The sequence below is a fragment of the Bidens hawaiensis genome, unplaced genomic scaffold (genome assembly GCF_021521415.1).
Source record: "Bidens hawaiensis isolate Kalapana, Puna unplaced genomic scaffold, B.hawaiensis_p1.1 tig00002525_1, whole genome shotgun sequence".
Classification (NCBI taxonomy): domain Eukaryota; kingdom Viridiplantae; phylum Streptophyta; class Magnoliopsida; order Asterales; family Asteraceae; genus Bidens; species Bidens hawaiensis.
Genome location: NW_027491138.1, coordinates 2,868,451 through 2,940,539, shown reverse-complemented (window position 1 = coordinate 2,940,539; position 72,089 = coordinate 2,868,451). Strand labels below are relative to the sequence as shown.

At 36.2% G+C, this 72,089-nt stretch overlaps 2 protein-coding genes, 2 non-coding genes and 2 pseudogenes across 6 annotated transcripts; 1 reads left to right on the top strand and 5 right to left on the bottom strand.

Annotated features, from left to right (window-relative positions):
• Window positions 1-23,277: 23,277 nt before the first annotated feature.
• LOC143620014 (protein SEEDLING PLASTID DEVELOPMENT 1-like) lies at window positions 23,278-27,427 on the bottom strand (annotated as a pseudogene). Its single transcript, XR_013151273.1, has 10 exons — window positions 27,037-27,427; window positions 26,750-26,964; window positions 26,535-26,685; window positions 25,772-25,963; window positions 25,541-25,703; window positions 24,443-24,681; window positions 24,348-24,363; window positions 23,975-24,159; window positions 23,773-23,898; window positions 23,278-23,700 (listed from the first exon to the last, which is right to left on the bottom strand). The product of XR_013151273.1 is annotated as a protein SEEDLING PLASTID DEVELOPMENT 1-like (transcript).
• A 3,563-nt stretch (window positions 27,428-30,990) lies between these two features.
• On the top strand, window positions 30,991-32,129 carry LOC143619959 (transcription factor TCP4 pseudogene; annotated as a pseudogene).
• Window positions 32,130-41,599: 9,470 nt separating this feature from the next.
• Window positions 41,600-41,673, bottom strand: TRNAI-UAU (transfer RNA isoleucine (anticodon UAU)). Its single transcript has one exon. It is a non-coding gene; the product is annotated as a tRNA-Ile (tRNA).
• A 2,020-nt stretch (window positions 41,674-43,693) lies between these two features.
• Window positions 43,694-43,767, bottom strand: TRNAI-UAU (transfer RNA isoleucine (anticodon UAU)). The gene has a single exon. It is a non-coding gene; the product is annotated as a tRNA-Ile (tRNA).
• A 1,178-nt stretch (window positions 43,768-44,945) lies between these two features.
• LOC143619958 (basic leucine zipper 6-like) lies at window positions 44,946-46,331 on the bottom strand. The gene is made up of 4 exons (XM_077091774.1): window positions 45,904-46,331; window positions 45,694-45,784; window positions 45,187-45,313; window positions 44,946-45,085 (listed from the first exon to the last, which is right to left on the bottom strand). The coding sequence occupies exons 1-4, from the start codon at window positions 46,329-46,331 to the stop codon at window positions 44,967-44,969; spliced, it is 765 nt and encodes a 254-aa protein (XP_076947889.1). The 3' UTR covers window positions 44,946-44,966.
• Window positions 46,332-65,323: 18,992 nt separating this feature from the next.
• LOC143619957 (uncharacterized) lies at window positions 65,324-68,622 on the bottom strand. Of its 2 annotated transcripts, XM_077091773.1 has the most exons (7): window positions 68,519-68,622; window positions 68,255-68,320; window positions 67,238-67,759; window positions 66,956-67,158; window positions 66,768-66,857; window positions 66,545-66,700; window positions 65,324-65,852 (listed from the first exon to the last, which is right to left on the bottom strand). In XM_077091773.1, the coding sequence occupies exons 3-7, from the start codon at window positions 67,731-67,733 to the stop codon at window positions 65,706-65,708; spliced, it is 1,092 nt and encodes a 363-aa protein (XP_076947888.1). In that variant the 5' UTR covers window positions 67,734-67,759; window positions 68,255-68,320; window positions 68,519-68,622; the 3' UTR covers window positions 65,324-65,705. The 2 variants fall into 2 exon arrangements, with proteins under 2 accessions (XP_076947888.1, XP_076947887.1); XM_077091772.1 differs by lacking the exons at window positions 68,255-68,320; window positions 68,519-68,622 and having other exon boundaries at window positions 67,238-67,873.
• Between the last annotated feature and the right edge of the window lie 3,467 nt (window positions 68,623-72,089).

The window sequence follows — 72,089 nt, the reverse complement described above, 5'->3', positions numbered from 1 at the left end:
GTTAGGTTGGTGTTTTCTTATTTATTATAAATAATTTTATCAATTTAAGTCATGAAATGCGAGTTAACTTATAATGAAGAAGCAGTACTAACCAGGTTTGGATTGACACTTGTGTTAACTTGCGTAACGAGGTATTCCTGGTTACTCTATTTTCCATATGTGTAAATTCGAAGTTTGAATGCGTCATATGGTAGATACTAATGTTGCTTAAAGAATAAGAATTAGATTACTAATGAAAGTTAATGTTATTATGTACAATAAACAATATAATTGAATCATAAATGAACCAGTTATTGAATAACTAAATAAGTTATCTTGATCATCTAATCTTGTAAACTTAGAATAAATGGTTCTCTATCATATGCTAGTATTATATGTTAAATGAGAACAAAAAGATAAAATGACTAATTATTACTATTTCAGACACACTATTGTAAGGGATTATCTAGACCTCAAAAGCAAACTAGTTATGTTTGATTTAGGTTAAAGCTATACTTTACTTGTTTTAAAAATCCAACGTTGGTTCATTTTCTTATAAACCGGTTTTTATTATTCAAACTCTAAAACAGCATTATATTAAAAATGGCATTTTCATATTTATCATGATCCTTATTTTATATATCAATTAAAATCCTAACCTTGGAGTTATGAACAATCAAGGCCAACCAAGTCCGATTAAATTTGTGTTCTATTGTATAACGAAGTATTCTTGTCGATTCCAGTTTCAAAATGGATGCATGCCTTTCTTTTTCAATTGTTGTCTATTTTTAATATGTGTGAATTATGAATGTGAATATGTATTTGTGAAGTAATATTAATACAAGAAGAAGAGTTGAACTATTAGCGAACAAGAATTTTATTGTTACATGATTTTTAGGATCCGATATAAATGCCGTTATATTATGATTACATCATTTTAAGTATGTCTGAGTTAATGTTGATTACTTTAACATGAATAAATATATGTGTTGCTCAAATTCACAAATTTGAACACTGTAATTGATCAATACGTCAAGGTTTGACACCTATTAATACATATATGCGTTTGCCTAGAAAAATGTGGCCATTTCTTGCTGATAACTCACAACGTCATTTTATTTATACCTTATATACGAGTAGTGGTCTTTATTTAATATATAATCAGTTTTAAGTAAAGACGCATGAGAACTACATAAACAATTGTACATACTCTTAAGCATATTTAATTTGTGAGAGAAAGAAAATAGGTTATCATGTTACATAACGAACTTGTTTAATTAACACAATCAAGTTTTTCACATTTCTTAAAATGGATTCCATATTAAAGCGTCCTTTAACTTAAGCGTGTCATGCACCACAATTATGAAGAAAAAATTGTGGATTAACAATAAATTATGAAACAAGAAGACCATTATTTGTCTTCTCTTTTGTACCAGGGAGATATTTTGAAGATTGCCAAGATGCTAAACAAGAAAACAATACTCACAAGTACAAACAGATTTTGGAGAGCTAACAAAGTTACAAATTTTCGATCTTATTTTCAAAGTCCATTATTTTATCTATTTCACAAAATTCCATCACAACATTTGCGGAAACTAATCCTTTTCATTAATAACTTGACCCGATTTCTTGTTTAAAAAACTTCAATTGCGCGAGTGATAAAGGCATTTTTCATGGTCTACAAACTCAACATAACGGGCCATTTATTACACACCTTTTTTACGCGGACGGTGCGTTAATCACTGGTGATTGGAATCAACGAAATGTTCTTAACATGAACTGTATTCTAAGATGTTTCTTTCTTATTTCTGGTTTACAAATTAATTTTTGTAAATCAAAATTAATTGGAATTGAGGTGGAGGATGGGGAAGCTTCTGATATGGCAGATCTTTTGGGTTGTAATTCAACCAAACTTCCCTTTTCCTACTTAGGTCTCATGGTAGGAGCCAACATGAATCGGATTGCAAACTGGTCTTCGATTTTGGACATTTTTGACAAACGTCTAGCCGTTTGGAAATCAACCTCGCTTTCTGTAGGTGGAATGCTTACTCTCTTAAAATCGGTAACGGAATCTCTACCTACGTACTTCTTTTCTTTATATAAAGCTCCACAAAAGATCATTGAGCAACTCGAAGCAAAAAGGAGGAATTTTTTTTGGGGTTGTAACTCGGGCAGAAATAAGATTTGTTGGGTAAGTTGGGACCGGGTTACTACGCCAATCGAAGCTGGTGGTCTTGGTCTCTCTCCTCTCCGAGATTCAAACATTGCTTTATTATCAAAATGGTATTGGCGATATAAACTCGAAGATGATTCCTTATGGCGAAAAGTGATCATGTCAATTCATAGCTCAATTAGATGTTGGCCAATTCTTCCTAATGCTAAGCGCTTCACCGGGTTTGGAAGACAATTGCAAAGTTGGAGAACCATTTGGCTGTTTCAAGTCTAAAACTTGGTAATCTTGTTAAAGGTAATCTTGGTAATGGTAGAAGAATAAGGTTCTGGATTGACACGTGGTTGATATCAGAACCTCTCAAGGATGCTTTTCCAAACCTTTTTGCTAACGTGGGCTATAAAAATTGTTATGTTGTGGATTGCTTTGACGAGGGGATTCATTCTTGGAAGTGGAAGTGGAAATGGAAAAGAAAGTCTTTGAGCGGGGATGAAAGAAATGAATTCGTTGATTTAAAAATTTTATTACAACATGTAAATCTTTCGGATAAACTAGACAAATGGGTTTGGACAGCTGACTCTTCGGGGAAGTTTTCGGTGGCGTCTATGAAAAAGGTTTTGTTTAATACTTTTGGTTTAAATGGTTCATTTGAAAAAGGTTTTACAAGGTTTTATGACTACATGTTGGTGCATATGGAAAGCAAGGAACCAAACTATCTTTGAAAATAAGGAGAGCTCGGTTGATAAGGTGATTGAAGACGTTAAATCTTTGGCGTTTCTTTGGATAAAGAACATATCGTCGTTCAAAAACTTATCTTGGAGAGATTGGTGTAATTTTTCTTTCTAAGCGTTTCCTTTTATTGTGTTGTTTTGTCGGCCTTAGCTTCTTGTTAGTTTGGCTTGTTTAATGAAAGTTGACGTTCGAAAAAAAAAATTAATAACTTGACCAATAAGCCAATATCCCCTTCTAATAAACAAGTAATTTGGTGTCATATCCAGGATTTTTCTACTTTTCACCGTTATATTCATTTTCAACATTTCGTTATAAAATATTTTTTAATTTTAATTTTTTAAATGATGAATTTCTTTTTATTAGTACAAGTTCAATCATATTGCCCCCATCCCTTGTAGTAGGGTGGTAAGAATGTCAGTGTTATGTAGCAAAGTCTGAGATTCAAGCCTTACAAGAAGGGAAAAAAAAAAGTAAAGATAAAAAATTAGCCGTTCAAAGAAAAAAATACAAATATATTAAACATGTCATTGTTAAAGATTCAAAAAATCATAATCAAGTCTGCATTCAATTTTAATTAATGAATAATGATTCAATTATCGAGTGCATAATTGATAATATTTTTCATTTTTAATAAGAAGTTTCTAAATAAACATATGTTTTTTTATTTAAAAACTTAGGATTAGTTTCATATATATCACTACAAACATTATAAATATCATATATGTATTTACAAGATTAGGTGTGTTCTTCGGGTTTTGGATTTTTTGGGTTGGGTTCTTCGGGTTTCAAAGTTTTAATTCTTAACCCGAAGCCTAACCCAAATCTCTCACCGATTTTTCGGGTTTGGTTAATTGGGTTTCGAGTATCATATAAAATAAGACAAAAAAACAAAAAAAAAAATTAAAAAACTCCAATGCTAAAACAACATATTTTTATTTGCTCGTAACGCAAATAATCAAATAATAAACCAACATAACTTAATAAAGTCATAAGACAATTCAAAAGAAGAGTAAAACTAAGCAACTAACTCAAACCATAATCGTCTTCAATCAGACATGATTTGGTTGTTCGATTACGGTTGCAATTAGTAATAAACGGAAAACATAAATTAACAATAAACAATCGGTCCATAATAGTTGGAATGACAACTGTCACACCCCGACTTAGGGCCTAGGAGTGTGACCAATAGTTGGTACCTGTTTTATAAATGTATCAGAGTTATGAGTTAATTTTAGTGGAAGACTTAATGGTTTCATATAATATTAATTTACATTGAAAATTGACTTGGGAATTAAATACCCAAGTTGAAAGTTTACAAAATTTTGTTATTAAATATTACAAGGATTTGTATATTAAAAACTGAGTCATCAAGTACGCGAACTTCTATCTCTGGGATGACTCTAATCCTTGTTTCTAGTAATCATCAAACCCAGTTACCTGCAAGTGGGATTAAAATACGTCAGCTATGTGCTGGTGAATCGTTATAACTCTAAAAGCATATATAAATAACAATCATAATACAAATATAGTTTTATTGACAAGCTCAACGGATATATTACTATAACGTCAACTATGTGCTGGTGAATCGTTATAACTCTAAAAGCATATATAAATAACAATCATAATACAAATATAGTTTTCTTGACAAGCTCAACGGATATATTACTATAACCAGTATATGTAACACTGCCCTACACACACACAAGTCTCCGAGCCACGTAGCCCATACCGGAGAAACTATATATGACCATTAGCCCGCGGCCACGTAGCCTTTGATTGTTTAGGCTTAACGGTTATGTTTGGATCCAGACACATGTGTATTCGGTCTGAGTTGATTTATTTTCTAATTTTTATTACAATGTTTTAGAGATCACGTAATCTCATGCAAATAGTTGACTGACTCAATAAGACAAACAACATGTCTATCTTATAGAGTATAAATATGTTTGACTGTTTATAAAGGTTTAACGTATTCACGTTAAATGTAAAGATTGAACGTACTCACCTGTATCGATGATATGATTGTTTGAAAACCCTTCTTGATTGCAAATGATTGTCAACCTATAAACAAATAAGTTTGAATGATCACCTTAATGGTGTTTCTTGATTAGACTGCAGACTTTAAGTCTGGTTTTAACCTTGATTAGGTTTGTGAATGTTTTGAAATCATGATTGTATGTGTGTGACGTTTGATATAGCATGCTTTGGCCTAATAGGGTTTATCACGTTGGCAAACTTCTCCAGGTAAGTAAACGGGTCCCGCAGTTGATTGGGATGCGTTCGAAAACTTCACAAAAACGGACCTCGGGACTCCTCGGCAAAGCTAGCACGTTTCCCAATACTAAGTGTGTGTTTTTGAGTGTGAGAATGGGATGAAAACGACTGAACTCGTGGCTGCCCTATTTATAACCGAAATTGTGCATCTTCGCGATACGCGAAGATGCAGCCTATGGCGGTTCGCGATACACGAAGTTGCACGTACGGCGTCGCAATTTTGCATGTCAACCCCGTGCTGCCACGTGTCACCACGTCATTGGATAAGCTTTGAAATGTGTGCCAGCAACTTCGCGATACGCGAAGCTCTGCATCTTCGCGATACGCGAAGATGCATAAATTTCAGAAATTCCATTTTAAGTCCTTCTATTTCCAGATTTGGCATATTTAGTCCTTTAACTTTCAAAATTTGCATTTTTAGCGCAAAATTAATCAAGGTATTCCCGAGATGTTACAACAACAGTTGATTCTAATAACTTTAGTGACTAAGACTAAGCCTATCATACCAAAAAATATATTAATTTCAAACTACAAGTTTACTCGGGTTTTTCGGGTTGACCCGAAACTTATAAATCAAACCCGAGAACCAACCCAAATTACTTCGGTTCGGGTTCGGTTTCGGGTTAGTCTTTTCTTGGGCTCGGGTTTTTCTGTTTGGGTTTGTTCAGGTTTGGGTACAGGTTTTTGCAGGTTGAGTTTCGGGTTTCGGGTAAAACTGATAGCCCTATACAAATTAGATCATACATGCCTTATTTATTAATAACAATTTAATAAATGATCACTTGCCTGCATGTTTCTAAAATTTTAACTCTCATATATGCCATTTTTTAACGAATAAACCATTATACTCTTTTCTATTATATAATGTGTTTATATTATATATTATTATTATTATTATTATTTAATTTTAAAAAATTATGGTTTGTGTCCCTGTGCTGGATGAGTGGAGGCACTCTATAGGTCTGATTTGCACAATCTGTGCCACCATTGTTTTTGGGCAAGCCTAGTATGACTACTGCTATCGGTTGACTGATGGATGGCAAAGACAATTTGATCATTCTCTCTTAATATAATAATAATAATAATAATAATAATAATAATAATAATAATACTTTGACAGGTGCAAAAGCATCCATAATTGTATTGGATAATTTCGAATGACTGTTGAACAACAAGAAGAAATTGAAATGGGTGATGATTGATCATTTTAGAAACAGGTTATAGCAATTTATCTATGAAGCACTGGGACGGCTCTGATGATGCAGTACCCGTCTCGTGGACGGTTTAGGGACGGAAAGGTGACGGAAACGCGTTGGAAACGTTTCTTAAACGAATCCAGTTAATGGGGACGGGTCCAAAATCGTTTCGGGGAGGGGGGGGGGGGGAGTTTCTTAGCGTCATATGCCACTACATAGTACTTGACAACCAAATAGCAAACTTGTAGCAAATTCCGGCGAAGATTCCGGTGCGGGAGCGGTAGGAAGAAGAAGATACAAGGCTGCTAACTTTTTTTAGGTTTAACTTAGTTTAGGTTTTTTAACATTTAACCCCTATATCTTTCACTTGTATGCATCTAATCCCTAAAACTTTTAAACTTTTACATAAAAGGTGTTTTTTCTTTAATCTAGTCTCTCTAGGTTTGTATATTTCATTTGTAACCTTAGATTTTAACTAACGTATTCAATTCTTAAATAATATATATATATATATATATATATATATATATTAGACTTTGTTTAATATATTTGAATTTTTTTTGTATTTTTTTTGCCGTACCCGTATATTGGATTTTTAATTTTTGACTTTTCAAGTGCTCATAACATCTCCATATCTTGGTCCCGTACCCGTTCTCGTGCTACTTAGCAGTTTATGAATTTGGAATGAAGATCAATAGCCCCAACACCATCTCTCCGGCCTCTCGTCTACCTCAATGTGTGTCACCCCCCACCCACACACCACTATTGAAGACAACACCACTGTGTTTCTGAAACTTCCGACCACCATGGCGTTCAGACCACCACGCAAGCCACGATGTTTATGAAACTTCCGAGTTCCGACCACCGCGGCGTTCCAACCACCACGCAAGCCACCTGTCACACCCCAACCTAAGGCGGAAATGCCGGGGCGTGATCCGATTGCTCACAGCTCGAAGATACTATCATAAATATAAATGACAATATCTAATTAATTATTTTGTTCAAATAACACACACAATAATCGAATACAACGATCAATTCAAATAAATAGATACAACCATTTAAGTTCAAGTTTGTCTTCATTATAATCCTAAGGTCTTTCTAAATGTCCAAACTTCAATCTTTAGTCAACCTGCATATGCGTAGAAAATGGAGTTTGATCAACAACACATGTTGAGTGAGATGATCACCAATTTTGAAACAACAAATAATGATATATATATATATAGATAATTGATAAATGATAAATGCTCTAACCAATATATGTGGTAATAATCAATCAAACCTTAACAAACCAAAATCAAGTATATTCGTGTGCCAATGAATCGTTGCCAAGCGAATCGGGCATTGATTACAATGACTAAATTGTCGGTTTACCTTTGCCAAGCGAATCGGGCTCCGGTTACTAAGACGGTCGTATGATCATACTAATGAGAATCTCCAAATGTTGTCAAGTAATCAATTAAGCATGTAGCAATTAACAAATAGCATCCAACTGATACTCACACAATGATTATGTTTGCGATTTTGTATATATATATAGAATGGAAAATATGAGTAAATACGCATATGTCCCCAAAACATTTGAAAATAGTGTATAAAAAGGGGAATGATCAAACTCACCTTAGATGGAAGGCAAGTGAATATAATTAAGAATAAATGAGTCAACGGATAAGCGAGTCGTCCAATACGTGTCAAACGAGATAACTGATCAGAACCTGAAACTTTGTGATATGAAAATATTAATAAAAACGAACTTAATGCCGCTGGAATCAATCCAAACGGATGAGTAGAACTCTAGTTATGTTGAATTAAACGTTTAAGCGAGCTGGTACTGACCAGAATCCGATCAGCGATTCGGAAGTCGGGTTTTGGTTAGTAGCCTTAAAATCACGTTACGAGAATACAAGTCTTCTGGACCGAACGTTGAATCTGACCAGAAGTATGAGAAAACGGATAGTCAAACTTGTTGACTATTTTTCCCTTTAACGAGTTTTAAACGAATTGACCAGTTAATACCCTTCAACCACTGAAATTGATTGAAGGTTATTGACTAGGGAATATATATGAAGGTTTCCTATTACAACTTACCTGGAAAGTGAAAGGATCAATGAGAAACGGAAGTCAAAGGTCGGTGCATAAGCAAAGTCAACCGTTTATGAGTGTATCTTCAACAATAATGCAAAAACCAAAGAAGATGATGAAGGTTGGAGGTAGGTGACGGCTAGGAATTGTGAATTAGGGTTTAGGGATGATTTGTGGTAGAGAAATAATGATATGTTTATATAGGATACACTAAATCGAACTAAATATGGTAACTTACTCGTTTTAGAACTAGATGGGTCTTTAATGATCAAATCAACATTATCACCAGTAAATTTCATTCTTGATCAAGGGTTAATGAGTATGGACATGTATCTAAGCCATATTAGTCTTCTTGGGTCTTAAAACACTCAATTATGTCCTAAAATAAGCGATTTCGGGCCAAAAACGAACTAGGAAACAATAATAAACGAAACGAGCTGTGCAGGTAGCCCATAGCGCCGTGTGGTGGGCCTAGGCCACCCCACCACGTGGTGTTCTAGCCAAAAGGAGGAAAATATCATCATTTGTCAACTTTAGTCCCTATAGTTTGGATTTAGGTCATTTAACGAACTTTTTATGCATAGTTTAAGATTTGAACAACATATAAAGTATAAGGGGCCTAAAGTGAACATTATAAACTTAATTATGTATAAACACTTGATTTTCAATAATAATAAAGGTCTAAAAATGTTTCGTTCGTAAACGAATACGGGTTAGAAAAATCCGAAATGTTACACCACCATCGTTTTTAAGTTGATATTGGGTTAGGGCTTAGCTTCACGATAAAGAGAGGAAGGTGTGGGTCCATTTAATTGCATCATGGACATGAACTGAAGATGATGATGATAATGGTTTGGAATTATTCAGAATAGGAAACCATATTAGGAAATTGGGGAAGATGAAGTGTTGAAGGCAGTAATATATATTTCATACAAAAGTTAAACTTTGCCTGCCCAAAAATGACGGTGGCATAGAACACACAAATTGAGAATGAGACCTATAAAATGCCCCCACCCATCCAGCACAGGGTCACAAACCATAATTTTCTCTTTAAATTTCGATCAGCATTTCTCATATTGGTGACAACAAAAGCATCTCTCATCAATTCTTTTAAAATTGCAAACCGATCAAAGGTTTATCGCATCGTATGGTCTACACTTTAAACATTTATCGCATCCAATCAAACCAGGGTAATATGATCATTTATTAAATATTTTTGATGAATTGGGCATATATCATATATTAGCAAAATTTTAAGATCATATACGATGTTTTAGTTTTGCGTCAGTATATATAATATTTTAATATTTGTAGAAGTGTATATGAAATTTCAAAAAAACTTATATTCAAATTTCCAAATATCATTAAGGGCATGTTTGGTTGGAGGTAATGGAATGAATGAGGAATGGAATGGGAGAAGGAATGGAATGGATGTTTGGTTAACATATGAGAATAAAATGAATTATTACTTTATGTTGTTTGGTATCAAAAAAAATTGTAGAAATGAAATAGAAATAATAAAAACACTTCTATTTCAAAATACTTTTTTACCAAAAAAAAAGAAGAAAAAACTACAATGGTGATGGTGGTAGCTTCGGCAACGAAAATGGTGGTGGTGGTGGTCAGGCGGTAGGCAGCGGCGGTGGTGGCGGCGGAGGTAGTGATGGCGGTGATGGTAGTTGTGGTGGTTGTTGTTTGGTGGTGGTGTTGTTGAGAAAGTGGGGTGAAGGAAGAATGGAATGAAAAAAAAAGAAAGGAGTGGGAATGAATGGTTTTGATGGAATGAGATTCATGTGTAATGGATGATTCCGTTCCCTTGAGTAACCAAACCCCACTTTTTTTCATTCCCACGCAATAAATCATTCCATTCCCCCTGTTATTCCTGCATACCAAACGCTACCTAAATTCAAAATTATGTGCGTCGCAACATTAAAAAAGGAAAAGCAATGACAATAATTATTTGTTATGAATGATTAAAAAATGTTTAAAATATTAACTTTGTAAAATCAAAACTGTCATATCAAAGTTCATTTTTTAAAGAGTAAATTGTCATTTTGATTCTTCTGGTTTGACAAATAATACGAATCTAGTCTAAAAGTTATTTTTTGTATATGGGCCATCCACATTTCCTAAGTATTGCCAATTAAATTCAAATCAGTAACCCTGTTAAATTGAATCGTTCCTAATTATTGCCAATTAAATTCAAATCACTAACCCTGTTAAATTGAATCGTTAAGTCAGGGGTAGACATGTCTTTTCGCTCTTTCTTTTTTATATGAGTAAAGTGCCAAAATTGTCCATGAGGTTTGGTCACATTTGTGAATTTCGTCCAACAATATTTTTTTCACAATTAGACTCTCGATGTTTCCCAACTGTTGTCAATTTAGTCCAAATTGTTAACTCGGTCTAAATTCAACGTTAACTCTGGGGTGTTACTGTCCTTTTACATTATTATTATTATTATTATTATTATGTGTTTGTTCGATGACATATTGACATACATAACATCTTACGATTCCTATGTTTGAATCCAATATAGTATTCGTTTGTTTGTTCTTCTTTATTTTTAGTCATATAAAGGGTTTAGCTCAATGTAATAATAATAATGTGAACAAACATGCAAAGGACAGTAACACCACTGAGTTAACGTTGAATTTAGACCAAGTTAACAATTTGGACGAAATTGGCAAGGTTGGGAAAGATCAAGGACTAATTGCGAAAAAAAAATATTTTTGGACGAATTCACAAATGTGACCAAACCTCAGGGAAGATTTTGGCACTTTACTCAAATATTAAAGAAATAGTGAAAAGACATGTCTACCCATGACTTAAATATTCAATTTAACGGGGTTAATGATTTGGATGTAATTGACAAGAATTAGGAAACGTGGATGGTCCATTTACAAACAATAAACTTTTTAAATTAAATTCATATTATTTGCCAAACCATAAGAATGAAAATGACACTTTACTCTTTCATAAATATATATTTTGACGACTGCATTCGTTAACAAATTTAATTATATTTTATCTAATTGATGTAATACACGAGCTTATTCAACCCGTGTCTCAAATATATATGAAGTTTTTGAGTTCACAATTGAGAGACCTACTCAATGCTTTTTTTGAGTTTTCCAAATCCAATATGCATGTTAGAGTGACAGTCCTCCGCTTATCCTCATTCTTATAATTAAACTAAAATTTAATTAAATAATATTTTTAATATATTTATTATTATCTTTTCTTCCTAGCTCATGTGCTCACAAACATTTAAAAAAGATATTAAAAGTTATAATAGGGTGAAACAACGTGTTTTCAAATATACAAACAAACTAGTAAAATTTATTTCCTCTTTAATTCACAAACACTCACAACCACATTCTAAATTATGAATTCAAATATACAAATAAACTAGTAAAATTTATTTTCTCTTTAATTCACAAACACTCACAACCACATTCTAAATTATGAAGACGTATTCACAATATACGAGGAAAGGAATGTGAATACTCTTAGCCTATATGCACTTTTTGTGTATATTGTGTTGGTTAAAGTATTCTCAAAATTGCTTTACTGAACATGAATCTAAGAAATATTTTCTTGATACAGAAGTTCCGAAATAAATATTTTTTTAGATCAAGCTTGCTTTTTTTCTTTATTCATCGAATTGCGTCCTAGTGTAGCGGCTAATAAAATCAAGCTTCGGTTTAGCTTGTTTGCGGCCCTAACTATTTTATGAAGCATTTTCTTTATATTAACATAAGCCTTAGAATCTTGCACTGAAAAAAAATTGGGTTTGACGTCATAATAATCTAAATATATCGAGGACCACGGTCAGGAACTAGGGTTTTAGCCACCTAGATATTTGCACATAAAGCGTGCGCATGTGTCGAATGCAACTAACACAGTAATATGAGCACATAGTGTGCAACAATGAAATGATAATGAAAAGAAAACGATAAAAAGCTGGATAAAAGTTACAAGCAAAAACGAAAAATGTAACTTACATTATGAAATGAAAAAAAAAAAGTCCGTAGCAATACAAAAACAAACTTCAGAAATTATGATGAGGATCGGGACCTCCAGGGGCAACTCTTGCTGGAATATTTTCGGACATTGCCCTCCTCCAATAATACTGTAATGCCCAATCGTCAAACCCTTGTTTGTGTAACATGTTACGTAAATCTGTTGGGATTTTTGTTTCAACGGAAAGCTTGTCTAGCGAACGTATGCCTTGCGAATCGGATACGAACATGGACAAAACTAGTAACATGCAAAGGGTGAATTTGGAAAGACTAGCCATGGTGTCGAAATGGGATGGTTGGACAATCAAAACGAGTCGTTTATATAGAGAAATATGATAGATACGACAAAGTTGATTAGTGGGACTAAAGTCTAAAATGCCAACTTTAATTTTAATGTTAAATGAAAAAAAAAGGAAGAACTCTTGGTGCAATAGATATGGAAATGGAGCAAAAAGATAACATGACAATGATCACCGAAAAAATTTAATGTGAAAGTTGTAAAAGCGTAAAACATATGTGGGCGCCGGATCGAGATGGGCCATATGGTTGATCCGTATATATACATATCATTTTCATAATCTGATAATCACATATATTTAATTACTTATTGACTTTTATTTTCTATTTTCTTTTAACAGCATATGACTTATATTTTAACTTGTCTAATAGATTAAAGACGTGCTAACAATTTATTAACTACATAAGTGCTTAACTTTTGTAGTATTTGATACAAAATGGTGTTTTCTAAAAGGTAGTATACATACTAAGGTTTATTAGGCTGATCTAAAGCTATCCTGGACTTGGTTATGGTTAATATGACAAGCATACTATCGCCTTTTGCATACTATGTTTGTACGTTGACCAACATAGGATCATAGTTGAACAATTCTTTTATAATTAAATCTACAAAATTCTGATCCACGTATCCATACAAGGGTTAGACACCGCCACACAACAAATGTGTTATATACAAACGTATGAAATGGGGGTGTTTGTGTAGTGATAGTAAAGGCTTGAACATTTGGAATCACCTTGACAAACAGAATCACCATTTCGTTCGAAGAACATAACGTGGTTAATAGTCTACACAACCGAGAGGAAATGTATGAACTATATATATTGTAAAAAAGCAAACAATTTACCTCTTTAATTAGACGCACACGTAGGCACACTTTTATTGGCTTTTTTTACGTGTGAATTCATAGGTGAATCAATCTAAGATTTTATATACTCACATGTGATTATAAGTGGGTGTTTAGTCAGAGTTGGTTATGATTGAGTTTGGGTATTTGACTATTTGGAATTAGTGGATTGTGTATTCATATGGTCCATGGAACTATCAATAAGACAATAAGTGTATATTTACATATGAATCCACATATACACTAGCATTAGTTCACACATGAACTACCATATTGTTAATATGTGAAAAATATTTACATGACTACAACCCTTGAATCCTAAACTAAGTATCATATTTAATGATGACATACAAAAGAAAGTTTATATGTGCTTTTTTATATTTGCCAAGTAAACCTACAACACTAGCAAACTGAACAGAATTTAACCTTAATCTACGGCCGCCACCCCACCCAAATTACAAAACACAATTAATGGAAGGAGTGAACATTCTACAATTTGTGTTCACATGTAAATTACCATTTGATCATGTGTGAAGCATATCTACACATGTTTTATATGCCAATATATACTGTTATTTTTCAAATTGTAGCATCACACCTCCACGACCATCAGTCACCTCATGCACCTTGAACCACCTTAGATCCGAAAAATAGTAATTTAATTTCAAATCATAAGGTCACACCTCCACGACCATTGATGATCACATGTGATAACCATCCCAACTATTTCCCTGCCCCGATAACATATGATCCTATCCTTGATTCCTTCTAAACATCTTGCTTTCTATGGGGCTAGAACTCATTAACTGTTCATTTATCATGAAACATGGCTTTGAAAGCGGTGTGGAGATAAGGAAAGTGATATGATCAACAAAGTAATAAAAAAGGGGGTTGCACGGGTTTGGAAACAGTGAAGGTGAGCTAGCTACAACTATAGATTTGGAGAACGGCTATGGCGTTGTCTCCATATGATCATTCACTTATTAGTGTTAGGGTTTCATCTTTATTCTTGTTTATTTTACTTCATTCCACTGCCATCAGGTCTAGAAGTAGGTTTCATATAGCGATTGAGATATGGGGAGGTGTTATAAAAGAGTGAAACGCATACAGCCTGTATAAACATATATGTATGTACCTATAATACAAACATAAGATGTGTGATTATAAGGGGCTGTTTGGTAACGTTGTGCTGAGCTATTAAGAGACTTGATTCGTTAAGAGATGGCCTCTAAATTGGTTAGCATGTTTTCTAAAACTTACCTATTAAGAAGCTCTATGAATCACTAAGAGACATCTTTACGTAAACCAAACACACTTTATCTCTATCCGATTAAGATGCAACATCCTAATAGAATGATTAAAAGGCTACCAAACATCCCCTAAAAGCAATGCTCAAAAATTAGTTTTTGTCATGTTTTAAATACTAACGCATAAAATATTTATAATAAACAATATATAAAGAACATATTACATTGAGACATAAAGTCATGCAACTTTTTGTCAATAATCTAGTCACCCTTCTTTGCTTTCGTTGTTTTATAGCAATAGTTTAAAAACATAAGACATAATACCCTTTATACTATGTCGTTTTTTTTGATTTTATTGTCATTTTCAACTAAGTAGCGTTGTCGTTTTGGTTGAGGCCAACATTTGTTTTACAGGTTTAAGTTTAAAAAATGAAGTTCTTTTTCATTTTTAAACAGTTTACAATATATTTCTTAATTATTGTAGGTAATTAAAACTTAAAGGTCATCTAAAAATCCAAACACTCTGTTTGGTAGCCTCTTAATGTTTATTAAGAGACTACGTCTTAATGGTTCTATAGCCTCTTAATGATTAAAAGGTATTCTTAAGTGTGAATGGTTAAGAGATCTCTTAACCATTCACACTTAAGTCTACCTCTTAGCCATTAAGAGGTTATGAACCATTAAAAGATAGTCTCTTAGAGGCTACCAAACAACTTAACGAGATAATGCATCTGCTCTAGCGAAGTTCTAGGCAATTAGAATAAATTACAACAAAGGTCCATGTGATCATATGTATTAATCATGAATTGGGTTCCTAGATGGTATATTACTGATTGGGTCCTATATGCTATAAGTTTGCTATAGGGTAACGTAAAAGACTATTTCGTTAAGTATGGGAGCAAATTGATAAATTTCAGTTGTATTATTTCAAACCTAATATTACTACTCAATTTTTGAAACCAGATTGTGTATCCACAAAACCTTTGAATTACCTTCTGTTCAGCGCGCTTCACAAAACCCTGGTTCACCGGTTCGTAGTTCATCATTAGTACCTGGCCTACTCCAAATTGATATGTATTTCACCTTGGGTTCCTACCTGCTACGATTTATTCCATAGTTTGATGATCAGTAGCTAGCCTGCAAATTTAATATAGTTGGCTGCGAGCCTGCGAATGAATACATAGTTTCTATATTGTAAACGCCCGCAAACTTGCATATTATAATTTTATAATTTCAAACATTGAATTTATATAACTCTAATACATAGCTAATAACAAGTACCCAACTGTTTGATTGCCATTGTTTGTTACTAAGAAATGCAACTAAATGATGTCACCTATATTTAACTTTGTTTTGCTAAACATTATCATATCAGCTACACCAAACAGGATAAGATAAACTTCACGTGTTGTCAAATATGTCTTAGTATATAAAAGCAAGAATTGACTTCCTAACTTCAAGGGGATGATTGACTTCCTAACTTCAAGATAACGATAAAAAGTTATGTTAATATTAGCTAGTTGGCTTTTACACAAGTACGTGGTGCACCCTCATGCTGTAGGAAAAGGCCCGGTTTCAGGAAGTACCTAAAAAATCAATAAAAAATCGTAAATCGAACGATTCACTTAAAAGAAAATTGAATTTTTAATAATTAATTATTAGAAAAGCCCCACGCGGACGCAACAAAAATTCAGTCGGTGTTGATTAGTCTCACCAACACTTGCTATAGCAACTTAAAGAGAAAACTCAAGAAGATGCTCCTTATTAGGAATGAAGAGAAGCAATGAAGAATGAGCATGATGCGATCAAGAAAACCATAAAAAATACAAGTCAGGCATTGCATTCGAGATGGTTTGGTGAGAGTGTAGGAGACTTTAAGTGTTGCCAAGAGAAATCGCATCTTCTTTTGCCAACGTTTGAAGCCACAACTATGGAAACGGTGTAACTTGACAATGTCACAAGACATTTGTTGCAGATAATTGGAAGACATCCTTCTTGCTAAATTACTTTTAAGATTGTTATGAAGTTTGGTAACCAAGATCGATAAACATAAACAATAGTTTAGATCATAAACTCAATTCTCATTAGCTCAAAAAATCACAATACTCAAAACCATTAATGATATAACTCACAAACTCGGGTGTACATATTAACTTAAACTTGAAAACCTAATTATACTAGAATACAAAAACCATATCGTATTCCAATACTAATTAGAAAAAAACAAATCTAAATATTAATTAATTAATAAATAAATTTAAATTCTTTGTTGTCCAAATTATTAGCTCGACTTGTTCACCAAGTAATTATTCCTTGTAAACCAAGTTGCGGGCTCAACTTGCTAAACAAAACACCAACCCATCATAGGCTGGATGAGTAGGCCCAACGAAACTTACGTCCAACATCTTGTTTCCAATTATCAATATGTGCCATTCAACTACTTTTTACTTTAAGACGAGTGATTTCTCTAAGCAATTTTGCCACCTTCGGTCTTTTGACTTGTGGCTTTGTTTATCAACGAATTGTCTCCCTAGATACAATGAAGCAATGAATGTGGATTGATAATCAGTTCTTGCACAAGATGATAACTGGGACAAACTAGACGGACAACTCCACGCCTTAGTTTTGACATATTATGTAAAGAAAACGAGTCGTTAACACTCATTATAGCCAGATAAAAATACTCATGTTGTTCATTAGGTCGGAGATTCAATAAGGGGAGACTCAACCGCACCCCATATCCGAAGGCACTCAAGTTTTTAGGGTTTGGCTATATGTTCGATTCTCATCCGATGCAACTCTTTCAACTTTCAATCTCTTAATTTTAAATTAGATGTGAATATGTGATTTAAGGTTTAACTTTGTTTAATTCTATATTTGACGAGAAACCAAATTAAGAAATAAGTAATTAATAAGTATACTAATTACTAAGAGTGTTTTTTTTAACTAAAATTCACTCCAACTCCAACACGTGTGACTATGTGGCCTTTTTGAAATCAAATACACAAATATATGTCATCATGCATATTCCCACGTGCTAGACTACTAATCAAAACCATACATTTTTTTTCAAAAAGGATACCGATTTTAAATTCTGTGTTATGCACTCAAAACGGTTGAGCCGCTAGTCTATATATAACCAAGTCATCTAATATATGTAGATTCCATATATAACACCTTCAACTCATATAAGTTGGCAAACAAGTGCCTCATTTCATGCAGTGATTGGTTTATGTTTATATCAGTTACATCTATGTCCTTAAACCATTATTAAAAGCCAATTTACCTCAACTAGGGGTATATATAGTCATGGACCTCCACTAAATGAGAAAAGTTTAGCAAGAATATTCTTTTAACTTGAACTCATATTAAAATATTTGGGCATACACCACCACTTTTGTCCTTTTAACCCTTTTCCAAACACCAACAAAAACCACAGAAAACACATTAAGCCTCACTACAACTCTCACCGTACAACTTATAGTCTCAACTACAGCCATTAAGTTACAAAATAAGAAAAGCATTAGTCCCTGACTCGGACTATTCCGGCATTAATATCTCCACCGGAAATGTAAATGCTAGTGGTGTTTTGGGTCAGGGCCACCAGGGCTTAAGCGGTTCGTGTTATAACGCTTGTTGAGTTCCACCATGTCATGTTTTTGAATACTTACCTCTAGTATTTTCTGCGCCCTCTCAATCAGTTTCCCTCCGCTATTATTAGTAAGAACTCGTGTCTCGGAGACTCTTACTGAAACCAGAACAAGATAAAGGAAGAACCAAATCCTACAAGGATATGCCATTTGTTTTGATGATGGTTATAACTTGTATGAAAATGAAAATGTGTGGTGATCATAGCTTGGATCAATGCACTTATATAGACCTCCAACTTAACTTCTTTTTTTATTTTTTTTTTAAATTAACAATACTAACAAACAGGGCCGGCTCCGAGAATTGAAAAACAATTTTGGGCCGAAGGCGGAAAATATTTTAGGCCTTAAGTAAAAACAGTATTTTGCTGGGTTTAAACAATTTAAGTTTTAAATTGGCTTCTTTGTTTATGATTTGGGTTGTATAAAAAACTAGTATAAAAATACGCTTAAACATGTTTCAAACGAGACTAGAACCCAAAACCTTTTGGTTGGAAATCATACCCCTTTACCACTAGACAAGGTTAGTTGTTATGTAATTGATTTTAAACATTAAGTATACGTATAGTTTTTCATAAAAATACATATAAATGTTCAAAAAAAAAAATTCGGGCCTAACGGGTAGTCGGGCCTATGGCCGTCGACCACCCTGCCATAGGCCATGGCCGGCCCTGCTAACAAAACTTATCAAAAATCTTCCAATTCTGATGCAAGTGGATGTTAGACTTAATTGGTATATATATATATATATATATATATATATATATGCATATTAAAAATTAATCAAGACCGCCCTTTTCGACATCGACTTAAAAAGTTATGGACTGTGATACCAAAAAGACTGCTGCGATGATCATTCCTTTAGAAAAGCAAATCGTTAATTTGGTTAGTATAAAGTTTCTAATTTGTCATCTTATTCACAAGCTATAAAACAAGTAGATCTACTTTTTAACAACTTATATCAGCTCTTACTTGTTGATACATATCTTTATTTAATTATCTATTTTTTGTTTTGGAGCACAGGCATTAGGTATGATTCATATGCCATTTCAACTTTGTCATGTTGTTCATGTAGTTAATGGACACACTTGCAGCATGTATCTGTAAAAACTCGAGACCCAATCTTCGTAAGCATGGGAAATTATTATATCTTCAAGTTGGATTATGGAATCTGGCCTATAATTAAAAGTGGTCTGAAACTCATGTTTTTATACATTGATAGTCGCTGTCAGAAAACTAGCTTAACTTAAATAATCACATTCCAATCATGGGTAGGACTAGAAGGGTTTAGGAGGCCAGTTTAAATGTCCAAGCCTTTAACGTTTTATTTTAGCGTCGTTTGAAATTTCCCCCAATACCCGAATGAGCCTTCCTGAGACGGGATTTCAATTGTCCATATTGATTTTGACTATGTCTATGGTAAAATGGTTAAAATCGTTTTGAAGTGAATGCAAGAAAGTTAGTTCTACTCTGACCCGCACATTGTAAAGTTGTGGATTTAAATACTTAATGAACTTGTAACATAAAGCCTGAATATTATTTGTCACAACAAAAGAAGAGCATAAAAGGGCAAGTCATAAACAAGTGACAACAAAGTCCCACCTCAGAGATAAAAAGATATGATTATTGACCACAAACCGACTCTATAAAAGAAATCAACAAAAACAAAACCAACATTAGAAAAATGGAAGAACAAACAAAAAAACTAAATTAAAAGGCTGAAAAGGAGGGGGTGCATTACTAGAATATTATGGTTTGATCGATACTGCCTACCAGCTAATGTCAACCTGAATCTTAAATTAATCTAAGACGTGCGCATACTGTCCTTATTACAAATATATGCAGTAGATTGGTTTAAGGTTTTTTATAGCACAACAATAAATAATAACTGTATATAAAGGGTAGCCTAAAATTTAATGGTCTAAAAGTGCCCGTCCAGATACACCGACCAGAGATTTATATATATAAGTTCAACTTACAATGTACACAAATCAAAAAGTACAAAATACAAATAAAACAAATCGATACTATATCAAAATGGCTACATAAATCTTATAATACTATACATACTCTTGTAATAACACATGAACATGCATACAAATAGTTTCGATACAAATTCCTTACACGGTATCATCAAACTTACAATACACATCAAGTCCCGCAATTTAGAGGAAGAAAAAATTCTTAGAATAAATAAAGAGTAATTTAGGGTGTAATTAGTAGGATATATGTTTTCTTAAATGCCCACACATAAAGAACCAAAGTACTCTTTTCAACTTATAACCTTATACATGAATTTTTTTTTTTCATTTTTACAAGTCATTATCAATATTATATACCATTGATTGGCAAAATTGTGGTCCGGATTTATTTATCACATTTTCAACAGTAAAGTGATTCTTGAACAGATCCTCCCCATATATATAGGAGACTATTGGATTTATGTGCTCAGTAACAACATATGATAATGTTGTCAATCGTGTACGAACTTAAAGAGTTACACAATGAGCAACAATACTTACGATTAATATGTGTAGACACACTTTTGTGAAAATAGTTGTGGCAATTACTCGAGGAATAAATAATAGATAATCTTCAGTAAATAGTGCGTAATTGTTATTATCTGATAAATAATAACCAGAAATCAATATTTAGTTTAAATGCACACACGTACAAAGCCTTAGAAATTGCATGGATTATGAAATTAAGTTGGACATGCTAATTATTAATCTATTAATTCATATTGGGTTATAGTTATCTTTTTACCGAATTTTTGTCTACGTATCAATACCAAACTGAACTTTCTCAATACCGGTACTGATACAAAGTTTTGGGAATTCGGAAGCGATACCGAGCTCATCCTACTCAAACTTAAAGCATAGGCAGCACTACTCTCAAATACCTTAAACTAATTTTCTTTTCTAAAAAAATTATAAAAGGTGATTGTGTATGTAAATTTGAGGGCCCACAAACAAGTACAATTTCCAACTCCAATGCATATGTTTCTTCAGGTAATACTACCTGATTTTGGGTACCCGATATGAGGTTAAACAGAAAGCGACAGCATACACATATGAAAGGACTATACCTGCACCGCAGTACCACGTACCCGCAAACGCCCCACCTCCCTTAAAACAATTATTAAGACCACTTTCTCAAAACTTCAAAAGTGGTGTTGGATTTTAGTTCTTTTATTTTCTATTGTTTTGATTTGGGGATGATAAAAACAATGATTGAAAAAAGCAAGCTAACCTATGATTACTTTGTATTAACATATTAACACGATTGGGTATGGTTACCACTACCATGAAGACTCTATTGCTTACGTCACATTCCTTTACATTTTATAGCACCTCCATATGATCTACATCAAAATGTTAGCACTACACTTTCATGATCGTCTTTTTATGTTTTTAACATTTGAAAGTGAAGAAAAATTGCACCTCTCTTTTCTAAGCTTAATCATATAGACTAGGTGGATTCATGTTTAACTTAAAAAAAATGAACATGACTCATATATTTACTTTTTATTGTGTTGAGAAAAACACAAATCAGAGCATCTTAAAACCATATGACCATGAGTCATGACACAACTCGTGAAATCTCTATATCTAAACGGTTAAAAGAATTGTCATGTTAAAACATATTGGCATGCTATAATCAATTTGTAAACATGTTAAATTAATCTATTGATGAGTCAAACTTATTTAAAATTACATATTTCTACTTTTAAACAGGTTAATGAGTCGATCCATTTATTAAAAAAATTAGATGGGTCAACCAGTTTACGGCCCCTCAAAGCTAACACAAAACCTGATTATTTTAACATCGAGGTTGTGTTATTTTAGAAATTGTCATTCTTAAAATGTGTTTTTCTATGCTTGTTTAGGTCAACAAGATCTTTCGATTTATCATAATCAAAAGTACCCATCTTGTTAGTAGTCAAGTACTTCCTGTTGGTCAATTATACATGTTTGTTTTCAAACCCAACAAGAACTCAAAATAATAATCATCATCATCATCATCATCATCATATACCCAAACATATAAAATCCTAATAGTTATGTCAAGCATCAACTCAAACACAAGCATGCGTATTCGCGAGTTAACAAGAAAATGAATCATTTAACCAGTAAATAAAGGCACACTCAAACTTTAGATATAAAAACTTAAAGTGAGCTATGTGAACTATGTTTCTATACTTCTAAAGCATTGGCGAGGCTTCTTAAGGGCCAGGGTGGCACCAGGTCCCTCTGTTTTTTTTTTGGCAGTGCAAATTTACCAGTTTTCGTCCAAAACCTTTATACGTAGTGTAAATTTACAACCCCCCCCCCCAAATTTGAGCTCGCCCCCCTCCGTTTATATATATATATATATATATATATATATATATATATTGTAATATGCATTTTCATTCGCCCCTTGATGTTTTTGCCCATGCTTCACCACTGTTCTAAAGGACCTTGTGACGAATCACAAAATTGTAGTGCGTACGTGAAACCGGTTCATGAATGGTGAGCGGGTTTCTTGTGCTTTCAAGTTTCAAAGGCCATTACAACGACTCACAAAGTTAAAAGTTGATTTACAAACTATACAGTATATCCATACATTAAATGCAGATATACGTGAGCCTGTCTTCTTAGTAAGCCATACTTTAGTTTCTTACTTAAAACAGATAGATCGAGCCAACAAGATATTACATATTTGACACATTGTATTAGGATCAAAGTGTACTAATATCAACAAATTATCTTCATCAATGGTAATGTCGTTACCCTACTCCAACTCGATCTTATTCATTTTCTTAATTTCAAATGATCAAGATTCAATATATGTGCAATATATAGAGCGATATTCAGCAAGATCCGAGAATCGCGGTTTTAACAAATAACTAGTCAGGCAGAAAAGGCAATCTGGTCACTGGATAGGGTGAGCCGTTTGCTTTGGACAGCTCGTTAAGTTCATCATCACCACCATCATCATCATCATGATCATCACTGTCGTCATCATGTTTATCTTGTTTTTCAGCTTGAAATGGTAAAATATGAAGCCGTTCATCCACATCTGAACCGACTCTCTGTGCTTGTAGCTTATATTTGCGAATTAGCTCCTTTTGAAGCAACAGAATATTGGATTGCCTTGGAAGTAATTCTACAGGTTCACCTTTTGGGATTACAACCTGTTCAATTGCAATCCTCGCTTCCTGTAAAACAATGGACAAAATATCTTAACAAAGTTTAATTTATAAAATCTAAAAATAAGAGAAATAAAGTACCTCCAATGCATCAGCCTTCTCTGATCCATTTATCTGAGAATATTCATCTTCACTATCTTCAAAACCATTTTCATAATCAGTCACTAATGCCTCTATGGCATTTGTTATCTGTGTCAATGCACTCGTCTACACCACAAAAAATTATGAACAAATAAATAAATTATCTTTTACAGAATCATAAACAAAAAACCATCAACGTTACCTTCGTGACATAAATAGGTATGTCATTAGAATGTGCAGCAGCCTGAATCCGAGTATTTTTCTTGATTTTAGATAATAATGCAAGTATTGCATCTGCTTCACTAATATTATCCGTATATTCAACAACAGATTCCATCTTTAAATGTTTAAATACTTGTCTAGATAAAAAACTACATTATATACTCACTTAGATAGATACTTATATCTATATAATAATAATAATTCTCAAATTATAATAAGTAAGATATCCTGATATATAATAAGATATATAATAAGATATCTTTATATTCTAAATTGATATTATAAATAATAAATATAAAATCTAAATAATAATAACAGGTACAAATAGTCAATCGAGGTACCCATTCCATGACAACTTGTCTCCGAGACCTGCAATACTTAAGATTAACTTTTTGCAATAAAATCCAATTATGTTCATAGTAATAGAAGTGACACCATATTATCATACGCCATAGAGATATAGACACAAGGATGGCTTATCATTTGAATTATCTGTATCAATTTGAGGCTCTTGAGAAATGTGTTTGACAGGTGTAAGCTTCTCATTGGTCCATTGTGGAATGCCTTCAATCGTGGAGACACTCTTCTTGACAAATGATTCGTATGCAATTGGATTCAGATCATTTTGTAATGTAGCATCTATCACTCTATGATTCAACTTGCAAATTTGATAATTTAGGGAACGACCTTCCTTACATGAAGAAATGTGAAAATAATCAAACTATGAAACGGGTCGAATCAAATAGTTAGTAGAAGAGGGAATGATTGATCCGGTTGAAAGTAGCCTACAGTTTATTATTGATGCACAGCCTCTTTAAGTCAATTTTATTTTAAGATTTAGATTATTGCTTATGTAATCATAAGCAAGGCATTAGTTATTTGTAAATAAAATTTAGAAGTAGACAAAATATGCGACCACAGGAAACCGAAATAACCGACCCCCATAACCGTAAAAACACACATTACCAAACCGGAGATTTGGTTTCATATTATTTAAAAACAAATTCAGGTTCGGTTCTGCATGTACCGAAAATCGTAAAAACTGAATTGATGTTTATAACCAAATCGAACCTGTAAAGCTAATCACGGGTAGTAGGAGCGTGCATGAAACCGAAATAGCCTACACAACCGAACCAAAAAAACAGAACCCAACCTAAAACCAACAGTTTGATTTTATACTATTTCAAAAACAAAGTTCCATTTCCATTTCGATTACGCATGTACCAAAAACTGAAAATACTGAACCGACATTTATAACCAGAAAATGTTGACTCAAATTCATTATTTTGGGCCATTTTTTCAGCCCAAAAAATTTAAGCCCAAATAGCAAAACCGAGACCGACCCCGTTGTGAAAACCAAAAAAAATCAAATTGAACATTTCAAAAACCTAAATCCATATTATTGGTTTTTCATTCAATTTGAGCCCAAAACCGTCCCGTGTAAAAATGGCCCATTTAGACCGATATAAAAAAGGACCTGCTTCAACCAGTTATCCTATCCGCCCATCATGCTACCTTAAATAAACAAACAAAGGCAAAAACAAACCAGCAAGAATTGCATCAACGGTCGCTTCCAAACTACCATGAACTCTCAACTCAACCCTAGAAATAATCTCAACCGCGCAATCAAATGTTGAAGGACCTTTTCTCTCCAACACTGATTTCTGCACACCCCTTCGGTTCGCCTCTTCATCTCCTAGTGTCACACTCTTAACAAACCCACATTATTAATTCCAAAACAAAGAATAACATTCAAGAATAATAATAACTGAAATACCTGTATTCCTCCAACAAGCATATCCAATGAAGGATTCATCACCAAATTCTCAATTGTAATACCGTGAGCGGTTGCGACTAACTGAATCCCACGTTGTGCAATTGTGCTTGCAGCCGCTGCTTCAAGTTTTGTACCGATTTCATCGATCACTATCACTTGAGGCATATGGTTTTCAACTGCTTCTATTAATACCTAAATTATATCAAACATCAATAACTAACAACCTAGTATACATGTTTGGAAAAATACATAATATGCATAATTTAAGAAAATTAAATTATATTGTCCTACATTAGTTGTTTTACTTTAGATGCTATTCTTCATGACTAGGTGTGTAAACAAGCTTAAACGAGCCCGAGCTTGAGCCCAAGAATAAGCTCGATTAATAACTTTTTAACATAAATATATATTTACATAATATTTATTATTATATACATAACTATATAAGAAAAATTAAATAAATTACATTTGTGTTGTAATATAATTAATAATTATAATAAATATATATAATAAGAAAAAAGCTATAAATATATATAATTAAATTAATAAATAACAATAAACAAGCCGAGCTTGAGCTTTAAAATTCACTCATTAGCCAAGCTCAAGCTTTAGAATTAGAGTTTGAAGCCAGTCGAGCTCAAGCTTGAAAATTTACTCACAAGCCAAGGTCAAGCTTTATAGTTAGAGCTCGAAATGAGCCGAGCTTGAGCTCTCATATAAACGAGACAAGCTCGGCTCGGCTCTTATACACCCTATTCATTACCTTATGTTGCATGTCACAATCAGGAACTTGCATCCGTCGAGCATTCCCTATACCTGCATGCGGGATATCACCGTCTCCACCAATTTCATTTGACGTATCGACAATCATTACACGCTTATTATAATCATTTGCAAGCATTCGAGCTACATCCCTACAATACACGATTGCAGGTCAAACAAACAAAAGTTGTGGTTAGCATTACAAAATGTTTAAACCTGATAATTGTTGTTTTTCCTACTCCGGGAGGTCCAATAAGCAGTAAAGAAGCTCCATCTTTAACCAAATCTTGCAACAACTTTGCACTTCCGGATACCGCTCGACCGACACGACACGTTAGCCCAATTATCGTCCCCTTCCGGTTTCTAATAGCGCTTATCCGGTGCAAAGTCCTACTAATTCCCGCTCGATTATCAATAGCGAAATCACCCACCTAAAACAGTTAATACTCATTAAGGCAATAGGTCGAACACTTGGTGTGCAGTAATCAAATAACAACATTTACCAACGAAGTCGCGTGTTCAAGGTCATCCACGGTGATCAAATTATCCGACAACACAAAATCCCCAGACGGAAACCGAGCCAAGGGTTTCCGGCCCAAATCCATAACCACTTCAATCAATTGGTGAAGCTCGTGATGCTCGTTAACTCTCCTCCGGCAACAGCCTCAACATGCGCCCTAACTCCATATCGAACTCTTCTTCGCTCGAAGTTAAAGTTAACTCCGACTTCGAACAAGGGCAAGGAGTGTACCCATGGCTCCTGTGAATGATGCTGTTTGATAATTTACGGCGATGGTGAAAATGAACAAATTTGGTAGTTGATAATAATTTGAGCAGTTGGGTTTGTGATTGCGAACCCAATAGGGTTTTGGGGTGTAGAGGTAGACAGAGCATGTTCGGATGATTTTGGCGCCAAATACAGCGAGTGGTTATTGAATGAAGCTGGATTGGAGGAGTCTATGTCTATCTTCATCCCAGAAATTATTTGTATTTTCTTTCTAATTTCTTTTTAACCACGAAACGCTATAAACGAATATTACAAGAGAATAAACTTAGAGAAAATAATAATTAAGGACGATGAAAAGTAACACCAATTGACTAATTCTAGCCATAATGTCACTTAATGTGATTAGGATTGAACGGTATGGTGTTGAAAACGATATTGTTCTTAGCTTTCCAAATAGAAAGCATAAGTTGCATAACAACCATTTATGATAGTATGATGCCTCCAGGGGTTGCATTTTTACAGCGGTATGTGAACCGTTAAAATTAATTAATCTTAGGCTTGATTATGTGGGGTATGATATACTAGATGCCAAATTAATAGGAAACTAAACGAAAGTAATAGAAGTCGTACATAATGGCATGCTAATGGATGGGTGGTTGGAGTGCCCCTCTCACCTAAGAGCATCTTCACCACCCCGGTTTTAAGGTGTTTTTGATATTGTACAGAGGAAAAAGAAGGATAAAGCGGTTAATGCGGAGCAGAGAGTGAAGAGAGACATTTTTGTTAAAGAGCACCCGTAAATGACTACTGTGAAGCAAAAAGGGTAACTAAGGTGGGCAACACCGATCAACCCGACTTGATCATGTTAGTGAGGAAACCATTTGGGATACTCTAATGATACAATCATCATACATGTACTTTTTCTGATTTTTCTTATTTTTACATTTCACTCCTTCACAGTAAATAAAGTTACAAAATTATTTTTTCCCTTTATTTGTTATTCCTTTTATTTAACCTATATAACACACGAGTTTCTAGCTTATCAAATTAATAAAGTAACAATTAGGGATGAGATCGGCACTAGACCGGTATCAAAATAATCGGTTCGGTATGATCGGTTCGGTATGTGTGAAGTACCGGTATTGAAGACAAAATTCAGAAAATATCGTAACCGAATCGGTACAAGTACCAAATCTGCTCATCCCTAGTAACAAGCAATTGGATGTGCAAACGAGCCGAGTCGAGCTCAAGCTTTATATTACTCAAGCTCAAATAGCTTTGAGCTTTCAATCGATCTGATCTCAAGTAACTTGTTAATTTGTTATGGTTCGACTAATTTGTACATCTACAAGTAATAAAATAAAATAATAATTAATAAATGGGCATTTACATACATCCCCTCCCTAACTTCCCTTATTACATATAATTGGTTATCATACAATAGGTACATGATAAAGGATAAAATACAATAATTGGTTATCATACAATAGGTACTCGATTTACTGGATCGTCGATTTCTGGAAACACGCGGTGGCAAAATTGTAAATTTGTTTAAATCAGATTTCGTCCTTAATTAAATCCTTCGCTAAACAACCAAAATCATACATCGACTCCTAAATTGCAAACCAAGATCATAAACAAAATCAAATTTAAACTGAAAATGGAACGTATAGTTTTATGTTCTCCATCCTTGTTCTCGTTTATGGAGTCGGACTAATTGAAGATTGAAAATTAGACTAATCGAGCAATTGAACATAACGAACAATACTGAAGGTTCAATTTGTTTCAGACTAATTCACCTGAACCCTAATTTTGTTACAAATGTATATAATTTTTCTTATGAACAAATCAATTTTGAACAGAAGGTTCAATTTTGTAATCAAGTAATTCAATTGAACCCTAATTGTTCTGAGCGTATCAATTTTGTTATGAAGCTTAGATTTTGTTTTAGAGTAATTCGTCTAAATCCTAATTTTGTTTTGAGCGTGTATCAATTTTGTTCTAAACGTATCAATTTTTTGTTCTGAACGTGTCATCTGAATCCTAATTTTGTGTTGAACGTATCAATTTTTTCTTATGAACGTATTAATTTTGTTTTGAACGTATCAATTTTTTCTTATGAACGTTTAAGTTTTGTTTTGAACGTATCATTTTTTTCTTATGAACGTATTAATTTTGTTTTGAACGTATCAATTTTTCAATTTTTTCTTATGAACGTATTAATTTTGTTCTGAACGTATCAATTTTTTCTTATGAACATATTAATTTTGTTCTGAACGTATCAATTTTTGGTGTCAATTTTGTTCTGAACGTATCAATTTTGTATTGAACGTATTAGTTTCACTATTGTATTGAACGTATTAGTTTCAATTTTGTATTGTACGTGGCATGGAGCAATAAATGAATTAGTTGAAAAAGAGTGGTATGCAGTAGTGACAATAATGGAATTAACTCAGCGTATCTTTTTAATCAAATTAATTCAAAGAAATACTCTTCAAGACATGATTAATTCAACTATAACAACCCGAAAATTCAATTAGTTATGTCGATAATGGGACGCTCGATTTTGATTTGTTTTAGTTTTGTCGATGATTTGATTATGGTTGAAGGTTTGAAGCAAATGGTGATCTGATTTAGGATGTGCGCGTGAAGTATTTTTAAGTTAATTACAATTATGCCACTGCGTTTTTATAATTGCAATTAGAATCGTTGGTGCAAGATGTTGCGTACGTAATGTATGATAACTCATTATCGTACAATAACCGACCCCTATATTACATATCTCTCAATTTCATTAAAATTAGTTTACTAAATGACAATTTTACCATTAATGAACTAATTTACATATATCCCCTTTTTAATAGCAACAATTATATGTATCCAAAATTTAAAACCAGCCCGAGTTGGTTTTAAGACAAACATACGCATATTATAACAAGATTAATTAGGGCTTGCAGTCTTCATAAAAAATCGTCAGGAAAAGTAGACATACTAGACAAAAAATCGACAGAAAAAGAAACCCGACGTATGGACGTTACTGCGATCAAACGCCAGAAGAATGGAAGCCGCCGATGGTTGTAAGTTAATGAGGGGTGGAACGTCATGAATGGAAGCCGATGCCGTTTTTTCTGTAAGATGTTTGGTTTTTTCATTAGGATATTGTGAATTAAAAAGGGTAATTGTAATAAGAATGAGAAATATATAAATAAATATTTAGCTTAAGAGATATATGTAATAATGAAAGTTAAGAAAGGAATATATTATGTATATAAAAATCCCATTAATAAAACTCAATAAGTAAAATCTTTCTCTGACACAGTTCCAATGCCACCCAAAAGACTTCTTCTCCCCTTTGTTGTAGGCCCCAAAAAATAATAATAATAACGTATTCCTTTCATTTTTGTTCTTTCAAAACCCCCCCTCCAAATATCGGGTTTACTGTTCACAGCCACCGCAAACAACCTACACGATCCCAATTTACTCTACAACCACAGGTACTCTATGATTCAAAAGCCTGTTTTACAGAAAGAAAGTTAAAGATATGGGTTAGCCTGCAATTCAGATCAATTTAAATTTTACCTTTTTAGGCTTTCTTCTTTTCTTTTCTTGTCATGCATAGCATCAGCTGCAGCCCTTTTTGGGATAAACAATTGCAGCGTCAGGACTCTTCTCAATTTTACCACAAACAAATAACAAATTTTATCAGGATTATTCTTGTCATGTATAGCTGCATCTGAACATGCTCTCAGCCTGCCGGAACAAATGGAAGAAAATGATCACCCCCACCACCACCGCCAGAACCACCAACTCCACCACCAGCCGAGGCCGTCGAGACCGGGGTTGACGAACACCGGCGGCGGTGGGGAGATTGTGGAAGTTAACGGAGGTCACATTGTACGGTCCACTGGCCGGAAAGACCGACACAGCAAGGTGTGTACGGCCAAAGGACCCAGAGACCGCCGTGTCCGGCTGTCAGCTCACACCGCTATTCAATTCTACGACGTGCAAGACCGCCTTGGTTACGATCGGCCCAGTAAAGCCGTTGATTGGCTTATTAAGAAAGCTAAAGCTTCAATTGACGAGCTTGCAGAGCTTCCGCCGTGGAAGCCCACCGCCGGTTTAACTCCGGTTTTGAATCTTGATCAAAACCCTAATGAAGAAAGCTTAAATCATCGTCGATTGAGTGAATTGGAGGAACACCCAGATGATGATTTTGCTGGTATTCAAATGGGTAGTAATCAAAATTCGGGATTTTTGCCTGCATCTCTTGATTCGATCAAATCTTTTTTTCCGGCGGGTGGTTCATCAACTCCGGCGGGGAATAACAACTCTTCCGGCATGCAATTTCACCACAGTTTTCCACAATCGGAACTAATTTCAAGACCCGGCTACCAGAATCAAGATCTGAAGCTTTCTCTTCAATCATTTCAAGATCCGATTTCACACAACCAAACCGGACAAGGTAATAATAATAATATGTACTTTGACGGCGGCTCCAGTTGGCCGGAAAACAGTGGGTTTAGTGGATTTGTGTTTAGTTCGCCAGCGACGCAAACAACGCCGTTTATGCAGCCGTTGTACGGTCATCCAACGAACAGTCAATTGTTTAGTTACATTTCTCAGAGGGGACCCCTTCAGTCCAGCAACACACCTCCGGTTCGTGCGTGGGTTGACCCGCCCATTAATCAACATCCGACCCTGGCTTACTTGCCCGGGTTCAGTTCCGGGGTGGGTGGGCTTTCCGGGCAGCATTTTCCTGCACGAACCGGAGGTGATGAAGAGGAGCATGATGGCATATCCGACAAGCCATCCTCTGCTTCCTCCGACTCGCGTCAATGATTTATCTTCAGTCCTTGAACTCGTCTATCGTAAAGGTTGGTTCCAGTTCAATTCGCTTTCATGTTTTTTCAAACATGTCAATCTAATTTTCTTGAAATTTAACAATGATTACAGGATCGAATTGGAGCTATACGGTGAGAAGAACGAATTTGAGTTTGATTTCGTGTTTTTCAATTGTGATTTAGCTTGTACTTTATTTCAGTTTTCATGTTTTAATTGAGCTATTTGTTGGCTTTAGACTTTGTTTGTGTTAATAACAGTTAAACTCTCTGTTTTCTATGTCTACAATTTGAATGTCCAAGCCTATGTTTCTTATATTATGTATATATATTGTTCCCGGATTATGTAACCAACTATTAGATGAATATCCACCCTTGGATCAAGCTGAGGTGAAATCTGGATCGTTTAAACTCCATAAATTCCTTCTAGAAGGGGAAGTTACAAGAAGTTATTTGTTTTCTTCAACTTCCTACACACGTCGATGATAACCGCTGCTACTCCCGGGAATGACACCTATATCACCCCACTCTCCGTTCAAGCCTTCTACCAGAAAAAATAAATAAACAAATGGCTTCCTCTTCATCTTCTGTGACTATTTTCTTTCTCCATGCATCATCTTCAGCTGCTGTTCGCCTACTTCGACGGTTACCAAATTTTAAGTTTGTTCCTTTGCCCAATGCATCATTGTCGGTGAGTAATTATTTCCTTATTTGCGTGACAAACTAAAATTTATCTCTAATTTTGAGTTTTACTCACAACTCCCCATACTCGATTCAAACCCAAATTGTTTGATTTCATATATAATATGAGGTCAGGGCCAACCTTATTGTTAGTTGATTTTGTATTTGAGGCGTGATGGCAGGGACATATCAACTCCACGATCAATCTCTCATATTCAATGGTTTTGTTCTAATGTCTGTTTTTCATTCTTTTGAATTAGGTTTAATGGTTTATTATGTTGTTGTCTTTGATATGCTAATTTCAAGATCATGGGGTTATCCTATATGTTTGTTGATTCTTTGCGACTGTAAATCCATTAATTTTAAGTGCAACTTTGTTTTTATTTCATCAGGACAAGTGATCGTTGATGCGTCTGTAGTAATGAGTTGAAGGAACTTGACATGTGTTATCATAATGCTCAAGCTAAAGGATTTACAAAATACAAAACTATTTGTGTTGTGGTACCTTCTATAACATACCGGCCTGTTGTGAGCATATGAGGCAGGTTCAGATAGTTAGCGTGCAATGGCTCATAAATAAAAGAAATTAATGTATCTCTTGCTTTCGGTTGTTTTTATTTAGATTTCAGTCATCATACGGCAGTGGATTCGGAGCTGGTGTTGACAGATAGAACGAGGTACTTTTTTTTATGGCAATTTGCTGTTATAGTTGGATATTACTTGTATATTCTCTTTAAGGGTTTTGTTAGACAATTTTATGGTTTCTATAGTTTATGTATGTTAACTAACTTTCAGCATACAACTATACAAGCAGTCATTAATTTTTACTTAAGTAGTTAAAATCCATTAAGTACATTCAGTGCATGTTACATTTTGGTTCTAGATACCATAAGATTGATGATATATGTCTGCTTAACAATGTGTTCTCCTGTTAGTAATGAACTTATGGGTAATAATCTTTTCACTTTTTTCTTTTAGGTGTTGGTTACAAAGGTTCTGCATTTAATCTTGTCATCAAAGATTTCATGATTAAGGATGGGACAATGACAAGGAAATGTACGGCTTAGGAGTGTTTTACTCGGAAACAATCGTTAACAAAATAGCCTAATTTATACACATTAATCATGATGTTTTGGTGTATATAGACATGATCTTTCTTACATTTATTCATTATACTTGCATGAATGTTTAGCTGGACATGTTAACTGAACTATTTTTATATTATGCAGAGAACACTGGTGGGAAGACCATATATGGCTGGACAATTAAGAACAAAAATCTTTAGTCGTGAGTTAGTCTATTCTTTACAAGGAATCATGTAATCTAATCGAGTCGATTGACATTATCGTTTTACAAAGCAAATACAGTAACCTTTATGGATGTTATTCTTGGCCTTTAAGGCATGTCTATTGCATATTGCAGGGGTAAGGGGAACTTGTGCTGGATTATGGTTTTTTTTATCAATCCAGCTTTATTCTTATTTTATCAGGATACATTAACTACATTTAAAAGTAAGCAACTTGGTCAATTTTCAGGTAACATATATATATTTTTTAGAAGGCAAACAATCAATGTAGGTTTATTATTTATTAAGGTGCGATTCATCAAGAAAGAATGTTGGAGTACGCGGTACATATGAAATATATTTTAAATATATTGGAAAGGGTGTAATGAATTACACTTGGAATGTTGGAGATTGGATGTATTTACGTAGGTAAGTACATAAATAATTTTCATTGCTTTGTGTTTTATATCGATGAATTCGATCATTTTTTACTCACTAGTTAAACAAGATTGTGCTTTTATCTTAAACATGTGTCGTTTGATTTAGAATGCAAAAAAACTAAAAAGAGAAGATAGTTTTGTCATTATAGCATTAAACTTTTCGTCCACCGGACGGGTATAAAACTAGTTGTAATTTGGTTCTTAATAAACTTAGATCAATGCAATCTTGATTTTGCCCTTGTATATCATAACATTATAGTATATGTTAACCGAGATCACTTTTTTCAAATGCGTGTGGTGCATTAGGGTTACTCGACCCCATTATCAGACACTTGGTGCGGCTCCTGTTATTATCCTGTACATGGTAGAATTTGGGATGATAGCTAAAAGCGGGGTTAAGGGGTTGTTTTGCTACATTCAGGTGCGCACAACATTTTCTGGTTATCTAGTTTGTGGTCCAATTATGTGCCCGGATCGAGGGCTCGGGTGCAACCTCGCTAGAGAATCATGTGGATTCTAAACGTGGTCCTGATGATGATAATAATAGTAATAATAACATGGTGAAATTTGAATGATGCTGTTAGTGCCTACAAAAAGAATATAGTGAGAAAAAAAAAGCATAAGTTTAATCTCACCGTTCGCATCTCCATCACTGCTCGGATTTCTGGGATTCCGGAACAACTTCAGGTAGCAAGAATTTTTCGTGGCTTCTTATGTTATGATAATTTAGCCTCGATCTTAGCTTTGAAAGCTACAATGGATGTTTATGTTTAAAGAACAAGATTGTGATCTTTGCAACAATCCATGTTACTAGATAAAGGTCTATCTTGTGGGCATAATTCTTTAATTGGACATTTTGAATCATTTTCTGGATCAAAGCATCCTTATGAAAAAGTTAAATATTCTAAACAAACTATATAGTAATAGTTTTATATTTTCACCATAGGGTTTACATATATGCATTATGGTGAGCATCAAAATTGATTAAACCCACATACGCCTTTAGATGCTATTATGCTATGTGTTATGAGCTAACTAAAAAGTGTATAACGCTCTGTCACGTGGATAATAGGTCTTAACTAAACCACCATTTAGCTATTACGTTGTTGTTTAACTAGTATTTAAATAAAAAAACAAAATTAAATATGCGTGTGAGATTGGTGGCAAGATAAAGGTGATGGGGTTGTTTTTGGTTTAATGGGATTGTGCCCAAAATGAAGATGATGTTGTGGTTTAGCGGGCGTTAACAGAGCTGAAACGGCTCCCCACTCCCCACACACAAAGCCCACAAGGCATGTTCTTACAATTTATTAGGGGTGTCAATTCCTGACACGATCCGAAACCCGACACGAAAAAATATAGGTTTTGGGTCGGCTGATACGACCCATTTTCTTAAACAAGTCAGCCCGAACCCGGCACGTTTAAAAAGCAGGTCAACCCGAACCCGACCCGTTAAAAAGTGGGTTGACATGTTAACCCGCTTAACAAATTTAGAGAAGTTAATATTTTTATTTTAGAGAAAATATGTTTTAAATTTTAAAGTTAAATACTTAGTTTTTTTTTTTAATTTTTCGTATATCAATTAACATTTAAAAGTAAACTAATTTCTTTCTACACTACTTTTATATATACTTTTTACTTTTAATAATTTCATTTTATTAGTTCTAAATGTATATTCTCTGGTTATTTCGTTCGTTTGTTCTTATCTTGAGCTGAATATATGAATCTAAATTTGTTAACTGAGAATGAGAGGTAAATACACAAAAATAATTAAATTTATCACAAATTATTAACAAGTTTTATATGAGTAAGAGCAATTAATAATTTATCACAAATTATTAACCCGTATATGAACGTAAAATAGTTGACCCGAAATACAACCTAAACACGACACGAATTTAAATGGGTCAACACGACCCGGCACGAACAAAAATATAGGTTGGGTTAGGATTGAAGAACGCTAACTCGTCAACCCGACACGATTCGCACCACTACAATTTACAACCTCTATAGTACGAGCATAGTTATTCCAATAATTTGTTATAATACAATTTGTGAATTGTGGAAAGTACTTCCATTGAAGATTGGGCTTATGATGAAAAGGAAGCCTGTCAATAAATGGTCCCTATCTTCAAACTTAAATGCTTTTTTTTTTTGATAATTTGTTTTATATAAAGAAAAGGGACGAGTCGTTTGGCGATAAAGACCATTGCTAGTACTTCTTTATGGTTGATGAGGACATGTCATTGGAACAAAATACTACTCTTTTTCGGCTACATTTAAAGCCCACAAAACATTGAATACATATCATACGCCGTTTCTAGTAGGAGAGTATTTTTTAGGTTATCAACATCCAACACATGTATTTGGATGAGGAGTATATCCGTTCGTATAAGTATACATCATAATTACCCCACATATGCATATAATAACACCATTATAATTTTAATAAGCAAGTGTATAATTACACAATATCTATATATAATGTCCAACCTTAAATCAACAAGTATAACATATTTTTTTTTGAACGACAAACAAATAAAAGTCTATTAAACCATCAAGATGGTATAGCAAGATACTAACCGAGCCAGGTTCTACCTCCTGAAGGAAAAAAAACACCAAGAAACAAAATCAAACACCACAAAAGCATCTTCTTACAAGTTAAAAGACCTCTAATTCTCTTACGTTATATCTGTCATTTTCGATATATTCTGCACCCATAAAAAGCCCAAAGCTTTTATATTTCCCACTACAACACCTAATTGAGCCGATTTCCCATTAAAAATCACGTCATTCGGGGTCTTCCAAAGACACCAAATTGTCGTAATGCAAATAGCTTGGAAAGCTTTAGCCTTTCGCTTTGGGAATCAAGTATATTTATACATCTCCAAGATATCACGAGCACCGAAAGCAAAAAAAGACGGGACATTACACCATTGAGATATCACTTGCCATGTTGCTTGGGCGAAGTGACATGAAACCATAATGTGCTCCGCTGATTCTTCTGTTAAAACCGTAAATTAGACAAAATTGTTGTATATGTTAATACTAGACTCAAATTAAAGATGTTGATTTTATATGTTAATATTGTAAAAATTGAAGTATATAAAAGTTAGTTGATTTAAAAAAATTATGGCGCTAGATTTTGTTGAAAAATTAAATAGAAGTATGTGTGAATGAATGTCTCAAAAGTTAAATTGTAAAACTTTGTTCTACATCGGATGTGAAACAAAATGAGAAGTAGTTTATAAGATGCAATATTCACTACTTATTTGAAAATTTGTGATGTGTTTTACTACAACTCCTACCCGCGCGCAGGGGGGGTGCAAAATTGAGTTTTTCGGTTTTGCATTTGTTTTTGAGAATTTCGTAACTAAAGTTGGTCAAACGATTTAATGATAATTATTCTCTTAATGATTATTATTATTATTAATTTTGGTTTCAAAAGTATCATTATTCTGTTTTATTACACTTTAATGATCATTATGAGGTTTGATTTATGTTATGACTTTCTGGCTATAAAACCAGTTCAAATGCTTCAGTCAAAGACATGGAAAAACACACAACTCTCTCTTCCTCTTTGCTGCAACATCTTACAATTTCCTTTCAGACAAGTGATCAAGTCCGGCAGTAGCGGCAGTCCGCTACTGCTTCGAACCAGAGTACCCTGGGAACAAACCGCGAATCTGTTTAAGGGAATTGTGTCAAACACAAGCCCGGTTCACCGTTATCATTTATTGTTTCTATTTTATTATTTCCGGTTCTAATACAGGAATATCCAACAGATTTAACGCCAAAAAAAAGGGTCAGCAATAAGGGTTTTTCTTTTCAGTCGACAAAGTCATTTTTAATTTTTTTTATTCACGATCTTGCCATCTTCCCAATGTAATGTTATTATGTTAACTGTTGCAAAAGCTTGATAAACAAAATCACTTCATACACCCCACACCAAAAAATAAATTCCTATTTGATTCGTTACCTAGGGTTGATAAATCCTAACATGATAAAAAAAAGAGTTAATGGCCATTTTCGTCCCTGTAGTTTGCCACTTTCGCCACTTCGGTCCAAAATTTTTAATTTTGTCAATTTAGTCCTCATAGTTTTAAATATTAGCCAATTACGTCCCATTCGTCTAACGGCATCCAGCTATGCCGTTAGTTTAAGGGTATTTTTGTCTTTCTCCTTTTAATTTTGAGTTAATGGTCATTTTAGTCCCTGTGGTTTGATATCTTTGCCAATTCAGTCCAAAGTTTGAAAATTTGTCAATTTAATGTTCAGTTTAATTCAGTTTTTTTTATTTTTTATGTTTTTTGATTATAACCCAGGAGCATAATTCAAGCCCAAAACCATCGAGCAACCTCAAATACTGGTATGCATTTACTCTGGTGACAACAGTAATCATACCCCCCCTATATTTAGTTTTTAGACATTTCCTAAAATCTTCTCCATGGTGGAATTCAATGGTAAAGTGGTCAAGGTTTCCCTGAAACCGAATTATATAGAAAAAACTAAAAATTGTTTTGTTGATTAATGTATAATAGTTGATTATGACCCAGATTTCGTTATGATATGTTAATCTCTAAACCCTAAATATTATGCATTCATCAAATAAACGATTTTTAGTTTTTTCCGTACAATTCGGTTTCACGGAATTGCTTTGACCACTTTACCATTGAATTCTACCATGGGGGAGAGTTTAGGAACCGTCTAGAAACTAAATACGAGAGGAGGGGGTATGATTACTGTTGTCGACAGAGTAAATGCAGACTTGTTTTGGGCTTGGATAACGCTCTCTAGGGTTATAGAAAAAAAACTGACTTGAATTGACAAAATTTCAAACTTTGGACTGAATTGGCAAAAGTATCAAACCACGGGGACGAAAATGACCAATAACTCAAAATAAAAGGGAGAAAGACAAAAATACCCTTAAACTAACGGCATATCTGGATGTCGTTAGACGGATAGGACGTAATTGGCTAATATTTAAAACTATGAGGACTAAATTGACAAAAATACAAATTTTGGACTGAAGTGGCGAAAGTAGCAAACCACAGGGACGAAAATGGCCATAAACATGTTTTGAAATGTCTAACATACCCACTTTAAGACCCGTTAAATAAATAGGTTATCATGTGAACCCCTTTATATGCTTTTTAAAAAAAAGTTAATATTACAATTTTATAGATAAAACTGTTAAAATTTAAACATTGATAGTTTAATTTTGAATTTTTCATCTAACTATTCATTTCTGGAAGTTAAATTATTTTCCATTACACTTCTAATTAACTATTTTTTTAACAGCGAACTTTTTATTAACTTTTCTTTTACAGCAATTTTATTTAATAATTTATAATCATTTATTCTTCTATCATTTCCATTCTGCTACTTTAATCTTCAGTTAAGGTTGGATGGTGTGGTTTAGGAAAGGATCCTACATACCCAAATGATCTTTCAAGAGTGAACAACACCCCGCCTCCTTCCCTTCACGCGTGACGGGATGCCTATGAGGATGGTAATATGCATCATTTTGAAGGGTGGTGGCCCACCACCAATAAAATGGAACCATGAAGAATGAGAAGAATGACCTATGGTCTTGAGAGGTGAGGTTAAATTATAGGGAAAAAGTTAAGCTGACATTTGTGACACAGATATGACAAATGAGAGGAAATAAAAAAAATGATGCATACCTCTTCAGCCCTTCATCTAAGTATATATTCAACCAAGTTTGTTGAATTCACATTATTTTTAAGGAAACAAAAGTAATTAAAAAGGCAATAATTACAAAATGCTCATTTGACCTTAAGTTATTAGTTGATTAAAATGTTATTAAATAAGTTACTAGATATTACTCATATTTGCAAATAGACATTAAATGAGTCGACCCCAAACATAACAAGTGAACAATCTGAATTTTAGTGTATCAACACAAGTAACATATGAGCCGTGATTGAGTTCATATTTTTAACCTAGCCCCCAAAATCTTTGAACTTGCAACCGACCAACGGACATCCAAGACTAAACCACTCTTTTAACCTATTTTCTATTATATATTCATATATATCATATAATTACATTAAAAATAACTGTTTTTCTCTTTTATTTTTAATTAATTAATATTTTTTTATACCTTTATCATTATTTTTCTCTTTCCTCCACTCACAACCACTTTTAAAAAGTATTAAAAAATTATACGATATGAACAGTGAAACCCCAAATTTAACTTTCCCATATAACATTTTCTCTCTCATTTACTTACAATCACTAACAACCATACCATATAATTTACAAATCCCCCTCACAAATTTTTAAAAAACGGGTTGAGAATGCTCTAAGTGGTTAGTAAGAGTAAACTAGGAGTCGTTCAACAAAAAATATATATACGAGTAATTTTAGAAAGAGCAAACGAAGATAGACCGTTGTTCTGAAGACGGCTTTCATGGTAATTCATTTCATGAATGATAATCAAATTCCCAAACTGAAGCAACTAATGATACTAATGAAAGTTTGAAACAACCCCTTTAGTAGGCTTACATCTATATCATAACAAATACATAGTTTGGCTTATGTATTCTCTTAGTTATAATATTCCCCGAAATGGTTCAAATTCATAATTTTTTTTATCCAATCCACTTGAAATGAAAACACAAACCCCGTGTTAAGAAGCTTAGCTACCTTTTCTAGCTACGTGTGAATTTGTTACACTGTATGCCCGATAAATTGGGCTAGCTAAAAGCTTGAAACAAGCCGAGTTCGAGCTTCCACCTTTAAACATAAAGTTCAAGTTGGCTTTCTTTACACGCTGCTTATGCGCACGCAGCTCGGACTCGAGTAGCAGAAAACACTTGGCCACAACTTTTGTATTACCGGCACACAAACTTGATTCATAAAACAAATGATGACTGAAACAATCAAACATTGGTGGATAACTCACAATTTGGATACATCTAAAAGTGAAATTTGCAAAAATATATATACTAGAACTTATGAAATACCAAATAAGAAGATGTGAACTGATTCGAGAATGATTAGCTAAAGTAAGACACCATTGAAGCAATTGAAAACATAGCATGAGTGAGATGTAAGCAATAACTGAAATGGTCCCGGCGGGGCTCGAACCCGCGACCTTCGGCTCATAAGACCAACGCTCTAACCAACTGAGCTACGGGACCTTTTTGCCTTCACGTAGACAAGCTACTTTACATTTGTTGAGTAGTGTGATTGTTGTTTGGACTTTCCAGGCAAACAATAAAATGATTACTTTGTGTTACAATTTGTATGTTACAATTTTACTCGTGTAGTTAAACTAAAAAGGTACATCTAAATTATACATTTGACAGTTGGTGTTGCCATTTAAGTACTTTAAAAGCATTGCCTTTAGTGAATTAGTGGATAAAAGATGTGGCCAAGTAGCTGGATTGTAGTCACCAGTTATTGTCAGAAAATACTTGTAATCATCATAAGGAATTAAAAGGTTTTAAAAGATTTAAAGGTTTTACCGGTTCTACGATTAACCTCTTTTGTGACAACATTCCTGCTATCTCTATATCTGATAACCTCGTTTTTATAACCAGTTTATGCGCTTTGAAATAGGCACGCATTTCTACAAACACAAAATGAATCAAGTGTCATCAAAACTTTACTGTGTTCCCGAGTTTATTTATGAAAAGAAAGGGAAGGAAAAGAAAATTTTTTCTTCTTATCTTTTCTTTTGACGTCACCTCTTACATTTTAATTTTCTTTCCTTCCTAACCTTTCCAATTTGGAAATATACAATTTTTCTTATTTTGCTCCTTATTTTCTTTCCCCTCATCTCATTTTCTTTCCTTTAATGAAACTCAGGAACACCCTTTTTATATTTTCCTTTCCTTTCCTTCCTTAAATGAAACTCGGGAACACAACAAACTTTTTCCATCCCTCATTTTCCTTTCTTTTCCTCCCTTAAATGAAACTCGGGAACACAGTGGGCTGCCATATTTACATAGGGCTTAGGTATTGCTCCACATGATTACCTTTGTAACAGATTGAACTGTTTCATACGTTGCTAGTACATTAACCGGATGTTAAAAGCATTAGTCTAATTCAGCAAATAAACATTTTTTATTTTATTTTATTTTATTTTCTCATTTTGATTTATTTTGTTTGGTTTTCTGTCTTATCTGTTTTAGTTGGAGGCTCATGGAGTCATGGATGGACCGTGGACGTTGTACACTTGTACTACAAAAGATCAATTGTTGGGCCCTTGCTATTCATTAAGGTTTAGCTATTGGGCTAATATCTATTTATGTCTTGAAGCCCAAAGGCTGAGAAGAAGTTCGGTATGGAACTCGAGTTCAATGATTTAATGCTCTATCTAACAAAGCAAGGCTGTAGAAGTTTCGTGCTCTCCGGTTCATCCCCTGGTCTGATTACTTAATCACACAACATAGTCGATTAATTTCCTTGGTTAAGAGTGTTCATCTCCTATCAAGTTTCCCGCTTTACTCATATCTGTTCATCTGGTCTTTTTTGTTTCATCACACTCAGAAAATATTCGGTGTGATTTGATTTCTTGATAGTAAAGCATTTGAGTTTTGGTTCATAAATCCTTGTTCACTTTGCAGATCTCAATTCACAAATTTGTTTTAAGTTGTTTCTTCAACATTATTAACTTAGATGTCAACCTTGTATTTTCATCAACATCTTAATGCTTGCTATGTTTCTTCCCACTACCAAGTAGCTTACATACAATCTAATATAAGTTTTAACTTCTACTCACTTTATTGAAGCTTTATACTGATAACGATGTTTCGTTTGGGGAATAATCATAAAAATCACATGTTAATTATGCTAGTCATATTGGCTAGTTGGTTGTTAAGTTTTTTTGTCAAAATCCATAGCGATTATTACTACATGGCCTCAGCAATGAAAAGATGTCCCAAAAGGAGACGACCAATCAAAACCATAGTCAAGAATATACAACAGGACAAGGGAAAATGTATCGGGGGCAAAAGCAATGAACGATGTCGATAGAGGAACAGTGGTGAATGGGGTTAGGCTAAAGCAATGAAAGATGTCGATAGAGGAAAAGTGATGAATGAGGTTGAAAACAAATGCTAAAAAGCATTGTTAGTCAAATAAAGACTAGTATATATGAAAATAAAAAATAAAGATACAAACTTAATAAGAACTCATATAAACCGCGCCTAATAATGGTCCCGGCGGGGCTCGAACCCGCGACCTTCGGCTCATAAGAGCAACGCTCTAACCAACTGAGCTACGGGAACATTTTGTCTGCGTAAAAACCATGTTTATATATCTCTCCAAGCATATCTTTTTTTTTTTTGAATTTCCGACAAATATTATAATGAATACTGTATCTAAGTTTTACTTGTGAACTTAACTAACAAGGTACACCAAAGTTATGTTGTTTTTACTTTTGATTTATATAATCATTCAAAGTAATATAATTTATAAAATCATTTTTACTTTTAATCAAATTAAGTTATGTCATTTATAATCATACACGATTTATTAAATCCTTTGTATCATTGTTACTGCAGATTGAACCGGAGGTTTATTTTGTAGTGTTTCTCATGAGATTTAATATTTGAAACAAGAATAAACGTTTAAGGTTTCTACCAAACTGAAAATGCAAGACACAATGTATATTGTATAACTTGTAAAACTTAACATATATTAAATAGATGTGGTCTTAACTCTTAAAAGCAAATGCATACCAATAACACCAGAATTATACTTCAAACCAGTTAATAAATCATCTGATTATGCTACCTCTAGGCTCCAACTAATTGTGCCATTTATCGACTCAACTGATGGAACATTTTCGATTAATAAACGTGGCATACGTGATCTGGTATTGATGAATATTGAAGATGTAAACAGATAATTTTCCTTTTCGGTTAATTATGCAATAGATTGAATGAAAAAAAATGATGGCCGCTCCATAATTGGACATTGTGTTTTCATTTACTCTAATTTTTTAACTAGAGTTTCAAAGAAGCCAATATGAGGCTGGTATAGTTGATAGACACTTGTTTTTAAATTAAAATATATAGATGTTTTATGTTCAACAAAATTATTTGTGTAAAATGTAATAAAAATAATATTTTTCAAATAAAGTTCCAAAGAACCTTACGTCCTTACCCAATTTCCCCTCTAGTACTGTTTAGAATTTATTATAGTTTCTTACTCAATATTTCAATTAAATCATTTATCTATAATTATGAAAATTAAATAAAAATACACCAACACAAAGAAAAACTAAAAAAATACAAGAAGGAAAAAAAAACTGAAAAAAAGAATGCCATGTTAAATTAAAAAAGTCACATGCCAATCATGGGGGGACCAGTCACAACATCAACAAAAGCAGGGAAACACATCACGATTCACGTGCATGCATGGGCGCAACTTAGCATGCTCCTCCGTACCACTTCTGTCTACGGCAGCGGACCACCGTCAGTTCTTACCTGACGGCAGCGTTCTCTTCTTCTCCTTCAACTTTGCTTGCCTGTTGCATTTTATTCTGTTCTTGGTACACTTTCCTTAATCTCTCAATCTCCTTCTTCAATGCTTCTTGATGAGCTGCAATTTATTATATATATTCATGACGATGTATCTTATTACTTATTTACTGTTTAATTTTATTAATCATAAATTGGATTAAAATTTGGAAAATGGCGTACCGTCTTTGAAGATCTTGTCTTGAGCTAATGCCGCGATCCTTTGCTTCAGCGCGCTGTTGTCGACGTTAAGAACTAACCTTTGATGGTCCAAGAATGCCACCCGCGGTGATAATACCGACACCTCCGTCTTCATATTAGCAACCCATGTTGATTAGAGTAAGTAGGCAACTCAATTGTAAAAAAATTAATTAGTTGAAGCTTGGAACTACATTTTAATATTTTCAAAATTCTAAAGATTAACTTCGTTTAAATATTTAAACACGACCGTCTTTCTGCTCACAAAAGCCCTTTTGACCGATTTGTGACCAAAAGACGGCTGCAAAATCTACGGTTTTGAGAAAAATAACAGAAAAACAATTTACTTAAAAGGGTTTTTTTTCACTGAACTCTAATTATTAATATGCATAATTGTGTGTATTTTAGACATCTTAAAAATGTAAAGTTATTATTATTATTATTATTATTATTATTATATTTTAATAAAATGGCCTATTTGATGCAAATTACCTGTAAGGAAGTAAAGCTGCGTTCGAGTTCAGAAATGTACTGCAACTTTCTCACTCGTGATCTCTGAGCAGATTGACGATTTGCTAATATTCTGTAATTAAACATGCTTGTACGTATATTATCAACATTAAGTCATTAACACGTAACCGATAAACATGTACGTTCTTATGTTTGGATAATTAATAATATTCTCTAAAACATGTACATTACCTTTTCACTCTCTTAGGGTCACCAGAGAAATTAAAGCAAGCTTTTTCTGATTCCGTCTCCGGTTCGTTCTTCGGCTGCTGTTCTGACGGCTGTGGTTGTGTGTCATTGTCACTGTTTTGATCAGATGGTGAAGACGGATTTGATGATGATCTTGTCGATGGGAGATCGTTTATGATGTTGTCGGAAAACATGGAGCTAAATTGCTCATCATCCAAACGTTCAAATCCGGTGTTATTAGACTCAATGAAGGCGATTGGATCGCTCGTAGATCTTCGATGCGAGTTCCGCTTCATCGATGAGAAATCGTGAAATTCGTCGACCCAATTTGGTTGTTGGGAGGCCGAAGATGGCGATATCGACGTTATTTGATACGAAAATGATGGCCAGTTGTTCGACAATGCGGGTACCTTTGGCGGCAACTGTGCCATTAAGTCTAACAAATGAGTATCACACACGCACAAAAGTACAGAAATGAAATGGTGGATATCGATGAACAAATGTATGTTTTGAGTTAATATATAGCGAGATTAAAAAGGAGGGAGTGTTTGTGATATTGGTGGGAATGAGGGTCACATGGGGAGGATGAGGACAGCTAGCAACAGGCTGTGACCCAACGGTTAATTTCACTCGGTAGTAAATTAGTTTAATAACCGGCGAAATCAGCCCACCACGTGCCAATGGATGTCACCGACGTCCTCTCTGAAGAGGTAGGTCCCAGCAGAGCCCAGTTGGACCCGCAAGACTCACCTCAAATAGGGACGTCTGCGCAGTTGAAACCGCAAGACTCACCTTCAACAGGGACGTCTGCGCAAAGGCTAAACTCGCAAAACTCACCTTGAAGAGAGACGTCTGCGCAGAAACCAACTGGATCCGCAGGACCCACCATGCTCAGAGACGTGACGTCCTTACGCGCAGTACGCAAGCTGTTCCCGCAGGAAAAGCCTCCCAATGGTCGACGTACTCCGCCTGTTCCCGCAGTAACGGATACTAGCCATCAGGGAAGGCTACCCGCACAGCAAGGCTACACGCACAAGGCACTTAACTCTTAAATAATTCAGTAATGTCACCTGAAGAAGGAGTGAGCAAGCCGGGAACACTCCCGCCCAAAGCCGGGAATACTCCCGCCCAAATGAGCCAGTCCGTACGCTACTGGAGGACCTTTTGTACTGTACCTGACGAGGTATGGACAAAAGGTCTGACCAAAGCAGCGACAGCTCACTGTGACAAAGGAATAGTACACAGCCGGCCTGGTCACTATCAGCCGCTGCCTACTCACCAACCCCTGTCACTATTAGCCGCTGCCTACTCACCAACCTGTCGTAGCACGTGCATAGCCTGCAGTTGGTGGAAAAGAATAGTACACAGCCGGCCTGGTCACTATCAGCCGCTGCCTACTCACCAACCCCTGTCACTATTAGCCGCTGCCTACTCACCAACCTGTCGTAGCACGTGCATAGCCTGCAGTTGGTGGAAAAGAATAGTACACAGCCGGCCTAGTCACTATCAGCCGCTGCCTACCCACCAACTACCAGCATGGTATGTGCGTAGCCCACAGTTGGCAGAACATGAACACTATTCAGCCGGCTGTACCTTCTTGGAAACCTACCTTCGGCTATAAATACTCCAACACCTTGGAATGGTATGGACACATTACATTATCTTATTATCTCATTATCTTATCTTCTCTCTAGCAATCTCTCAATATATACACTTATATTCAGAGCAATCTAGTCTGATTCTCACGCCGGATGGTGGTCACAAGGAGGTACCCCCCCTTCTCAGTGACGAGCTCACGGTGTCTGTTTTGCAGGTCATCAGAAGAACCATCTTGCCGGATCTAACCCCTAGTGGGAAACATCTATTTAACCCCCAGATTATCCGTAATCTGCCCGGGGTCAATTAGTGTTTCTTCATTGGCGCCATCCGTGCATAAAAGCTAGAACTTGAATCTTTTTCAGTTTTTTTTTTCAAAACTTCTGGAAAGATGGTTAACGTTACTCCGGTCCCAAGGCCAGCGAGTGACCAAGAAACCCCGGTAATCACAACCCCAGCTACGGGGAGGAACACCGGCGAGTACACAAATTTTACGAACACTACCCCGGTTACTCAAGCCGGGGCAAGTGCAGTAAATTTTACGAACACTACCCCGGTTACCCAAGCCGGGGCAAGTGCAGTAAACAATCCTCCCCTGGGATTCATTGATACCCAGGTGGAAAGACAACATACGAGGCCCCCCCGCCAAACACTCGAACAAGTTAAAGCGTGGGCGGAAAAACGTCAATGGGAATTCCAAGCTGAGTTGGATGAACGCTTACGTTCACTCCAACAGGCTGACGAATTCGGAAGCACTCGACAGCAGCTCAACATGAGCAATGAGTGCGAGTACTTGGACGATGATTCGGAGGAATCCGACACCGACGTAAACCCTCGCCATAAGACGAAAGGGAAGCGTAAGGAAACGGACTTCCAACCAAGAAGGAATTTCGGAGTCACCTTCAAACCAAGGAACGCGAGGGGAAACCCACGCGACTTCTCCAAAACCTTTAGACCAACTGCTGCAAATGCGGGAACGTCCAAGTTTGCAAGGGACATTGCGGAATCAATCGCCCCGAGAAGTGCCAAACAGATGTCCAACATCGGCACTTATGATGGTATATCCGACCCAGACGATCATTTGAACAGATTCATAGCGGGGGCAACCGTCAACAACTGGACGGAACCCACGTGGTGTTATATGTTCCAAATGACGCTGGTTGGAGCAGCCAGAGCGTGGTTTGACCGTCTACCGGTCCACCACATCTATGATTGGGCAGACTTCCAACAGAAGTTCAGCCAACACTTCAGTCAACAAAGAAAGTACACTGAAGAGCAATGGACGATCCTCAACTGCATCCGAGAGGAAGATGAATCTTTGCTAGACTTCATCACTCGCTTCAACTCAAAGAAGCTGAGTCTGGGCGCTATTAGCGAATATCTTGTTCGCGCAGCTTTCATCCAGGGCGCGAAAGATCCAGAGCTCATCCACACCTTAACGGGTAAAGACGGCATGCCATCCACATGGGATGCCATCATGACAGCAGCTAAACGCTTCGCGGAAACGGAAAGGCAACTGGGTAGAGATCTTCCCCAAAGCACAAACCTCTACACCCAGAAAACAAGAGAAAACAATGTCCTTACCGCCCGAATAAACAAAAAGAGGAAGCTAGGCATTTGGGAGTCAAGGGTAAACTTTGACACCTCATCCGGCTCTCGCCCTCGGTTAGGCGGAAAGGATAACATGCGGTCGTCAAACCGGAACTCCAGATGGACGCCACTCACCAAAAGCGTCACCGAAATATTTGACACCGAGAGGCTCCCATGGCCAAAGGCTCCAATAATCCGAGAGCGTCACAACGCTGATCAGAGCAAATTCTGTGACTTCCACAGGACAAGAGGCCACAACACCGAAGAATGCTTAGACTTGAAGGACATCGTAGAAGCATTTGTCAGAGATGGGACGCTCGCACACCTCGTGGCGTAATGAACGCTGAGCAGGCAATGCGTGTAGAACCCCGGTTGGGGAATACAAGAAGGAAACTGCAGCTTCAATGTTGGAGACTACATACTGCGTAAACAACGAGATCCCGAACCAGGTGCATATCGGCTCGATGGCACTCCCATCCCAACAACATGGAAGGGAGCTCAATTACACAGTCTGCATGTAGATCAATTCCAAACTTGTAAAGAAAAGGCCCAGAGCCACTTCTAATGGAAATGATTCTCCTTATCACATTGACGCTGATGATCTTACATTTATACTTATGAACTTTCCACACTGATATGCCGGTCTTCACCGCATACATAAGTGGGGAAGTAAGTCGTGGCGTGTGGAAGGCGGCAAAACCCGCATAAACACAAAAAACGGCAAACCTTCACGCAGGTCAGTTATAGGTAAAGTTGGGTCATCCCACTAAATGAAAGTGCCGGTCCTACCCGCACAAATCATGATAGAGGAAACCGAACTAACCTATTGACAACCGCGCGTCGAACGGTTAACTTATTCAACACTGATATGCCGGTTTTCACCGCATAAATAAGTGTGAAGAAATCGTTGCGTTTGGACGGCGGAAAAACCCGCGTAAGCACAAAAAACAGATGACAACCTTCACGCAGGTCAGTCATAGGTAAAGTTTGGTCATCCTACTAAATGCAAGTGACGGTCTTACCCGCACAATCATGATAGAGGAAACTGAACATTAACCTATTGACAACCGCGCGTCGAAAGGTTAACTTATTCAGAACACTTAGAAAATCTCTTAAGGAAAAAATGAGGAAAACTTCCACGCAGGTCAGATATAGGTAAAGTTTAGCCATCCTACTAAGTGAAAGTGACGGTCTTACCCGCACAATCACGAAAGAGGAAGCAAAACTTTAACCTATTATCTGCCACGTTGAAAGGTTAACTTATCCAAAGTACTTAAGAAATTGCTAAGTTAAACTAAAGTATGCACAAGCGAATCATATATTGTTTATGCGGCAAAACAAGTGTCAAATTAAACTATAATATGCATGAGCAAGTCGTATAACGTTTACAAAGCAAGAATGACGGTCCTACCCGCACAAATGATTTATATTCCATAAAAATTCAACTGTTACAAGAATGGCCGGGTATCTACCCGCATACAAGAATATAAATCTATACAAAGACGTAAATCTATTCTAACAGTGGGAAAGGATTTAAAAGATCAAGCTTCAGGGCCACTCCCTCCAAACCCACTTGTACCCGCACCATCAGTTGGCTGTGGCGGTTCAAGGAATGTCTTGAGAATGGTTAGCCCATCATCAGCAGCAGCAACTTCGTTCACCTACTCCACCACCGGGTGCGGGAAGGCGGCATACTGGTTCACTGCTTGGTCATATACAGCTTCAGTATCCACATCATATAAAGGGAAGTTGGAAGGCGGGATGCCCTTCTCAACGAACCCTAGACCAAGCAGGAAGCCAGCCTTTTCCCCATCCTCATGAGAAGCGTTGAGGGCTGCGCTCATGGCATCATCATATGATGTATCCGTGAAGACCCGATGCACAACCTACAAAAAAAATACAAGTATCAAAACCTTTTCTAAGTACAAAGAAAAGCGTAAAGATATTATGAAGCTATGCATACCTGCGACAACGCTTCTCGTAGAAGCCATTCATTGGTAACCAGAGCCTCCTGGAGAGCAGCTTGAGCTTCATTACGGGCGCGTTCGGCTTCGTTCTTTGTAAGGTTGGCAAGCAACACATCTTTGGCTGCAGCCTCTTCGACGCCCTTTAGCTTACGCTCAGTGTGGTCAAGCATCCCCCTCTAGTCCAAGATCTCTTGGAGCTTCTTGGAATCTTCCATGGCCAAGGCATCATGAGCCTGCTGGAGCCTCTCTAATTTGGCTTTGTGCTCCTCATTCTCAGCGCGTAGAGGCTCAGCAACAGCTTCAGCCTTGGTGGCCCTCTCAGTTGCGTTCCGTGCAGTTTCCTTAGCCAACCGAAGCTGTTCATTAACAGCTTGGGTAGCCTTGGTACGGGCCTCGAGATGGGCCTGAACTTCAACCTAGAGGGCCTTGAAGGCCTTCTCCTTCTCCGCAGCAACGGCGGAGAGTCTCCTGTTCTCCTCCCGGATAGCCCTCGCCTGAGCTATTTCTTGGATACGAGCCGCCTTTAACTTGTCGTTTTCACGACAAAGCAGCTCGACGCGCGGCTGCATCCGGGCAAGGAGAATTCGAAGCTCGTTTGTCAGCCTACCCTCTTGGTAGCTCGACATAGCGTCTCCCAGTGCACCACTGGGGGCGGCGTGGCGCACCCACTCGACGCAATCCACAGCCGTCCGAAGGGTGGTTCCCCGGCGGATGTTCCACCGCGGAACAAACACCTCATTCGAATCCGACACTGCAAAAACAAAAAGCAGTTAGGAAAATATGATAAAAAACAAATATATATATATAAAAAGGCCAAATTCACCCTACGCACCTGTAGGGTCGACAACAGGCCGGTAGCCGCCGAACCCATCACCTGAACCTAACGGATATCCATCCAAGAGGTCAAGCAGATGGGAAGGAGGCAGAGATTGGCTAGAAGCCCCAAACATACCTGCTGAACCGGCCGGGGGCGAGGTAGTCGCCGGTGCCGGAGGCACGGTTGAAGCCGCCGCGGTAGAGACCACCGGTGGTGAACTCACTGGAGGTGAACTCACAACCGTGGCCGCCGCTGCGGAGGAACCCGCAGAAAAACTCACCGCCGGCTCAGTGAATATGGCACTGACAGCCGGCGGAGACGTCACAATTGGAACAGTTGCCTCAACCGGATGAGCAACTGAACCAATGCTGCAAACAGGCGCAGCAGCCTGGGTCATCGCCTCGGGTAGGTTGACCAAACCTACCGTCATGGGTCCATAGCTGCTCCTCCCCGCATCACCTTGGAATGCGGTAGCATCCATGCCTGAATGAAGACAAGATATTAAAAACAATGGCGGAAAGAAATTGCGGGTAAGATTAATTTATACTTACGAGTTCTCTTCAACTTGAAGGTTCTGACCGGCGGGGACGAACCCGACGGAGCCGGCCTCTTCACGCCGGTCACCGTCGTAGAACTTGGTCGCGCGGCAGTGGCAGCTGTCTCAACCTCCGAGACTGTTGTCTCACCACCAGCAGGGTTCCCCGCTACCTCCTCGCTTTCGGTCTCTGAGTCAGACCGATTCACCGGATCGGCAGTAGAGGCAACCTTCGCCTTGCCCTTCGCGCCAGCAGTCTTCTTCTTCCTCACCAAGAAAGGACCATCTGCGGATTCCTCATCAGAAGATGACAAAATTAGAGGAATTCCAGCAGAGGTTTGAGCATTGACAGGGCGATGGTTAAATAACTCCTTACCTGGCCGCGTGGCGCTTAGAATCGGGTGGCCCGGCGGGTAGACCTCCACAAACCGATCCGTCGTTTGCTCCAAGATGGGCAACTCGTTCTCATCAAGAGCACGGGTACCCATCCGAGCGGGACCACCAGCTTCCCGCGGATGCAGGAGCGATTGTAGGTCGTTTCCCTCTGAAAACAAAAGAAAAACAGTTAGAAGAAAACTTTAAATCAGCAAAGAAGATGAAGCATACCGTAAGGAATAGAGTTTAAACCGTATTCGAGGATGATGGGGATCTGTGGCGTCTCCGCCCCAGCATCTTTCCACACCCGGCTCATCCCGAGCATCACCATCCCGGACTCTGCAAAGCGGTAAACCGGAGATTGGATCCGGGAAATCTTGGCAAACCATTCCGCCTCCTGGTAGTTGGATGCGTGAAGGCTGGGGAGTGCTCTCCCGTTCTTGAATGTCATCGCAATAGGGACGACACGGGCAGAGATGTAAAAGAACTCCCGCTTCCAAGACCGAAGACTGCGCTCGGTAGCACAAATCTTCAAACCCTTGATCCGGGTGACCAAGGTATACCACCCCTGGATGCACCTCCAGGAATAGAAGGTCATCAGGCGGTCGACATGGGGCTCCACGCCCAGAATGAGGCACACCCATTCAAAATGGCGAATCTTGGCGATCGCCATTGGGTGTACCTCCGTCAGATGTACACCGTGTCTCTCCAGAACACAGTACACAAACTTCGTCAATGGGAACCTGAGATTCCCATACATGAAGAAGGCGGCATACACCCCTATCTTGCCCTTGGGGGCATCGTGCACCGTCTGATGAGGCTTAGGAAACTCAGGCTCGAAAGGCTCGAGCATGAACTTCCTAACAATGTACTGGTACAGATCGACGGTAAGAGCACACTGGCACTCACCAGCAGTACTCTTATCGTCCTTATCAGAAGTAGACGACGGATTCTCGGCATACACGTCAGACTCCTCGGCGGTAGCCTCAAGATCATGGATAGAAGACATGTTTTGGATGTAAAGAAGAACGATTTCAGGAGAATGCTCGACAGAAAAGTTAGAGTATTCGCCGGAAATCGTTTAGAAGAAGAAGAGAGGTGAAACTGTGAGTTGAGATGCAACCTCTCATCCCTTTATATACTCATCGCAATGAATGTGATGAATTTAATGCGGAAGAGAGAGGAAAACGCTGGTGCAATGAAACTATGACACGTGGAAAAAGCAAGCTGGCAACAGCTGTTGACAAGATGCGTGCCGAAAACTTCGCGGCCACGCGCCCGAAAACTCGCGCCCACACGCCTGAAAAAGCGTCTGGAATGACCATATACTGTCACGTCGCCATAACTTCCTGCACGTCCTGACACTGTCAGAAGAAACCGTCTGACGACGTTTCAACGGTTTGGACTGTTCTTATCCTTTCACCAACTCTTCAAATTTCAAAAAGATTCAAAAAGATTCAAAAAAGATTCAAAAGTAAGCGGGACTATACCCCTTACCTTGGCAACCAAGTAACTATAAGACGGGTGCGGGTACAGTGTCAAGGCAAAACCCTTCACATACTTAGCACCCGCAGGGAATTGAAGCCAAGAATACCTCGGCAAACAAGTAACTATAAGACGGGTGCGGGTACAGTGTCAAGGCAAAACCCTTCACATACTTAGCACCCGCAGGGAATTGAAGCCAGGAATACCTTGGAAGTAAAGTAACTATAAGACGAGTGCGGGTACAGTGTCAAGGCGAAACCCTTCACATACCTAGCACTCCGCAGGGAATTGAAACCAAGAAGGATCTTCTGGGCCATGCTTGCGGAAACGGGAATAACATCCCCGCATAGCGGGAACGTCGAGAACTAGATTGTTTGAAGCTCCAAGATGGAATTGGTTGTTTAAACATAATTGATCACTATGTTCAAAACTACCAAAACCTCATGGAGAATCTACACAAGTAGAACTCAGCGCTCCTGACTTACGAGGAGTTTACAGACCTACCCGCATCATACCCAAAGATCAAGCAGAAAAGTCGGGAATTTCTGCATGTGACATTAGGACTTCCGCGGGAAGAATCCCCATGGAAAACCTTAAAACTAAACCCTTTTCAAAACCCTTTGCTTAAGTCCAAAAGTTCACCTCACTTATTAACAATTCATGAGAAGAACATTGTACTGGGGGGACTTGAAGAGGTAGGTCCTAGCAGAGCCCAGTTGGACCCGCAAGACTCACCTCAAAGAGGGACGTCTGCGCAGTTGAAACCGCAAGACTCACCTTCAATAGGGACGTCTGCGCAAAGGCTAAACTCGCAAGACTCACCTTGAAGAGAGACGTCTGCGCAGAAACCAACTGGATCCGCAGTACCCACCATGCTCAGAGACGTGACGTCCTTACGCGCAGTACGCAAGCTGTTCCCGCAAGAAAAGCCTCCCAATGGTCGACGTACTCCGCCTGTTCCCGCAGTAACGGATACTAGCCATCAGGGAAGGCTACCCGCACAGCAAGGCTACACGCACAAGGCACTTAACTCTTAAATAATTCAGTAATGTCACCTGAAGAAGGAGTGAGCAAGCCGGGAACACTCCCGCCCAAAGCCGGGAATACTCCCGCCCAAATGAGCTAGTCCGTACGCTACTGGAGGACCTTTTGTACTGTACCTGACGAGGTATGGACAAAAGGTCTGACCAAAGCAGCGACAGCTCACTGTGACAAAGGAATAGTACACAGCCGGCCTGGTCACTATCAGCCGCTGCCTACTCACCAACCCCTGTCACTATTAGCCGCTGCCTACTCACCAACCTGTCGTAGCACGTGCATAGCCTGCAGTTGGTGGAGAAGAATAGTACACAGCCGGCCTGGTCACTATCAGCCGCTGCCTACCCACCAACTACCAGCATGGCATGTGGTAGCCCACAGTTGGCAGAATAGGAACACTATTCAGCCGGCTGTACCTTCTTGAAAACCTACATTCGGCTATAAATACTCCAACACCTTGGAATGGTATGGACACATTACATTATCTTATTATCTCATTATCTTATATTCTCTCTAGCAACCTCTCAATATATACACTTATATTCAGAGCAATCTAGTCTGATTCTCACGCCGGAGGGTGGTCACAAGGAGGTACCCCCCTTCTAAGTGACGAGCTCACGGTATCTGTTTTGCAGGTCATCAGAAGAACCATCTTGCCGGATCTAACCCCTCGTGGGAAACATCTATTTAACCCCCAGATTATCCGTAATCTGCCCGGGGTCAGTTAGTGTTTCTTCAATTTTATAGATGAAATTAGGATGTTGGATATAGTATAAAAGTATTTTTGGGATGAGATAATATTATACCACTATATAGTTATGCTACAAGGAAAGCATGCACTACTACTATATAACGGTTCGCCTATTATCTTTATTCATAAAACACCTTATCGATTTAGTTGCATTGTAAAGTGTAAACTACGTACTCTCGTGTAATCCTATTACTTTAGTGGACACATGTATTAATTAACTTTAAATTATTTAGGTTTTGAAACCGACTAGACCGATCTAAGCTGTTGACTTGTAAGACGCATAGTTTGATGGAGATCGGTCTGGTATAAAGATACTAACAGGAAGCATAGTGGCCCAACACGAAAATATGATGAATACGTGAATGTATTTGTGTGTGATATTTGACTTCATCAACAGTGGCAAAAATTCATAAAACAGAGGCGGCTAGGCTTTAAATTTTGGTCGAAATAGGTAAACTTACACTATGTATAAAAATTTTTGGTTAAAAAAGAATACACTTACAATACCGAGCAAAAAAAAACGGAGGGAGCAGGGGCCTTCCCTGGCCCTAGCAAAGCTATGCCCCTGTTCATCAACAAAACATACACTTCATTGATGATTCACATCCGATCAAAATTTGAATGTCTTTTAATGAACCAGTGATGCAAAACTTATACACGACAATATATGTATTGGGTAACGTCTTGCTATAGAGAAATGACTTCATTGAGCACGGTCTGGCCGTAAATGGTTATTAAGAAGCCTGAAAAATGTATAAGCCTAAGAAGTTGAAACACCAAGTTGATAAAAAGTAAAATTAATGTATACGTAGACAAATCCAAAAATGATATATATAAACGAAGAAGTATAAAACATCTGAAAATGGTCGATTATGTTGATTTAAATATTTTCAAGATTGGAATAATTAACTAATGCCTGATGAAAAAGCAATATAAAAATCAATTTTCTATATTTAACAACTTACTGGCCCATCCATAATATTGTCAATAATTTTTAGCTAAAGTCAACACTATCATAAATATATAATAACTTAAATTTTGTCGAACGAATAGTACGCCATTTAGTTGACAATAAATACAACACTCAATGAGTAAGGCCGTTTCAAAATAAATAAGATATGCCGTTTTTTTTTGGTTCGTAAGTTAGGTTCCAACGCAAATTATTTGTCATTTAATTAGTGGTTTTATCATTTTATTTATTTAAAATATATGTGTTAAATGTTATTTAGTAGTGACAACACATTATCCTACTAGATTATACGTATAACAAAATTTCAATACTATTTGTGCATAAAGATTGTACGGTACAATTCAATGCCTATATGGGTCCGAAAATGCCACTCTTCACTGCCTATATGGGTCCCAAAATGCCAATCTTTCATATAAACCTCCTCAAAGTAGAATTAAATTGCATGTGCACTCATGTGTGGTATTCATATGTAATCTATACTTTATAATAAATAAATATTTTTTTTCACGTGTCATCATTTTATTCATTTTTATTCTTTCTTTCCGTGGTTCTCTCCTATTAAATATACATTCTTTTGATTACTATATTTTTAAATATTTTGCATTTTAGCAACCAAGTTATTCTATCAACAATAGCAAAAACAATGCATATATGCTTATGCATAACTACAAAAGCAATAACACATATTTGTTAACTAGTTATTATACACGCTCGATTAGGGGTGTTCAAAAAAATCCGTATCCGAAATATCCGAATTATCCGAAATTTCGGATATCCGGATCTCGGATATCTTAATTTTCGGATTCGGATAGTGGTTTTGAAAATTTTCGGATAGTTCGGATATCCGAACTATCCGAAATTTTATATTTTGTTATTTTTAATTATTAATTTTATTTGTATATACATATCATTTTAACCATAAATCCTTAATCTCATTCGTTTATTCACAAGTATTTCATGCCGCCGCCTCCTTCTAATATGCTAATCAACCATAAACTCTACATCTCACCGCCGGTTAGCGCCGACCGGTCGAATACTTGAAATACCGTCACATTTTGCTCGATTCAAAGTTTGAAACAACAATCGCAGGTGCTTATCAACTTTGGCGACCCGCTTCGATAGATCTAGACTATTGATTCTCCGAGTAAACGATGGGAAGGTAGCCCTTTTGCTGTTGCCGGAGAGGAAAATGCGGCGGAAACGGTGATTGATATCATACTGTGATAGGTGGCCACATAGAGTGCACTTGTTAGATTTATCTATTTTTTTGATTTTTTTTTTCAATGTTCAGATCTGGTAGCCATCTGTTCTTGTAATTTTTTGTATAATAAACAATAAAATAGTTGTTACTAAATGATAGATATTAATTGGGTTTTTTTTTTCAAATTCGGATATCCGATTCACTATCCGAACGGATATCCGAGATTTCGGATATCCGAACTTCAGATATCCGAAATTTCGGATACGGATTCGGATATCCGAAACTCTGGATATCCGAATTTGAACACCCCTACGCTCGATGCAACAAGCAAGAAACATATATTTTAGAGAATAGAAAAATTATCTACTAGAATATTAATTATTTAATTTGAGTTAATTACACAAAAGGTGGTAATATAATCAATAAGATAATGCGGTATAGGTAAACATATTGGGCCGAGAGAGGTAATGTGAGCTTTAATTAGCGTAAAATAGTAATAATAATGAAATAATAGTAATAACAATAGCCGTCAAGTTTTCTAAACAAAATGTTACATATATTTTCTCTTTTAAACCTTTTCTATCAACATTATATTTGTAAGTGTGTTCTGGGTGAGGCTTGGCTTCACCTTGGGTTCATTCGGCGACAATGCTCTAAGCACCCCTTAATGAATCAGGTAATGCTTTCGTTTTTGAGAATTGGGTAACAAAACCGCAAGGGAGGGAGAGAGTGCAAATATTTCTCAACCAATCTCACTTTTTCTTTATTATTATTTTTTTTTTGGTTTTTATTTCTTTCATCCATCAATCTTCTTTACACCTTCAATAAATTTTTAAGAACTCCTTTTAGCCTCCAGGTCCAATAGAAGCAAGCCTACTGTCAATCCAGCAGCAATAACGGAAGTGAGTGGATTCATGATAAGTTTCTCGCACAAAAAAAAATTGTTAAAGATACATTCAACCAAGAAACTATCACTTAATTATTTCATTGCTACTATTCTTCTGGTCAAAGTAACTATAAACTTTGCATTCAAGTAATAACACTATTGAATCGTCAAAATTACTTTAATGTCTCTTTTTTAATTTCTCTCGTAAATTATTTGTGAATGACTCTCTTGTTAATTAATCACTCATCACAATTCTTTATAATCTCTCAGAAACCCCTAGTACCTAGAGGTGCGCAAATCGGGTATTAAAAAAACCAGGTTCGGGTATGGAACCGGGTACGGGTATGATCGGGTATTAATAATAACCGGGTCGGATTCGGGTCCGGGTATTGACATGTAAAACCATACCCTATGTACCGGGTCCGGGTCAGGTATTGAACCGGGTTTTTAATACCCGGGTATTTGAATACTCTATTTTCGGGTATTGAAAAAACCCATTTTCCGAGTATTTGAATACCCTATTTCTAGGTATTAAAAAAACCAATTTTCTGCAGCATTCTTCTGTTAATGGGCCTACTTTGTTTTTTTTATTATAACTTCATTTTTTTGCATACAAACTTCAAAGTTCATTCAAACATAATTCAAACATATGTAAATAACTAAACAATGATATAAAAAAACATATATTTTATGTGTTTTAAATTGTTGTTTAGTATATCATAAGAGGTTGCTCTAAACAAAATATTTATATCAAATATGTGCTTCAAAAAAGATCCGTTGAAGAACGGATCTGTGGGTAGCCACACAACCATTGTCAAGTGTCACACAGACACATGTGCATAAACACTAATATCAGGTATGCAAAAAAATCCAGCTCGGGTATGCAAAAAACCCGGGTTTCGGGTATAATTAGAATCGGGTTTCGGGTTTTGGGTATAACTAGAACCGGGTTTCTGGTATTATCGGGTTTATATCGGATACGGGTTTGGGTTCGGGTTTCAGCATTGAAAGTCATAATACCCTATCCGTACCCTACGGATAGGGTCGGGTTCGGGTATAAAAAACCCGGGTTTAAAAAAAACTGGTTCAGGATTTTTTTTTAGGTCCGGTTCCGGGTTCGGGTTTTTTGTGCACCTCTAGTACCACGCAAATATTTTATACTCTTTTAACTTTGTGTCTCATGGTTATTTTTAATGATTTTTCTTGCATAATTGTTAATTTGATTTGATGTAAACGGAATAACATGGCAAGATAATATAAAATAAGAGCCATTGGTGTAGAGCAAATGACAAAGCTACCCTTTCCCCATGTGAGTAAAGCACCATACCCTCATCCCTTTGTCTCAAAATCAATTCACATGGAGGGCATATTGTCTCTTCAGTTTTGTTTAGTTTCTCCCTCATAATGTTTTTCTTCTTTGGGGTGTACGTGGTCATGTTTTTATTAACTAAAGTACTTAGGGGACAATAACAATGGTTCAATGATTGTGCACATGCATTGACAGTTGTAGAGTGAGTTTGTTGATACTAAATAAAAATAAAAAACTAAGAGTGAGACGGAATCAGAATCATAATAATGGTGATTACTTTTGTCAAACAAAACTTAGTTAATTAACTAATTAGGTTCACGATCCAAGAACAACTTTCTTGGCTAACACGGTATATGATGAGTTTGGCTGTATAGAAACAAATTTTGGATAATCTTTTATAATATACATGTGTATGCTAATGAAATACAAATAATTTGGTACAAAGCGTGTGAATCGAAGAGAAAAAGAAAACGGCACAGTGGTATATTTGTAAATACTTCAATCAATTCAAATAGCAAATTAAGCTCGATCAATTTAAATAACAAAGGGTGGCTTCTTGCAATGGTTTTTGTTAGGGGAGGCAACATTCATGCAAAATCAATTGAATTAACTGAATCGTAAGATATCATGATCGATCAATTGAAATTTCAGAATTCGATCAATTCAATTAACAGAGCATGCGAAATCAACCAACCAAATTGAGTCATATTATTACTTTCTTTTTTTCTTTTTGTTATTAATGCTATCAGTGGCTAGAGAGAACATTGATTTGCATGAAGGAAAAAAAAAAAAAAAGAACAGTTATGCAACTAAAAACAACTAAAAGTATTATTTTCATAAGTAGAGTAATTGTGTAATTAGATATTGTGACTAATATAGCTAGAGTAATTGTTTTCATAAGTAGAGTAATCATGTGGACTAAGCGTATAACTAGAATAATTGTTTTGTATGTCTGACATTATTGTGTAACTGGTTAAAAGAATATATTGGCGCAAATTTTCCTCTTTGTATTTGAACAGATGTACTTTTTGTATTTGGTGTTGACGAACTATTATACTGAAAAGTAAATAGTTTACTGAATTGTTTGTGTTTTATAAATCTTCTTGTGTTCTTCCATCATACAATTACAAGCAATCTTAATTGTCTAAGCGTCTAGTTTCCTGGGCTCCCATTGGGCCGTTGCTCATCCCCGTCCCTAAGCCTCAATATACAATGACTAGTCTTGGGTAGAGGTGGACAACAAAACCGGTTCCTGGAACCGGTTCGGTGGAACCGAACCGGAACCGAACCGGTTCCTACCCGTTTTTCGTAAGAACCGGTTCGGTTCCGTTTCAACCCGACGATCCGGGACCGGTTTGACATGTTTGGAGGTGGACCGGGTAGGAACCGGAACCGAACCGGAACCGGTTCGGGAACCGGTTCTAGCCGTTGGAGTAGTTCTAGCCGTTGGGAAACGGTTTTATGGCCGTTTTTTGACCGTTGGGGTCAAAAATGGCCGTTTTTTGGCTCCCCAAACACCCCACTACTAGTATAAATAGGTATTTGGTGTAATGGGTTCATCACAACACTCAAAACGCAAACCCGAACGCAAAAAAATACAAAAAAACGCTATTACAACGTTCTGAGTTCTCTAATATCTTGTTTTCTCTTCTTCTATATTCATATTTGTTGTTATGGCTGCCTCACAATCATCGGTTGGTCAAGGTTCCACCGCCGGACCAAGTTTCGTTCGTATTGTACCTCATAATCGTAATCAAGAGATTTGGTGCAATTGGGATTTGGTTGAATTGAGTGACCATTCATTGAAGGCTCGGTGCAAGTTTTGTGGGATTTATTTAAATCCACTTTCGAATTCAAATTTGAATAAACACATCGAAAGACCGTATTGCAGGGCGTTGAAACAGAACGTCGAGTCGCAACAAACGCAAATGGATAGTGAAGGCGGAATATTTACATACCAAATTGATCGAGTTCAAGATCGTATGGCGAAGTTTGTGATTCAAGAAGCTTTGCCGTTTAGCCACTTCGACAACCCTCGCTTAACCGCCATGATTCGAGATACGCTTCAACCACAATACACTCACGTAAGTCGTCATACTCTTAAACGTTATTGTTTAAAATTGTGGAAGAAGGCCAAAGAGGTACTAATTGCATATTTTGAAAATATAAATACGGGAATAAACTTAACTACTGATGTTTGGTCGGCTCCACATGGTCTACCCGAATCTTATCTTTGTGTCACCGCTCATTGGGTAGACCCGTCATCGTGGGAAATGATGAAACGCACCATTGCTTTCGAACTCTTTGAGTATCTACATACGGGAGATAATTTGTTTGAAATTTTAGATTATGTTATAAAAACTTATAAACTAGAAAATAAAATATTTTCAATTGCATTTGATAACGCGTCGAATAATACATCGGCGGTTGATAAATTAAAATTAAAATATACGCCGATTTGCAATGGTGTATTTTTTCACTCAAGGTGTGTTGCACATATCATTAATTTAATCGTGCAAGACGGATTTGCTTCGGATGAGGTTACATCGGTTATAAACGATTTTAGAGTAATGCTACATGAAGTTTTTAAGAAAAGTAAAAAAAGACAAATGGATTATAGAAAATTTTGTAAAGATACGGGAAGAAAAGCTTTGGGAGCTAATTGGGATGTACCTCATCGATGGAATTCCACTTGCATAATGTTTCAAAGTGCTTTGAAACAAAGAGAAACTTTACAAATGTTTCATTCTAGTCTTGCCGAGAATGATTTGGCAATCCCCTTTTCAAATGAGAAATGAGAAATTATCAATGACTTATCGACTTTTCTTGAAGTTTTTAAAACATCAACTACGAAACTATCGGGAACGTATTATCCGACAAGTCCCTTGGTTCTTTCGGAGTTATTTTTAATCGTTAACAATCTTAAAGAATTTGAAAATAAAAGTCCAATGTTTTCAAACATCATATTACCAATGAAGTTTAAATTAAAAAAATACTTTCTTGAATTGCCACCGATTTTTACTTGCGCCGCCGCTTTAAACCCAATGTTAAATGTTACGGGGGTTGAATGTGTGATAGACGAAATTTTTTCAGCCTTAGATATGCATGAAGTTGACCCAAACTTTTCAACAGAGGCACAAAATGATTTTAACTTGAATTTTAAATTTATGTATGACTTTTATATAAATAAATATGGGTCAAACATACACATGCCTAAGCCGGGGGGGTCTTCATCAAGTTCAAGTGCTACTAGAGTACGAGGCCCCATGATTAGCCTTATGAACACCGTTCGCAACGTAACGGCTAAAAAACAAAGGGGTAACACCCCTTCAAGCGAACTAGGAAGGTATAGTGCATATGATTTCTCTACCGGTTTATCCGAAGAGGAATATGGCACTTTTGATGTTTTGGCTTGGTGGAAGGTAAAGGAAACCGAGTTTCCGATTCTTGCCACCATGGCCCGTGATTTACTAACCGCCCAAGCTTCTACTGTAGCTTCGGAATCTGCTTTTTCTCTTAGTGGCAGGGTAATATCGGTGAGAATAACAAGACTGAATTCGGAGTCGGTGGAGATGTGCATTTGCTTGAAGGATCACTTGGACTCAATCGATCGTGTTCAACACGTAACCACTCTGGAAGACGAAACACCACTTGATGTTCGAGTGCACGACGAACAAGAAGGCGTTTCTACAAATAATTCTGATGAATAAGTCGCAACTCAATAATTACTACGAACAAGAAGGCTTTTATAGAAATAATATGTCACAACTTTATATTTATAAGTTTAATGTTTTGTTAGTTTGTTTTTGAATATTTTAAAACATGTAACCTTTTTTTTTTGAACTTCTTAAAGTAAATAAAATGAATTTTATGTTAATTGTTTTTTTTATTTAACATGTTATACAAATACGAATCGTATAACACCGCTCTTGATTATAATTCAGCATTTGACTTGCGTAAGCCAAAAGACTATAATACATAGCAAACTCAACAAATGTAACACGATACAGATTTAAGTTCACCATTACACGATACACGATACAGACTAATCAATTCAAACACGCTGACACTCATAGCATTAAGTTCAATATGTTGTTTACCATTATTGCTCTGTGGGTGAACAACAAAAGTAGCATGAGCCTCTTCAGAAATCAGAAGAACACAAATCATCACCTACACAAGCAGCGGAAACGAAAAACGAAAAAAAAAATAATATTTTACACTGTAACCGGTTGGAACCGGTTACAGTGTAAGAACCGGTTTAGGAACCGGTCAGAACCGGTTCCACCGGTTCCGGGTCCGATGGTTGGGGAACCGGTTCGGTTCCCTAACCGGTTCGACCATGGAACCGGTTTAAACAGTGATGTTGACTAATGGAACCGGTTCTGAACCGGTTCCGGTTCCTTTGACCAACCCGATTTGATCACCTATAGTCTTGGGTACTAGGATGTCAGCACATAATAAGAAATATTAACTTTGTCTATACGTGAGACGTGAGTGCATAGACTTATCATGACCTTTTTATTTCCGACAAATGTCAATCACACTCTATTATTACACCAACAAGTATAAAGCTCATGTTTGAACATGCGACCTTCCCGCCAAGAGGTCAGCGCCTCTACCAACTGGTCTAGCCCTGCATTAGCCATAGATATAACATAACTAGTTACTGACTTGACACGATGAGGAAACCACTATAAACAAGCACAAGTGAGGTGCATCTTGATAGATATCGCCATCTTCAGTATGTATTATATTCTTTTCAGAAGTCACATCTAGTTGATGCCCTGTCACCTGTTCTAAACGTTACATAAACGGAAACACAATCTCTATAAACTGCTAGTATTTTTAGTTTCTAACTTTTGTAAAGAATATTTTCATTTACTAGACCTCATGATCACAGCTAAAAGCACTTAAAATGCTTAATACTTTTTGTATTTCTGGCCCGTTAAGACGCTAAAGCAAACTTAACAAACCAAACCAGGCATATAATAAGGCACAAGAACGAACAAACGTTCAACCTAGTATTAGCATTCTAATACATGGAGTTAATACACCGACACAACACCAAAAAAGGTATATACAAAAAAGTTTCAAGGGCGCATGAGACCTTAACGTCAACAAAAACAACAGTTTGATACAGTTGTTGACAGTTGCATCTCATAAAACAACATCAAAAGAAACAAAACAACCTAGTGTAGTTTATAAACATAAACACCACCAGTCTACTAACTTTGTTATATTTACCATAATTTGCACTTCTTTTTAACATGCCTACGGTTCTTTCACGACTCCTTTCCTTGTGCAACCAGCCCTGTGCATTTGCAAACCGGGCAACTGTTTTTCTCAACCAACCACTTTTCAATGCACTCCACATGGTACTCATGGTTGCAATCCAGCATCCCGATCTTTTCTTCATCATTGTACTCCATCTAAAATACCCAAATTACCCTTCAACGGTTAGTTATTCAGCAACGGAAACCTACTTTTACAATTAGGCTTGTATAAACAATATGCTTATGTTCGTTCATTTAACTTTAACCAAATAAACGATCGAACACGAACGTTTAAACGAACTGAGTTTCTTGTTCGTGTTCGTGTTCGTGTTCGTTCGTTAGGAAAATGAGTGTGTTAATGCTTGTTTACGTTCGTTCGTTAATAGTATAAACTAATGGCTCATAAACATAAATGAAATGAGCGAACATAACTGAACATAGAAGGATGAACATAATTGAGCAAACTTGATTAAAAAGTAAGCATGAGTATTAATACGCTGTATCTAAGCATTAATAAAACTAGAATAATTGTAATTAGTGATGTTTTAAATTTCATAAAACTGAACTTAACTATAATGTACCTAAAAAACTGTAATGAATATGTAAATCGAACAAACATAAACAAACGTTAACGGATTTAAATCAACAAACGTAAACGATCATAAATGAACGAATGAGACATGTGTTCATGCTCGTTCATTTAACCAGATTTAGAACGAACTTCCCACCAAACTGCTCACTGATTACGTACCTATCTATAATTCCTTAACAAATTCATACGTTAAATATGATCACTCAAAAGAATAACTTCCATATAAGTTCAAAGTTTGGTCCTATTAAATAAATACCTGACAAATTGTACAGAAATTAAGATTCTGATCGGAAGAAGATGTGTCTTCCGGATTAGAAGAGGTAAATATTTTCATTTTCAGATGGCCTAAAATGAAATCTTTAGATAAACCCGAGCCAGCATTTCCGATCTGCTCACCTAATGCAACAAGCTCCTGTGCAAAGACAATAATTAAGGTTCTTTTTTGTGGTTCTAGAAAAAGAAAGTTAATTATTAACTACCTCATAAGACATATGATCTATATCCAAGCGCATATCTCTATGATGATCAACTCTATGTCCATAATTACCAAAATTAAGCATCGCGACTCCCTACATATGCAAAAAAAAATGCATGAATTATTAAAGTTAACGTGTCATAAACAAGAGTAAAATTTGCATGATATAGAAAGAATGTGTTACAAACTTACAGTGTCAGGGAGAGTCCTTAAATGGGGTAAACCACGTTGTCTTGAACTTGGCTCGATCATAAGTTCTTGACCTTGCGGCTGAAAAATCCTAACACCTGTCGGTGGCGGCGGTCGCACAAACCTAGGTGGCATAGGTTGTTGCAGTGGCGGCATAGGCGGCAGTGGCTGATGCACAAATGTTACCGGATTGCCATTCGTATACCCTGAAATTAAACAATGCAGAATAGATGTTAAATATCTTGCAGCCGTAAAACTGTAAAAGGAAGATTAATTATTAATTACCTTGCATATAAGGCATTCCGGGAACATTGCCACAAAACTGCTGGTCCAACCACGGGCCAGGAACAACCTGAACCGGTTGCCCGAAGCCACCATGGCTCATTGGCATGAACTGTAAGCCAGGGTTCCTTACACCTCTGTGGTGCCCAGGTCCCATCACTACCGGAATAACATTGAACCCAATGTACTCAGGCACCACAAAAGGGCTCAAGCCAGGTGCAGGATAGGAATACTGAGAACTAACATGTATCCCTTCGGCAATCTTTCCCATAAATGCATCATGGGGTGGTACATCCATAAGCGGGTGGCTAGGAAAGGGTAACTGGTTATGTGCCCCAAACGGAACCACTCTGGGACCCGGTGGAGCGGCCATGAACGCTACCCCGGATGACAACGGTCCATGACCGTAAGGAATTACACAAGGTTCAGGGTGAAGCTGGCCATGTTCTATTTCAGTATCGATCATTGGACCGGTGTAAACCATGTTCCGTTGCCTCATTTTCAACGATAAGTTGCTTGTAAAACCTAAATCATTCAAAGCAACCCGCATAAAAGATTTTCAATAAACGCCACAATCTTATCATGCAAAAGGAACATTAATTCGAGCAATTCCCCAAATATTTACGTATCGATAAACAAATGTCTGGAAATTTTGCCCGAACAGATGAAAACCATCATCAAAAAGTATCGTTTTCATCTGTTCAGACAAAATTTCAGCAGAAATGTCTGAACAAACGAAAACCAAAGTTTTCCATGTAACGTCCGTCCCCTTTACCCAAAAAATAGAAAACCATCAAATTAGCAGAAATTGTTAATTATTTCATTGCACATACAATAACAAGAACAATTTATACATAAGTAAATCAAATATTCAATTATCATCTACGTCTGGCGTCTGCAACAGCAACCGAACATCGCCCCCAATTTTTCAGACATGAACAACAAATTAATAAAAATTCGGACAGAAAGAAGCTGAAGCTGAAGCTGAAGCTGAAGCTGGAATAATGAAAATGTGTGTACCTTCTTATCATCAACAGACAGCAGAACTTGAATTGAGTTGATTTGTGCCCCTTCAACCGAAAAGCCCTAATGTTGCATGTATTCAATAAACAACAACAATAATAATTATTAAACCAAATAGCATTATACTTCATTCAATTCAATTAATAATACGATGCATCAATTTCATCGCTCATAATTAATTAAAAGCCTCAAATTCCGAAACAACAATCGATTGAAACGAAATAAAAAATAATAAGATTGAAGGAATGTAAAGAAACAGACCTAATGAGGGTTGATTGTGGGGTTGAAGAGGGATAATGGATCTGAATTATGTTTTTCAGGAAGGAATTTGATAATAATAAAACAAATGAAATGCAAGAAAAACGCCTGGTTTTTCACTTTTTCTCGTGTCCCCTGTTTTTAGAGATGGGAAAAAAAACCGGTTGGTGAACCGGTTCAACGGTTTAAACCGAAAACCGGTTTTTACAAAAACCGGTTATTTAAAAACCGGTTTGACCGGTTTAGTAACCGCCGGTTCGTATATCGGTTACAAGTTCTAGAGAAAAAACCGGTTACTGAACCGGTTATGGAAAAAACCGGTTAATTTTAAAACCGGTTATTATGAAAAAAACCGGTTATTAACCGGTTATTTTAAAAAAAAAAACCGGTTAATTAAAAAAACCGGTTATTAACCGGTTCTAACCGGTCCTAACCGGTTAGACCGGTCCGAGTTTTGCACCAAAAAAACCGGTTAATAAACCGGACCGGTTATTTAAAAACCGGTTTTTTTCCAGGCCAAGAAAAACCGGTCCGGTTATTAACCGAACCGGTTTTTTTAAAAAAACCGATTTGTGCACCTCTACCTGTTTTACCGTTAAATCTTTTTTTGTTTTTATTTCCATAACTACTGCCCCTTGCTTTTCTCATTATTTACGATTCTGACACGGATTAGCGTTTTACGTTACGACTTTGCCCTTTCAAGTCACCTTATTCACCATCGCGCCACTAACCGTAGCTTTGTTTGTATTCGTGTACGAGTGTTCACACATGTGTTCCTTTTAACATCCACAGCAACTCTCTCTAAATCGTCACATCAGCACCGATTCATTACCTGCTTTATGAGGTTTTAGATTGGTACGGTACAGTATTTTATCTTCTATTTTGCGTTTTTAGTACCGATACTAATGCCCATTTTTTGAGATTTTCGGTACCGATACCGAGCTCACACATACCGGTGCCGCACCGTAACGATCTTGAAACCGGGATGAACTCAATTTGAAACTCATGAAGGACCCGAGTTCACTTGGGGAAAAGAAGACGAGAGGAGAAAGAGGTATTCTCATCTATTTGATCGAGAAGTAACTAGTAGTAGTGAGTAGTTAGCTAATGACCACTAACCGCAACAACACAACGTAAGATTTTACTATTGATTGTTTTTTTGATTTATTCACCTCTACAAATTAGATATTTGTGTTTTCATCATCTGCTAAGTGATCAATCTGCTAAGTAAATACTAACAAATCATTTGTCTTTGCTATTAAATGTTGTTTAAATAGCTTGAATACGTGCGTTTTAGTTTATTTGAGGCTTAAGTACTTTGCATTCACCTTGCAATGGTTTCAGTTCGTAACATAGCTTAAGACAACTGTGGCATTGATGATAAAAGGAAAACATAGAATTCTCAAGATTATGCCGTTAAGCTTATATTGTTATTAGAATCCCGAGACTTAGGCAACTTAATTTCGAAGATGAAACTTTACAAACTTGGGGAGAATATAACAATCCTAATTTAGGGCTATATATTTTTTATTTACTTACTATCCAAAACAAATGATGATTGTGTGATCATCATCGTATCCTGAGTGTTTGATCAACTTAAGGCACCCGATTATAAATTACTAGTTCTTTACTTCTTTGATTACATTTAGATACACAATTAGGTTAAACCCAAAAGACTTGGCCCAAAAGCAACAAAAAATTAGCCCAATCCATATACTAATATACATACACATTTACATGCACACATATATGGATATACAAGATTCCTAAGTATACAAGTTTTGAATACGAGAAAGCTTTTAATCAGGTGTACTGGTCAACAATTTGCATATGAGTCAATATACAAAAGGAATATTTTTACATTTTGATTCCGTGTCGGTTTTGATACACGTTATAAACATTGGTTACAAGTATTTTGGATATAGGTTGGTTTGAAAATAAATATACTAACAGGTCATTTTGAGTTAGTTTAAGGTTTCGGGTATCGACAATCAAGGGCAATTTTGTATTTTTAAAAAACCAGGAATACGGGTTAACTGATCTTTTGTACCAGGATATATTTTTTACGGTTTGAGTTTTAAAAGTATGTTTTAATTATATGTTTTAACAGTCATGTTATAATACATGGGTTCTAAATAGTAGTTTAATTCTAATTGCAAACAAATAAAAGCATGAACTCATTGTTGAGATAAAAGTATAAATGATAGGAAACAAAGAGGTCACGTCCCCATTGGGCCCCTAGGGTATGGTATCACGGTTCCTAATCTTATCCATCTCCGAATATTCCTTAATAGAAAAGGCTATTCATCATTTCATCCTCTATGCTTTTTTACTAGTAATAATTTCCCATATAAAATATTTCACTTATTTAATAAAATTTAAAACATCAAATATATTTATTTTTATATTCATGCAATAAACATATTTTTAAATCATAAAGTAGGGGTGGGGCGTTCGCGGTTCGGTTTCAAATCGTGAAACTAGTTGTTGCTTTAAGTATGTTGCTGATTCTTTTCTTCAATTTTCAGTCGGTCGGTTTCACATATCCCACTAAGAAATTTAGTTTACGGTTTATATTGAAAACCGGTTGCTAAAACTAGATCATAAGATTTGATAATATATATCAATTTTTTAGGTATTTCATATCATGTATATTTGATATTTCATAATGTCCTCTTGGTTCTTGACTCATGTATTTCCTATTAAAAGTTCTCTGTCGGTCTGTCCATAACTCAATCCAAGTTACAACTGATTTTTAAAGTCCTCTTGTCTCATGTATTTTTCATTTTCTCTTATGTTATTTAGTGGAGATTTGATTTATATACGAACGTATGACTATGCTCAATTGCTCATTGAGTGTTTCACTTAAACTCATATCTGCTAAATAATAACATTAAGTGAGCATTTGGGAGATGTGTAAGTTTGAGCATCAGTAAAATTTTTAGTGAACTTGCACGCGTGTATGTATATTGCCATGATTTAAAGAAAAAACAACAAAAACAGAATAACTAACTCTTTGGTTCTTTCTTTGGTTGTTGATTTTCTTGGTGATGAACCATGTGTTTGGAACTTAACCTGCATCGCCACTTCGGATCTCCTATCTTTTATTACTAGTTTAATTTTGTTTTTGGGTTTAGTAAATACATGAGTTTGCTTGATGACAAGCAACATTCAAGTGTGAGATATTGGATGTGTCATTATTTATACATACTTTTAATTCACATTTATCCTTTCATTTGACCAATTTTATTGCATTTTCATATGATTAGATCCTTAATCAGATTGCTTCTGAATTTACAGGAGTTTTTGCTCTGTCAGTGAAGAACGAGCAAATACTAGTTGTAAAATGAAGAAAATCAATTACTCCAACTAGCGTGAAATCTTTTTGCATGGTTTAATTAATAATTGTTTGTGTGTCTTTATCTCTTATTCATAATTACAATCTTGGTTTAACATATTTAGCTCAACATAAAAGAAGTGAATATAAATTATTAGAGTATGGGTACTTCACTAATAATATTAATAAGTATTTCTACCCCAAACACGACCCGATTAGTTATATAGCTTAACACGA

Excerpts from the sequence above, each read along its gene's own strand:
- LOC143619957 (XM_077091772.1), bottom strand. The coding sequence starts at position 67,784 with ATGCGGGTTGCTTTGAATGATTTAGGTTTTACAAGCAACTTATCGTTG. Across the intron at positions 67,159-67,237 it reads CGGAATGCCTTATATGCAAG|GGTATACGAATGGCAATCCG; the intron begins GTAATTAATAAT and ends GTTTAATTTCAG. Across the intron at positions 66,858-66,955 it reads TAAGGACTCTCCCTGACACT|GGAGTCGCGATGCTTAATTT; the intron begins GTAAGTTTGTAA and ends TTGCATATGTAG.
- LOC143619958 (XM_077091774.1), bottom strand. The coding sequence starts at position 46,331 with ATGGCACAGTTGCCGCCAAAGGTACCCGCATTGTCGAACAACTGGCCA. Across the intron at positions 45,785-45,903 it reads GACCCTAAGAGAGTGAAAAG|AATATTAGCAAATCGTCAAT; the intron begins GTAATGTACATG and ends GTTTAATTACAG. Across the intron at positions 45,314-45,693 it reads GCAGCTTTACTTCCTTACAG|ACGGAGGTGTCGGTATTATC; the intron begins GTAATTTGCATC and ends GCTAATATGAAG.